Source organism: Botryllus schlosseri, chromosome 6, assembly GCF_051294905.1.
Source record: "Botryllus schlosseri isolate E-star chromosome 6, Bs_hap1, whole genome shotgun sequence".
NCBI classification, from domain to species: Eukaryota; Metazoa; Chordata; class Ascidiacea; order Stolidobranchia; family Styelidae; genus Botryllus; species Botryllus schlosseri.
Genome location: NC_137241.1, coordinates 1319293 through 1383687, shown reverse-complemented (window position 1 = coordinate 1383687; position 64395 = coordinate 1319293). Strand labels below are relative to the sequence as shown.

At 40.7% G+C, this 64395-nt stretch overlaps 2 protein-coding genes and 2 long non-coding RNA genes across 5 annotated transcripts; 1 reads left to right on the top strand and 3 right to left on the bottom strand.

Annotated features, from left to right (window-relative positions):
• Positions 1–6596: 6596 nt before the first annotated feature.
• On the bottom strand, positions 6597–45997 carry LOC145440603 (uncharacterized). Of its 2 annotated transcripts, none has more exons than XM_080318264.1 (4): positions 45513–45997; positions 12991–13060; positions 9289–9431; positions 6597–6787 (listed from the first exon to the last, which is right to left on the bottom strand). In XM_080318264.1, exons 1-4 carry the CDS (start codon positions 45586–45588, stop codon positions 6762–6764), a joined length of 315 nt encoding a protein of 104 aa, XP_080174390.1. In that variant the 5' UTR covers positions 45589–45997; the 3' UTR covers positions 6597–6761. The 2 variants fall into 2 exon arrangements, with proteins under 2 accessions (XP_080174390.1, XP_080174391.1); XM_080318265.1 differs by lacking the exon at positions 45513–45997 and adding an exon at positions 14296–14416.
• On the top strand, positions 23809–26270 carry LOC145441666 (uncharacterized). Its single transcript, XR_013915879.1, has 2 exons — positions 23809–24166; positions 25928–26270. It is a non-coding gene; the product is annotated as an uncharacterized LOC145441666 (long non-coding RNA).
• LOC145440330 (uncharacterized) lies at positions 40673–42681 on the bottom strand. The gene is made up of 2 exons (XR_013915525.1): positions 42551–42681; positions 40673–41880 (listed from the first exon to the last, which is right to left on the bottom strand). It is a non-coding gene; the product is annotated as an uncharacterized LOC145440330 (long non-coding RNA).
• Positions 45998–52320: 6323 nt separating the features above from the next.
• On the bottom strand, positions 52321–61856 carry LOC145440546 (uncharacterized). The gene is made up of 4 exons (XM_080318175.1): positions 61331–61856; positions 55404–55497; positions 54346–54476; positions 52321–52648 (listed from the first exon to the last, which is right to left on the bottom strand). The coding sequence occupies exons 1-4, from the start codon at positions 61404–61406 to the stop codon at positions 52623–52625; spliced, it is 327 nt and encodes a 108-aa protein (XP_080174301.1). The 5' UTR covers positions 61407–61856; the 3' UTR covers positions 52321–52622.
• Between the last annotated feature and the right edge of the window lie 2539 nt (positions 61857–64395).

Genomic DNA, 64395 nt, shown 5'->3' with positions numbered 1-64395 from the left:
ATCGTTGTGTAGAGTTACCATATTTCTGTGACCTAAATTCCGGAGACTCTTTAGCGCCCACTAGTGGATTTCAAAATGAGTTATGAGCACATTGTCCTTCGATATGACGTCACAATATCAAAGCTTTGCTTATAGACCAGAGGTGGTCATGATCCGGTTCAGCACTATGTTGGCGGTAGAGCTGGTGGAGGATAATGACAAAAATACAGGGAGCGTAATAAACACCCCACATCCAGTGATCCTTTTATGATCGTGACTCCATCTCCAATTTGAAAATGTTCCGTGGCCCGGATCAAAATTTGACCAGCTGGTTACTAAAAGAAGTCAGCACCTTTGCCTATTTTAGAAGCTGATTATACGTTCAACATCTTCGCAATCCCAGAAAGAATGTAAACGACCCCCACGCTTGGGACCACTATATTTGAATAAAGCCTTCTCTGGGAATATACCGTTGATTACAATTAGGCTTATTTCAGTAAATGAAAGTTATTTTAATTTATGTTTTATTGCAGTTTTTGCGATGGTAGTCTCCATATTACAATCAACAAATGTCACGGTAAATCACGCGCAGCGTGAAGAAAAATGTAATGTAGCATTAATATTCCCCAAAATAATGTTATTATGTTGGTTTACGAAACAATTATGAGCCTATACGCCAGTGATTCCCAACCGCGGCCCCCAGCTACCCTTCTTGCGGCCCCCCAAAAATATTAAGAAATCGAGTTATGACAAAAATTAAAATTTATATTTATAAAATACACTTGCTTGGCTTGGAGTCTGGAGATTTTAATTCGGATTGCAGGAAAGTCGTGAGTAGACTGCTGTCGTTACGTCACTGCTGTTTCAATGCAATGCACCATAACTTTCCGGTCGAACGAGCAGTACCTATAGATATAGGTAAAGGCAGACCACAACTGCCGCACACCAAACCCCCAACAGGGAAGAGGGGAGAGCGAGCTCGAACGGGGCTTAAAATTATTTCGTGAATTAGCATAAATTACAGAGTATTTTTTGAAATTTTATGCACTTTTTTCAATTTTTTTGCTGCTCTATGAGTGATTTCATGCTGCCAAATATCTTTATTTTTGGGTACTCATCCTCAAGAAAAAATGCCCAAAATTTATACAAATGGCCATTGGGCATACTGGCGTTTGCCATTACCGCGCCACGACGCACCAAGACATATTAAGTTTTGAGCCATGTAACATGCGACTCCAAGAAGTGTGTCAGAAACGATCGGCAACGAGAAAACCTTGGCCGAACAGGACTGCCCTTATGCTGACCAAAAACTTCGTTATATATACAGAATACTGTCTTGGCAATCTGAACCGCACGAGAAAAAAATACCATCCCGCAGGGAACAATTATATTCCAGTGAAGAAATACCAATGTGAAATCGTATGCGTCTCTTACTAGAGAAGCCATTTTTTTCATACAGCAGACAGGACTTCACGAAATAACATGTCACGGAATCATGGACCCTACAGTTTCCAAGACACCTCACTCAGCTCTACCGGCAAATCTGATTACGTGAGCAGCGTGGACAAGAAATTGATAGCAATATATATGCAATTCCTGATCATACTGACCGATTTTATCATGAATTATCGAAAATTTACGCGCTTCGCGTGATGAACGATCTATCTTGACCTGATCCGTCGAGGCTTGAGATATATCTTCAATCGAATTAAATTTATTTTACAGAAGCAGATAATCTGTTCTTACAGCAGCTAGTAGCATCCAGCGTAGACAACACAGGCAAATTAACAGCAAGTACTAGCGAACACACAAACGCATTTATACACCACGTCTTAACACAACAATCAATCAAACAATCATTGACCTAATCAAATGAGAGAAACAGAAATACTAAATGAGAGTTCACAGGTCATAAGTAATTAAAGCTTCGCAACACTCCTTCTCTTATGACATGCGTTATCTCTCATTCAGGAATACGAGAAATTCCGATTTGCTCCCTCAAATTGCAGAAAGACTGTCGACGTAGCGGCTTAGTAAATATGTCGGCAAGCTGCTTTTCAGTCGGAACGTATTCGATGTCAATCTTGTTCGCATCGAGCTCGTCTCGGATATATCCAAATTTCACGGCTATATGTTTCGTTGCTTGGTGATTAACCGGGTTTCGGCACATCGCGATCGCGCTTTGGTTGTCTTCAAAGATGGTGATCGGCAATTTGACGCTTTTTCCCATCTCTTCAAATAACTGACGAAGCCATGCGGTCTCACGAGCGGCGAGATTCAGTGCGATAAATTCTGCTTCGGCTGTGGACTGCGCCGTTACTGATTGTTTCTTCGATCTCCAACAAATTGGAGCACTTCCCATCAAAATAATGTACCCCGAGGTCGATTTCCTGTCGTCACGGTCACCACCGAAATCAGCATCTGCAAACGCTGTAACAGTGTTAAAACCACTCTTATAAGTTATACCGTATTCAACAGTTCCTCGAATGTAACGCAATAAATGTTTAATCATTTGCCAATGATATACGGTCGGATCACTGTTGTACTGTGCTAATTTCGCAACTGCGAACGCAATGTCCGGTCGAGTATACATCGCCAGATAAAGTAGACTCCCAACAGCAGCTTGATATGTAGACGAATCGAACCTTGTGTCTGTCGGTTTTGCTTTCTCCAGCACCGCTCCCGAATCCATTGGAGTGGACACAGGCTTACACTCGGACATTCCGAAGCGTTCCAGCACACTTTTTGCATAACAATCTTGTCCGATCCAAATACAATCATCGGTCTGCTTGACACGCATACCAAGAAAATGGTGTAACATACCCATATCTCTGACATTCAACATATTTTGCAAAGTAGACTTCGTCTTCGCAATTACTTTCTTCGTTTTTCCCGCTAAGAGTATATCGTCAAAGTAGACTGCTACTTGTACGACTCCATCGTCGTAAACGCCACTGTAAATACAAGGATCAGATTTCGTTTGTTTAAAGCCCACCTTAATAAATTCCTCGTGCAGAGCTTGATTCCAGCATCGCGGTGATTGCTTCAAACCATATATGGACTTTCTCAAGAGACACACCTTATCCGCTTGTCCTTTTTGTACAAAGCCTTCGGGCTGTTTCATATAGATGATCTCGTCCAATCTACCGTGTAGAAAAGCGGTTTTGACGTCCATCTGATGAATTTCCATATTTTCTTCTACTGCCAATGCAACATACGCTCGAAATGAACTTGCATGAACGACAGGCGAAAACGTTTGTTCATAGTCTTTTCCGTATCTCTGGGTATTTCCAAGTGCTACAAGTCTTGCTTTGGCACGCGTCGCGTTTCCATTTTCGTCGTATTTATACTTGAGAACCCATTTATTCCCCAAAATCTTCGCATCGGTTGGAGGATTAACAAGATCCCATACCTTTAAATCTTTCGTCGATGTGATTTCTTCATTTGCAGCTTCTTTCCACATATCAGAGTGCTCTGACTGGAAGGCTTCTTTCAAGTTGTTCGGTTCATTCAACTGATGAACTGCTGCGGGTATCGCATAAGTCAGCACTTCTGTGTCTTCGGTTTGCTCGAAATTCTCATTGTAAGCAAGTCTTGGTGGAGGATTTCCTGCATTCCGTCGCGATGATCGACGCACTCCTTCCACTTGCTCATTCTCCGGCCTTACTACCAATCGGTTATTCGCTGATTGTTGTTCGTCACTGTTTAATGAAGGATAGATGAATGACGATGTAGGACACTCAGGCTGAACTTCAGTCGATTCTCCTTCCTGGCCAAATCGGGATTCATCAAATTTCACGTGTCGCCGAATCAGAACTTCTTTCCTGTCTTCGGACCACAGACGGTAACCTTTGGATAATAAATCAGAACCGATTAAATTGCACACTTCAGCTTTCGGATCAAGCTTTTTCTTCCTTTCACTTTTCTCTATGAAGGCATAGGCTTCACATCCAAATATTCTCAGGTGTCTTACATTGAGCTTGGTCCCATGATATGCTTCAAACGGAGTTTTGTTGTTGAGAGCAACGGTTGGACTTCTGTTCTTCAGATAAGCGGCTGTCAATATTGCTTCCGCCCACAAGAAACTCTGCTTGTCCACTTTACAGAGTCCATCTAGTTTCGTGGCAAAAGCGAACAAGATGATACGGGTAGGTTTATCACTCTATGGGCGCCAAAGACCCAAGTTTTTATTGGGGGGAAGGGAGGGGGGATGACTGATGAAGTGCTGTTTCGTTCCTGCCAACGAGTATGCGCACGAAGATGTTTAATTAGCATTGAGGGTACCTGCCTTTTCAAACACATCTCCCTCGGCTCTACCTGTAAAACTGATTACGTTAGCAGAGCGAGGATAAAAATTGATGGCAATATATATGTAATTCCCGATCATATTGACCGATTCGATCATGGATTACAGAAAATTTTCGCGCTCTGCGCGTCCAGGCGATAAATCTGACTCATTAAATCGACCCGAAAGCAGCATAATTGGTAGTCCTATATAGCTTACGACCGAAGCGTCCGCCAAATGTCGATTGTTCTGAACAATGGGAGCGCAGCAACACAATGACCATAATAATGGCCATCGGAACAATGCCAATTTTCTTATTTAAATGACTATTTTAGGTCCGTTTCATTGCCCTGGTATTCGTGCGGCCCCGACCGGACTCTGAAATTCTAAATTTGGCCTGGACATTGAAGAAGGTTGGGAACCACTGCGTATACGCTAAGCTTCCAAAAATCTGGATGTTTAGGTATATTTTGGAAATTCCTCCCGGACGCCAGTTTGAACAGTGAAATTCCGGACATGTCCGGGAAATTCCGGACGTATGGCAATCCTATCCTGTTACATTTGAGGCATTACTTTTGCTTACAATTGTATCAGCCATGGCATGCTGTGAATTTATGGTTAATCGTGATTTGTGATCTATGTCAGTGGTTCTCAACCTTTTTCACCTAGCGGACCGATAAAATTTCAAAAAATGTAGTGGCAGACCGGTGAACTTTCAAAATCGAAATGAAGCTGAAATGTAGAGTGTCCAACCGTTTCTTGCAATTATATGGTGCTATCGAGTGACATTTAGCGGGTTTTGATCGTAAATAATTATTTTCATGATGGCATCCATGTGACTTTATGGTAGTCAGTCTGCTGATAGTCGAGGTAAAATAGCCTTGTCCAGATAAACGTGCTAACGTCATGAGTCGTTCAAACTCTTAAGCGCCGAATGACTTGGGTTTACCCGACCAAGCCAACTCGAATAATATTCTTCTCTTTGACAATATCAAGAGAAGAAGCGTTTGGGAGTCGAGTCAAGCACCCTGTCGTGCTACCTTGCTCACGGCCCACTGCCACCGGACGTATTGGTCACTTTACCAACTACGAATACGATGCGTGCCCCAAGAAATCACCATACCGCAACTATACCGGCCATCCGCGAATCCGTACCGGAAAAGCACTTCGTCAGCACTCCACAAAAACGTTGGTGTTGAACCCAACAGTGCGACAAGACAAACTTCCGGGGGCTTCGCCCTCAGGCCCTTAAAGTGGGGCAGAAGTTTTCACCTGTACTTGTCAGCACATTCATTCTGCTCAGTGTAAGCAGAGACTTTATGTAGCTCAGGCGCGGCAATAGCGAAAATTTCTGATCATTCATGACTGAATCGGTTTTCCCGCTGCCAAATTCTCAGCACACCTTTGGAAGTCCAATGTTAGCCTAAACTTCATTATGTGTTGGTACGTCGTGGTGCTGTAATGACTGACGCCGAAATCCTACTTCTATAAATCATGCGCATTTCTCGGAGAAGGTCGCCTAATAAACGAGACATTTAGGGACACTAAATCGCACAAAGCGCGAAAAGAAATTAAAATATGTTGGGGAAAGTTTCAAAAGAATACACTATGATTTATATTAGTTTGCAAAATAATTTTGGGCTCTTTTCAAGCTCGGCCCCTCTCTGATTGGGCGGTTTGGGATGCCCAGTCATGGTCTTGCACAAAATGAATGAATCGAAAACGAATGATCGTGCAAACTGCGCTGTTTAGCGATGAGTCAGCTCGTACCTGTTTTCTACTTGTCGCCTGGATGTTGTCAAATGACACGTCAAAACGAACATGTTACCGGCCCTAATGTTACCTCACGAAGTTCTGAATCAGTTTAAAATTCGATGTTTCCATTATTTCATCAATGGACAAGCCTTCGACATTGCATCTTCAATTTACGGTATAGAATTGTAATATACCTGGCGGACCGGCCGGAATGTGGTCGCGGACCGGCGGTTGAGAACCATTGATCTATTTGCACGTAGTCACTCGTGGTAGGCTAATTATGAGCAGGACAGAAACAGGACAGATTTTGCTTCGGCAAGAGCTAGGAAAGATCAATTTTGTTGCGGGTATTGATATCTTATTTGCCAAAAACATTTATTCTCAATTTTTGTCTTTTATTTTTGGCTTCAACGTTGAGAGGGTGAGGCTTCTTTACAAAGCAAAGAGAACCGTATTGCAATTCGCTTCGACATTCTCCTATCTTTTCATTGCATTACAATGTTGTGGTGTATCGATCGATATGATGAAATAATAATAATAATAAACTGAAATGAGCCTGGCCCCAAAAACTAACCACTTCTCCTGTGATCAATATATTTGAGACACACAATGAAAGATTAGTAAAACTAGGCTACACATCGTATATTCGTAGTGTGACTGATGGCTGCTCTTATATAGGCCAAACCAGTGTGTTGATTGTACATTTGCAGTTATATTCTTCACACGACGAATCTGGAGAGGTCTATTTTAGATGTTCCTCGACGAATCCTGCAAAATGATGAAAAGTCTTAGGTTTGAAGATATCTAAGGCAGTCTGCAATATGAATATGGTTGTGTATCATGGCATACCATAACAGCTGTATAAATATATGATTAGGGAAAATCGCTGCACTGACATTACACGGAAAGCTCAAATTTTCAACGGATTTTATTAAAGCGGAATAAACAATATATGTAAGGGCTGAGTTACGGAATAAGTATCGAGGAAAGGTGATTAAGGTAGTCTATAACAGTGCTCTTCAACCTTTTTCGACGTGGTACACCCTTTTAAAGTTTGCTCAAAACTCGTACACCCCTGTTCATTAGGGGTCTTCAAATATGACTTTTTTCTCAAATCGTTCTGGCTACTTGATAAAATTGTTAGGTTACGTAACTTGACCCTACACACCAAATTTGGTTCAATTCCGACCTGTAGCCGCATTGCTACGGGAGAAGAAAGTTTCTATTTAATATATAAAAATAAATAACGAAAAATTTGAAATTTTTCCGTTCACCCCATGAAAGTATTAGGTTGTCTATGCCGCTATGATCGTATGCCGCTATACACAGTCTATGTCGCTAATTTGCATCACTAATAACAAAATACTAAATTACAAAGGTATGGCGAAATATTAGACATAAAATCGGCATTTTAAAACAGAATAGTTTCGATTTCAACATGGAAGCTGTTTCGTCCCTGGCTGGCTACGTCACTTCATTTATGTGCATTTCGGTATTTATTAACGTCGGGTAGGAAGTACCGATTCCAGAAGTCTGAGCTTTCGCGGCGGTTTCCTAAAAAATCACTAAAAGACAAATGACTAGCTGAACACATGTTTGTTAACTGCATACTTTCCAACACGAAACGGAACCATTGGTCTATTGCCGACGGCTAAATGAATGTGAGAAATATTTGCTTATGAGATCACAATCAAGCGGTGTACAGTATTACACTTGAGATAACATCGTACCATATTACTCATTAACCTGTCCGTCAACCTGTACTGACCCATAAACCTGCCTTTGTGATAGCTAGCCATCGGCTCACTGTAATTCGGATCTGGTACACCCCTGTATACACCCCATCCGAGTGGTACACCCTTTGCAAATTCTGGGACAACCCAAGGCCAGGGTGTACGAAAACCCCGGTTGAAGAGCACTGGTCTATAAGACATAACAAATTAACTGAAGATAACATAATTTTGAAATTTGGTTAGTTCTGAAAAACCCTACAGCGACTTAGTCGACATCGAACATTCTGCGTCCATGCGTCGAGTCTTGAATCAATTTATATTTCTCAAACGATGAGTCAGAGTCAAGGTATAGTCATGTTGCAAAGTGACTCGGGTCAAAAGTCACGCCAAAAAAATTCATGAGTCGAGTCAAGTCAAGTCTTGACTCGTTTCGTCCCAAAGCTGGTACAGCGATTGGATACGCTATAGCGAATAATCGATGTTGCTTTAAATACTGATCTAGGGTTACCATGTGTATGCCTTTAGCGTGCGCTGATGTGATATTGGGCCTACCGGCTACCGCATTGAGGATTTTTCGCAAAAATCGATATTAGTATATGTGAATTTTGAAAGTGCTCCATACCGAGATGGAGGACGGAATTTGGCATGGCACATCTTGGTCGTATCATCTAAATTCGCAGTAAGTTTCAGGATTGTCAGTCGAAGATTAGATTGGTAATTCCGTTATTGAAGTCGACAATATATCGGTGCGCGCTGATCTATCAGATACTCGACTTTTACAGCGAAATTACTACGCTAATCATTGAGTTACAGCTTCAAAACTTGATACAATGTTGGATGACAACCTAAAAAAAACATACGAAATCCTGTCACCACATCCCGATATGGAACACAGTCAAAATCAACAAAGACTAATAGCGACTTCACCTTTAATCACTGCTGCAGACGGATCGACAATAACGAAGTATTTAAAGGCAAATGGGTGTGACGGTCACGGGATTTCTCGAGTGTCCACACCATCTTTGAGTACACGCTGCTCGGATTCAACCCACACATCATTGGTTTTATAGCTGTGGAACGTACCACTATTAGGCCATCCCGCAACTAATCTTCAAACGTGTCGTGTCTCTGAGATGGGGGATGCCAAAATGCGGTACCGACTAGTCGGACACTTTCAGGTTGCCCACTCTTAAACTGAAGCTTCCTAACGGTCACATGAGATACTAGAAATATTCCTGCATCTAATGTTTGCGAGTACACTCAAACTCAATCAACATTCAAGTTGAATGTGTCCTGAAATACTATGGATTGGCTCCCATGGCTGCACCTATAGTCGAGCAGTTATCACCGTTCTCGTATAGACCCGTAGAATACCACCACTTTTGGAAAGTTCGTGTCCGAACGATGGACGAAAAGCGAGCAAGCCCTACGTGTCGACGTGATTCGGAATTATTTCATTTCTTCAATACTACGGAACCAAAGGTAGCGATAGATCAATAACCGTTAAATTGCTCAAGCTCAAATTCAAATCCTTACCGTGTTCCTCGTCAGACGCAGTCCGATTTGGTAATGCAGTTTTGTTGGCTCGATGTCGGTAACATGACATACACTTATAAACAATCCAAGCAAGTAACATGAGTCCAACGAGTCCCCAGAGTAGTGCTATTAACATTATGTTGCTGAAATGAAGTCGATGTCATCATCATCATCATCATTGGTTTATTAGCAATTTTATCAGTTCAATACACCACAAAAAATGCGATACAATGAAAGAAAGGAAGATGTCGAAGCGACTAGGTTGTCTATGGAATCTGACACCCACCTTGGCCTAGGCGATGTAAAGAGGAGGCATGCACACTGAATGAAGTAAAGAAGATAGTATAGAAAAAGAAAGCGACAAGAAATAGGGCGGCATGTCATGGGAAGCGAGATCGATAGGTCAGTCGTGGTCCGGTAATCTTGAGGATGGACTGTATTTATTTAGTAGTAATTGCTTGTATTTCGACTTGAATGTGGACATGCTCGTCGACTGTCGGATGGCCGACGGGATACTGTTCCACACATCAGGTCCGGCATATTTGATAGAGCGATGTCAAACGTTAAACCGACAAATTCGGCTTTTAAGTGTCCATACTCGTATTGCGATTTCTCTACAGTGGTTGCCTTATAGTGTGAGGCCCAAAAAGTCATGCACAAGTGTTACGAGCGAGTCACCAGCTGTCTGTGTCGTTGCACATTTTGACTCTAGTCAAGTCAAATCACTTGATTTTGAAGGTGACTCTAGTCAAGTCACCAAGACATGCCAAGTCATGAGTCAAGTCTGGTTGAATTTTCGAAGTACGGGGCAATATTCAAAGTCACTGCATTTTGTTACCAGTTTGAAAAACAGATCGAGTCGCAATTTACGCTGAATGGAGGAACGGATATAGAAATAACTATACAGTCGAATACACTTTCTTCGGGCACCGAATAACCCAGAAAACAATTTTATTCTGGCATATTGTTCATGAACGGAGCAATTCCCGTTAATTCGGACAATCCACCGCTTAATTCGGACATAGGTTCGACATTCCTATTGTAAGGCAGGAATCGGCAATGAACTGGTAAGACCGTGACTGCTTCATCGGCGCATTTACTACTCGGTGCCACATCCCATTCATGTATAGATAGAAGGGACTAATTCGTACTGTTTTGAGGTGTAGTGTGGCCTTTCTGTCTTTTGTTCTTCAATGAGCTATCTACATCACAGAAGATGATGCCACTGTTTTTCAGATCTTGGTTGCTTTCACGCCCTATTTAGCGTCCACTTGCAACGTAATAATTTTATTTATCACACGAGCTTTTGGAGCTCCGCTCCTTCGTCAGGTGTTAAAGTGAAAATAACGCCAAACGATTCTGATCTCAAACATATACGCATATTAGCTGTCTTTCAGGTCTGTCTTTCAGGTTAGGCAGGGCCGGCCAACCCGTGGACACATACATGTGACCAGCGAGAAGGTTTTTAGTGGCCCGCGAGGTAATTTCCGAAATTTCTAATATCATCAAAAATGCATTGCACAGATTTTCAACTTTCAAGGCCAACCAAAAATTTGATTAGTGTGGCCGCAACACGTGAGATGTTATGGCTAAAATATCAGTTTCAACGCATTGGCAGAGCCATCAGCCATTCACATATTGGTATATATCTTCGTACACTGCAATAAAGCAGAATAATTCGCGATAGATTTTTCAAAGGTAAAAATTTTCTACAAGCTTAGCACAATATGTTGTCACTCGATTGCTTGTTTTTAATATTGTTGCCATTTTGTGAAAATGGAAGAACACCTAATGTATCAGATTTAGTCCAACTATATTCGCGATTACGAGACAAAGTGTCGTTCAACATATGCGACCTCGCGTTTGCGCTCGCGGTAAGACCGTCGACTGTGAAACCTAGGCACGAAATGCTTGACCCATCTTGGTCGCAGCTTTCGATATCGATATGTCCATGCGCCGAATATCCCAGTCCTCGCAAACTTAGCCCAGCGATATACAGCAGGCCCGCAATATAATCAAGTGACAGCATTATTGACCTATGAACCTCAAAAAATTTTCGCGCTTCGCGCGGATAGTGGCCCGCGCAAAAGTTCGTCAATCGAATGTGGCCCTTTGGCCGAAAAGGTTGGCCAGCCCTGGGCTAGATACAAAAATGAGAGGTTCCACCGAATGCAAACTCACAGTATGTATTGCTCAATAGCAGTTGACCAGCACAAAAGCCAGCGCAGCAGAATAAGAATAATCATGGTTCTGGTTCCGCTTTTTGCCGCCGGCATGCTCTCCTAACCGGAGATCACCTAGCCTCCGGATTCGGGCGACTACATGTAGGCTACTTCGGTTTAATTCCTACTGTTGTGTGGTATACCTTTATCCAGGGTTGTAACGAAGTCACAAGGTTCCGCGTCACGAGTCAACTTGAATTTTATAGTTTTGACTCGGGTCACGTCGAGTCATTTTCACTTCACAATTGAGTCAAGTCCGTGTCCAAGTCACGGAGAAACAGACCGAGTCAGAGGGCCGAAACAACACTTCCAGGACCCGTTCGGATCTACGTTTTCGGCACTATGTGTGAGCAAGATTACTTATACTTAGTAATAGTTACCTTATCAGGATTAATCGCGCCAAGCGCGAAAATCTTCCGTAATTCATGATTGAATCGGTATTGGTATGATTGCATATATATTGCTATAAATTATTTATCCTCTCTCAGTCCACGTATACAAATTTTACGGCGGAGTTGATGACTGAGGTGTAGCCTTGGACAATTTAAGGTCCGAAATAATAATTAAACATATTCGGGAGGACCCGTTGGCATAATTACTTCTTTACATGATGTTTTTTCATGACCTCATGTCTGCTATTTGAAAAAAATGTTGAAATCAGACAGACAGACACACACACAAACAGATATTTATTGCTTCGTCAAACATGAAAAATTTGACCGTAGGTGACGATATGACTTATAAAGGGGAGGGAGGGGAGGGAGGGGAGGGAGTAAATGAAGCACACGATTCCAAATTGGTGTTTCTTCTCTGCTAATCTTTCTCTGTTGGATAAAATTTGTGCCTGTGGAGCTCATATTGCCAGTGCAAGAAAATTCGGTACCAGCCATTTAGGCGTCGATGAACGATTAGGAAATGTATAGATCAAAGTTGTCGGTCAGCATTAGGGAAGTCCTTTATGACCATTAGGAAGACCTTTATGACTCGCCGCAGAACTTTTTAACACACTTCTCGGCGTCTAATGCGGCGGAACGCGGTTATTGTCTACGCTGAAATGCCTATTTCTACACAAATACCTCAATACTAAATTGCGCGTTGCGCGAAAAAAAAATAAAAAAATTGCACAAGTTTTCAAATAATATACTCTACAAGTTATGCTCATTCACGAACTAATTAATGCCCTCCTAATTGGGGGTTTGGATTGCGCAGTTACAGTCCTGAGTCTATTCAATACACAAATTGACTTGAGTCGACTCGAGAGTCATTTTCAATTTCCAAGCAATTGCGACTCGAGTCATTACAGCCCTGACTTTATATAGCGAAAATGCCTGTTCAGCTGTTTCTTGCTTGCTTATTACAATATTGGCAGAAATACTTTACTATTTTAACGGTATATGCGGGCGTTGGAGAATGAAGAATAATACATTATAGAATATTTGTAGAATCATTTGGTATGGAAATACTGTACAGTACAACTAACCCGGTGGTATAACCGGACGATCCAGCTCCTCCACCCCTCACTCGGATTCGGAAACCTCTTCCAGAGACATCTAAATTGCACACAGAAACATTAGGGATGACGTAAAATTTCGGTCAGTGTTACTGTTTACACTGTACACTACAGTATGCGAGCCTTGATTATTCAAAGGCTCGCGTTCGCAAAAAAACCTCCGATACTGTGAGCAGTTTTGTGGAATTCTACAGTATATAGGTTAATCGTATCAATTTTGATCAAATTCTACAAGTTCAACCCCCCATCGATTGATATGTCTATAGCCGAATCCGTGATTACCTTTCGTAAAATACCCGTATTACCAGTAAGCTTAACATTAGTTTGCGTTAATATTATGTTCCTAATTCACAGTACAACTGCACACATTATATGGGAAGCAACTGGTCCCCTAATAAAAATGTCGTGATTGCAGTAAACGTTTATAATAAGCCAACTTAATATTCGTATGCAACACATGAAGGGGCTAAATTACAGAATTGCGTGACATGAAGAAGCGACAAAGGTAATATTATTAGCCTTTGTAAAATTGCCCTTATAACCGATTAGGTCTTCCGCACCAAGTGCGTGATAACCAACATAGACGACAGACCTCGGGTATTTTTCACACGATACGATTGCTTTCCTCCGAAATAGAACCCTTTTCGCGCTCGCCCTATCCATACAATACATGTGTTTGTTTATCACCTCAAAACGGGGTCAAATGTCGGAAAATACCACTCGGTGACAATGATGGGCTTGGCTTGAATGACGGGAATTTCCGTAATCACGAGACATCACAGAAAGAATTTTCTTTTTCGTTTCCAACAGTAGCGTCCCTGATATAGCTTCTAATGCTTAAGATCAACTTCGTCGTATTCCTCGTTTCTGAATTTAATCCGTTGATAACGTATCTATAGCCAAATATTGAACACACAGTCACAGCTAGAAATCAGCATATCTTTAGCCAGACATGTGGTTCCATGATTGAGACAATGTGTCATTACAATGTGTTACAGCATCGACCCCCTCCCGAACGATAACTGCTGAGCTATCCTGGACTAAACTGTAGGTAAATGCAATTTTTTTTTATAGCGGCACAGGTAAATTAGGAATCATACAGCGAAATACATGTAGCATTTTTATATGAAATAACTTGGAACAACGCCTAAATGTTAAGTGAGCTCAGGGCATTCGAGGCATAAGGGTGCGTGTTGGTATCTGTTCCCGTTATTTCAAAATTTATCCACAAGTTACAAAAACACTACTATCGATAAATAACTGAGATGATCTCACCAGTTACGCAGGTTGCAATTACGAAGATAATCAGTGCTAACGGAATCGCAGTTGATTTACGTCCAAGAATTCTCATATTGTACAGTTGAGCGATAAATATGACAATATCCTGTAACAAGCAAATATTATTGCAGTAAATGTTGCATGTTGCATATCAGCAATGATTGCAATGATTTCAGAGACAATCATCTGTTTCGTGATACGATTTGCAATTCAACATTTAAGTGACCGTCAATTGAACTATTAAATTGCATCACCATGGATATCGGGATGTGTTGATTTCACATTGCCACGAATAATATAGTTTCGAGTATTACAAGTTCATCATAAATTGCTTTTTGGAGTCAGCATGTACTTTAAAGTTTATATACATTATTTCCCCGTACCTAGCCACAGATGATATTCGTCGCTACGTGTTATTAGCAATAAAATGAAGGGAGCACTTTATGTAATTCGACGTCATTTGATTACGTAATCTCTCAAAGTATCACAACAATCAGATAACTAGATAATTATATTTTCCCAGATAGACTAATTGGGCGAAATGCTGTAATTCTGATCAAATTCCTGGTTTTCCTGAAGATGCCACGATAGAACCATGTCATACGAAACTAGCCAAGCTTGGTACACATCAGGGGTCGGCAAAACCCGGCAGGCGTGCCAAAGTGGCACGCGAGAGTATTTTTGATGGCACGCCAAATGAGATTACGCAAACGACATATTGAAACCATGTTTTTTCCACAAGTGAAATAGAAATTTTCAAAATGTACAAAGCTCATGGGCGATCCAAAATTATTTCATAAATCAACATAAAACAGAGTCTTTTAGGGCAGATTTTACTAAGATGGAAATGTTTTTCCGCGCTTCGTGCGATTTATTGGAACCACGACTCTTGATTATAACGTAGGAACCCCCAGTAAATAAATATGTATGTAGAGAATGTTTTTAAATACTAGGCATAATGTACAGAAATTTATCAACCGTATTAGCAGTAACGCCAACTGAATATCGTATGAAACCGTTTGGATGTTTTAGCCTAGGAATGTTCACTGTGCACGTGTGCAGCCTACGGGAGCTAAACTTACGAACCGGCATTTCGACGCTTAGCATTTTCACGCTTTAGAAGACACGACCTAGACATAAAGTTTCGGACAACACGCGACCTTGCGACTCCCTTGCGGTGTATGCGTTGCCAAAATGATAGGCGGCAATAAACCTAGAAACAAAATAACCGCCGCATGCAGGCCAAGACGTTCGCTATTGATATGTCATTGTCCGTCCACTGTCAAGTTGCCGAAGTGACCAGCGCCGAATAGTCCAGAGCCCGCAGCTTGAGCCGCACGTATCAAATGAGACCCACCGAAGAAAATAATGAGCCCCGTGTCGAAATGGGAATTTGGAATCGTGTTCGTATTTCCGGAGGGGGATTTTTTTAGTTTCAAATGGTGTGCAAGCCATTCCAATGTATCTGAAGCAACGCTAATATTTACCGCGACCTTTGCAGGCAAATCTAGTGTCAGATCAACCTTAATATGACACCTAACCGACTTGAACATTATAAGACTGGGCACATTTTCATCATCATCAGACCATATCATCGTAACAACACTGATTGGCCTGTCACTTAGTGGATACGGTACCGAACACAGTGGCCAGGGAAACGACCAAATCCACCGCAGAAGATCGATCATTGCGCGTCGGAAAATAAGTTGTGTAAATATTACGTACATTAAGCGATAGGTCGGGTGGGGTAGCGACCAAAATTTATTCCCTTCAGAACCAATAATTCAAGAATCGCTGGCGTAACGGATGCCGTTGCCAGCTGCAGAAAAACAGTTGGTTGTACTCCTTGCTTGAAACGTTAAATATTAATAAATTGAATGTTTGGCACGCAAGCTGGTAAAAGTTTGACATTTCGTGACATTTTGGCACGCTGCACACAACATTGCCGGCCCCTGGTGCACATAGACATTTGAGACTCTTATGCTTATTAGACTGAACTATGATTTGACATGAACTGAGCTTGATTCTTGTTGCATTTCTTTGAATTCGGAATTGAATTGAATTTGTTTTTGCGAATTTAGTAAATCTAATTCTAATCTAGTTTGAAAAAAGAACTGCTTTAGACACCTTGGAAAAGCTGAAACCTTTCGAGTTGACCACAATCTTGTTCGGTAAAATCATTTGATAGGCCTGGCATCTTCTGTAGTTTTAACCTTAAAATATCATCTGATTAGCAAGAAGCTGCCTTACCGGATTGTAGCAAATCTGCCCTGCTTTCGGACAATGACAGTGCCAGTTTTATTAACACATCAAGCGTATGCAATGAAATGCAACTACCTATCACTGTATAGTATAAATATTCAATACAATCGTCGGTTCTAATTCGATCCGCTCAAGACACACAATGCACAGTGCGATACAAAAGACACAATACGATGCAATAAATACTATTTACTAGGAATGGTGCGAACACTTCACAGGTTTTGTTCGGGTGAACAAGAGCGTGATCACGAACCTATGACGCTACGTGAGGTCACGAAGCTAATTTCAAACACAGTTCTTTCCCGTAAGGTTATAACTGCGTAGGTTATATAGCCTACTTGTGCAATAATTGAGGGACCAAGTAATTTCCGATAAAACGCAATAATATCATATTGTGATCGTGAAATTGTAGAATCTGGATATTGAGCTCGTTTACTCCCTTGACTATACATTCTTGAACGCGCTTGTCGAAATTTGCATGCATTTGGAATACCAATGCCAATTCTACAACATATTCCGTGACAATGGTATAGCTCGATCATGACTCCACAGTTATGTCATTCCCACTAACATGCTTAGCTATGTGTCGCATGCTGCGGTAAGACCAATCGAGATTTCAAGGCTTCCACATTAAAAACTAGTATCGAAACTATAATTCTCGTTCATAAATTAACTCTTGGGAGCAAGAGGCGAATATTGTCAGTGCTGGGAAAATTCTCCCTCACTGCTCGAATCGAATCATGATAATTAATATTCGATTCATATTCGAGTAGCCGAATCATTCTGTCCGACCCTAATTTTAAGTAACAGTTTCAAAATTCAGTGCAGTTTTCTATGTAAAAGGATCATTTCAGTTGTATTTGGAATTTACCCTTTTTATTACCATGTGACTCAGAGAGGTATAGTAAATTGAGAGGGAGAGAGAGAGAGAGAGAGAAATACTTATTGATTTGTCCAACTGTAACGAAAATAATATTGGCACATGAAATAACAACAGAAAAACACACGCTGCATTCAACAATTACAGATATTATTTATTTATACGATTACCAGTGAACTCGGCCCTTGGTGAATTCGGCCCCACATACTCGGCCGTCGGTGAACTCGGCCCTCGATGAATTAGAGCCTCGAACAATTTTGCATTAAAAATGCATATAATATGAATTATGGTTCTCAGATAGGGAAGAATCACGTGCCGTGGTAGATCTCGTAGTGCGAGATCCTGATATCGAAGACTCCACCATACACGCTACCGGTGCACCATGATTGGTTACTACTGGAATGGTTCAAGTTCAAGTTCAAGTTTATTCATAAAATTTAATCACTTCAAAACATCACACGACTGCAATACAATGAATGATAGGAAGATGCCAAAACGACTCGGAGTAGTCTTAAGATCAGACACCCACCTGGGCCTAGGCGATGTAAAGAGGAGGAATGCACACTGAATGAAAGTAAAGGAAGCTAATATAAAGTGGCAAGTGACGGAAGGCGAGATCGATATGTCAGGTTGTGGTCCGGTAAATGGTGAGGGCTGACTAGTATTCACTTAGCAGAAATTGCTTGCATTTCGACTTGAATGTGGACATGCTCGACGACTGTCGGATAGCCGGCGAGATACCGTTCCACATTTCAGGTCTGGCATATTTGATAGAGTGATGATCTTTGTTGTCAACCATAGGCCTATAACAGTTGGATGACGTTGACGCGCGTGTCGTACTTATGCACTTTTGATACCGAGGTAAAGAAGTCATTGAAGTTTTCGGGGCAGTGACCGAAGTGGAACTGATACATAAACTTTGCAATTACCGGTGAACTCCCCTAATCTCGGGATACCGTAACGCCAAAATTAACCCTAACCCTTCCCCAACCTTGATATTCGTCTCTCTAAGGGCAAAAATAATTTATTTCAACGTGTACGGAAACATTTGTTGATGTGATGGAGAAACATTGGCTTGTCGTGATCGTAAACATAACATAAACATAAACATAACATGGTTGGGTTATATTTTTATCTGAACAAGTCACACACAATGTACAATGCGATAAGACACAATGCGATGTCATGAACAGATAGGAGGGTGTAGAACGACACGCAGCAGTAGCGATCCTTTACTCTAACATCCACCTCGGCCTAGAGTGCCCGATGTCACAGTTCTTTTGTGATGTTGATCTCTTTGAAGCCGCGGCCCTTTCTACTAGTTATTTTCCATTCTTTGTGAGTGCTTTCTTTCGTCGGGTCTTTTTCTGGGCTTTTTTGTCGCCGTAAGAACGGCAACGGCAGGGGAAGAGGAGCCCAGATAAACCTCCGACGGGAATCGAACGCGTTTCGCCTGCGTGCTGGGCGCTTATCGTAACCACTACACTATCTCCCCTGCCCGTAAAGCCAAGAAGCGCCGCTTGATCTTCCAAAATTCCGATCTCACAAACAAAGCCAAGATCCATCTTCTCAGCACTCACACGTCCGTCACTCCCGCCGTCAAATTGGCAACACCGAGCAGACTGCGCGTGGTCGATGGATGAGCGTCGCTTCATTTCCCGCGCAATCCGTGATCTAATCACGCCGTGAATGCGTGATCTACGCATTCTTTGACCTCCTTCCAAGATTGACAACTCATTTGATAATAATAATATTAGTTCAATAATTCATATTAATAGTTGTAAATACACTTTAATGCAAAATTTCCCGAGGGCCGAATTCACCAAGGGCCGAATTCACAGAGGGCCGAATTCACCGAGGGCCGAGTTTGTGGGGCTGAATTCACCAAAGGCAGAGTTCACTGGCAACCATTTACACATTTGGTTAATTCATGGAATTTTCATCAGAGGCGGTGGGATTATCGGAACTACCTTTTATTACACTAAAAGCCTTGATTTGGGTAGAACCTACCAACGTTGGTTGTATACGGACACGACCTTATGATCTATCGAGGTCTGCATCATCCCTTACTATTACAAACTAGAATAGAGTCGATTCAACTAATGAAGCATTTTACGTCCAACTTTAGTAAATAGCCTCCTGAATTATTTCTACTTCTACCAGAGAAGCAATACTAAATGGTTTTCCTCTAACGATCCAAACGAACTAAAGCTTTTTCCGAATACCATTTACACGATGGCGGTCTACTAAATGTCTGCCATATGAATCAGAAGTGTCCGAACTGTGCTTGCAAATAATCTTGGTTCCGTGTTGCAAACTTTTTATTACAAATGAGGCGTGACCTTCTATAAATAAATCACCCCATAGGGTCATCGAAAGATAGATCGTTTTAAAACAAGGACGATATTTATTTAGTTACAGGGTAAATGTTATGTGAGTGGCAAAACCGAGCGCTTTCAACGCCCTTCATTATACACAGAGACGATTTACATGTAACGTTAGGGGTAGGTATGGTATCTAGCCTCCAGTGTATAGACCAGGGGTGGCCAACCTGCGGCCGTCAATAAAAATTTTGCTGTCATATATAAACCGTATTCAATGAGCACGCCAGAACTACAACTCACGACCTTTAAAACTCCGCAACTAACTAAAACAAAACTAAATATTAACTGATAATAATACGAATTACTGAATTGCAACTGAGCGACCTAATAATATTAGGAGATAGAATCGGCAATTCAAATGAAGTGGGAGGGTTTCGTTCCCCAATCCCATCCCATAGCTGCACTACCGTTCGTGGTGGTGACTTTGAGCAACCAATGGCAGCAAAAACATCACACAACATAACGCCGGTATCGCAATTCATGCCAATTGAGAAAACATTGTTTTTTAGTTGCCCTACAGCTGTTTTTGAAATGCGTAACGAGAAGAACTAGAACCACTCAATTTTTAAAATCCGCCCATATAACCATGCATTCTAAAACAGCCATTAGTGGAACACCAACTACTCAGATTGGTAATTTGTGCACAATTCTGCACTTCTCGCTGATAAGACGCCCGTCGCTATGTCAAATTTTAATGCCCCTGAGATTGCGTTCCTGACTCATGAAATGGAAGTCCAACCTACCAACGACGAGAGAGAGAGAGAGAGAGAGAGAGAATCTTTATTCGTGTACATTACACATCAACATTACACTACAAAAATGTAACAGTGAAATGCGACATGCAAGGTAGACGGGAGGCTCGATATGACAAAGTCTTCAGAGCCGAGCCACCCAGGACAGGAGCAATTTTCACAGTTAATAACTAATAAACACAAAAAAATAAACAAATAAAAAAAATAACTAACGAACGAAAAGAAAAATAAGACACAGTATCATGGACCAATTCGAAATACAATGCAAATACAATTTAGCCGTAATTAGAGATAAGGGAATGAAAACATTGTTTTTTAAATGCACAAGAGTCTAAATTGCGGAGATTAGGTGGCAGCTTGTTCCAAATATTGACACCAATAAAACTGATCGAATTTTGTACTAGACAGGTAGAGTGGTGTTGCACAGACAGAGACAAGTTAGAAGAAAATCTGGTATGATGTTGGTGGGTATCTGAAGGTATCTTGATCAGATTATCAAAATATAGTGGCAGTTCACCCTGATGATAGCTATGCATAAATTTCATAACCTCAAATTTGAAAATGTCTTCCACTTTCAATATTCCAACGCTTCGATACATGCTATTACAATTTTCATATCTAGATTTCCGACAGAGAATTCGTATGGCTCGGTTTTGCAAGACTTGCAGCAGATGTTTTTTTGCAGCAGGTCCCCAAACTAGGATCCCATAAATGAGATAGCAGTGAAATAAGGCATAGTAGACTGATCTGAGAGTTTGATGAGGAATTAAATTTTTAAGGCGATAGAGAGCCCCGACACCACGCGAGATTTTATTTTTATATTGTTGATATGATCAGACCATCCGTGTTAATCATCAATGATAATGCCAAGATATTTAACAGATTTATGTGTACCAAGACGTGTGTTATTTACTATAATTTCACTTCGATTCACTTGTGTATGAAACACAAGAGTTTTGGTTTTGGAGGCATTGAGCTGAAGTTGGTTAGATGCCATCCATTTTGACACTGTCGATAGCTTAGTGTTAATGTTGTCAAATGCATCTCCCATAGCCACGAAAGAGTATACATGCCCAAATTGTTATCTATGTTCACACGACAAAATATACGACTCACAAAGGTCTTATCGGGTCTCAGTTCAGGGAATTACGTAAGGTTTACCAACTCCTTATTGAATATTATTAAAATGGCGTTATACCAATATACTTCGTTAAATCCAGCATCTAGCGCAGGGACTCGCAACATACGGACCGCGGGCCGGATTAGGCCCGCAGAGAGTTTCTACCGTCAAAGTGAAATCCTAATCTAAAAGTAGAGACAAATTTTATGCTCCAAAGAATGGATCCACGTTTTCCAACCAGAGAAAGACTGTCATGAAATGACTTGTTCTGTTCGGGTTTACATATATATTCACGAGAAAACATTTTTGACCATGAACAAATGAACATTAACAAGACAAGGCTCTGGTGATATGGATTTTAGGGTTGGAGCGTAATGCTTTGATAGCAATGAAACACTCCTTGTTCATAAAAAATCAGCCTTGTCGATAGGGCATCCGCAATAAGAATGCGCCGAATCTGATAGCCAAGCTTTAAGAGCAAGTATATCATTGTCCGATTTATGACGAGTGTCAGCCGAAAATATTTGAGTTCATTTCAATATGAATATACCATTGAATGGTATAATAAAGTGCTGTACCTCCAAGAATGTGTTCCTTGCATTGGGACAAATTATGGAAATACTTCGGAAATTTTTGTTTCAAACGACTGTTCACTAATTTGATGAGACTGACAACTTCAAATGGAAAAGGTTTCGCGGACATTACGAAGTCACCCTTATTGACGTTACTATCTTCATATCTGTATTTTTCCACAAACCCCAACGAAACGTTCTAAACAGCAAAATGTTTGTATCAGCAGGTTATTCGAAAATTACCATGAAAATGAGTTTCCACACTACGATAATCCATGTCAAACGATCATTATGATGATATGAGTCATGAGGTTTTAGCTGTTGTGGTGAGAAACTGCCTCATGCTTTCTCAAATTAAAAATTAAATAGTATATTCATATTCATATTCATATTCATATATTTAATTGTATATTGAAGTTCTGTACCTCCAAGAAGCTCTTCAAATTAAAAAATGAAATAAAAATTAGGTTATCAACAATTTTAAAACATTTGGAGGTCTCGCGGACCCCCTGAAATTGCTTCGTGGACCCCTAGGGGTCCTCGGATCCCTGGTTGAGAACCGCTGCTGTAGTGTATACCCATGTCTTTTCCTCTACATAGCCAGTTGTCTAGACAGATTTATTGCATCTTTGGAAGTGGGCTTATCTTGGTGTACGCAAAATAAAATATCATTTTCAAAGCGGACATCAGCATCGGGAAAGAAGTTCAGGATTAGTCAGACCATCTGTTGACATTTTCCGTTGGTATGAAACCACACTGCCTTTTACCGCATGGCCAAATTTTGTGGGATAATCATAATTGGGGCCAGGCTGAATTCTTGAGTTGGGTATGTATGGCGTACCACTTCAAATGAATATGAATCCAAAGTTATTTGACGGCTATCTGTGAATTCTATATTTTTGGAAGCTATAACAAGATCTAACCGCAACAAATAAACTTCAGTCACGCCCAAGCGGCTCAGAAGACAATAAGCGTATGCCTTATTTTTGCGTTGCAGAAGTATAAGACAATTGAAATAATGTGGTAACTGACATTACAGCAGAGTATGGATGATGTGGAAAATTCAAATATGTAGCTTTTTTGACATGACAAAAAAGATATTGTCCGTTCTACACCACATTAAAAATAATGTGGTATTTTTGGGCTATACCCATTTCGTTGCACCTTATGACAATGATATGGGTTGGTCTTCACAGACATGTCAGTTCCACTAACGTGCGTATCTTTGCACTACATGATTCGTATGCTGCGATACCACCAATCCAGCTTTACAGCCTTCCACAGTGGGAAATAATTTAATAACGATGATTCTATACTTACACATATATTTTCAATACTTTAAAAGTCGAATCTTAGTACTGGACTCGAATCATTGAAATTAATATTCGATTCTGATTCGATTCCTGTTCTGTCAGAATTCAAAACTCTTATGCTGCATTCTCTATTTTTATCAAAGTTGCTTATTCGTACCAAATGCATGAAATCTCAAAGACATAGCAATGTAGACAATGCTAATCACGTTTCTCTTACAGGACCCAAAAAGGTCGGACCGTGTTCGTGAAAAAGCACGGTGGTCTGGTGGGCGTGACCTCCAGCAAGAGCCAGCTGCAGACGGTCGTGGCTCGCGAAATGGAAGAGTCGGCCGCCAGGGAGGCTGAGTGGCGAAAAAGCAACTGGAGCTAGTCAGTAAAGGCGCCGACCTGGCCCCGCACCCTGTTGCTCATTCAAGCCGGGAAATTATAACGCCGTCTGTAAACGTGCAGGCGCCTGTCAACACCTCCGATCAGGAGGAGGACGAAATACTGCGAAGGCCAGTCGGTATTTTGTTTGATACATACGATGATGATGTCGCTGGGAATGTACGCGATGACGTGGCTGACGAAGTCAAAAAGCGAGAGGTTTGTGGTTGTTTTTAGTAGATAGGAATGAGCGTTGTGCATTTAGAAAATTTTGAGCTCTACCAAATTATATTAGAACTTTAATAACTGAATTGGCAACAACTTGATAATTTCATCGAATCGTGAATCAGAAAGAAATACGGTAATATAGTAAGTGAGAGGTTTGTGGGATATTTTATTAGATAGGAATCCGGAGTTGAAAAACTGGAAAATATTCAGCTTTTCCAAATTTACATTTCCATAGAATTATAGCTACGCCTACTGAGTTACTTTTCTGGTTGGATTAGAACAGTGGTTCCCAACCTGTTTCGTCTCGTGGCCCCCTTGGCCGATATTTCAGCAGAAATTCCCCCCTATGAAAAATTTGCCTGTGACTAAAAAAGGTGCTTCTTAACGCACAACCATTGTTGACTGAGCAATTACTGGACAATCATATTCAGATATGTCCGAACTATGCCAAATGCGGACCGCACTACACTGCGGTAAAGTACAGCTAAACTTGACCTGTTTTTTTACCGGCCGGGTAGCCACTGACGAAACATAAATCACTATAAGCTCGCTTGCTATGGCCTTGAGTCGAATCGATGAATTTGATATGTTTTTCACATTAGCTCATATGTTGACTTAAAAAGGTAAACAATTTCACCAGCGGCCTTGCGCTGAATTCGGCTTGACATTTTCCTGCTTAGTAGCAATTTCGTCGGGAGGCTGTCGCGGGCCATGACAATTTCCTGCATTTTTTTTTATAATTCCGTAGCGGCCGACTTATAGCACGGACCAGCACTTCTAGGCTTTTATAAGTCACCGCTTACACGGATGGGATGGCAAGGAGGAGCCTAAATAAACTCCCAACACTTAGGTAGGAATTTTGGAGTCGACCTCGGTCGGACTCGAACCCGCAACCCGCAACCCATTGGTGTTGCAGCTGTGGAGTTTATAACTGCGCTAATTCGTCACACCTTGTGAACCCTGTGTATCTTCCGATACAATATCAAAGCTACATTCCCCCTAAAAGTTTCAAAATTCCCCCCGATGGGGGAATTACCCCCCGGTTGGGAACCACTGGATTAGTCTCACAAGCACGAGAATGGTAAATGTCTGTACTTGTACACCCAGCTTGACACCGTTTCGCGCTGTACAGTTCTCCTGTAGCATTTTAGGGAAACCCGAAATTGGATTCGAATTACAATTACTGAACTCGCAAAAACTTGGAAATTGAATTGAATTCCGGATAAGAAAGAAATACGAAAAAATTCTTAGTTAAATTTCCCAGTTTTGCGAATTCAGTCACTGTAATTCTAATCTAATTAAAAAAACTAGCTAATTCTGCATGTAAACTACTTTGTGACGTGTTTCTATGCTCTAGTTTTAATGTTTTAATCCTGATCTAATTTCTACTTTACCTGAAAATGGCACAGGAGAACTGTATAGTGCAAGACGAGTCCGGAATGCTGTACAGTCATTTGCCGTTCTCATGTCTTCATGAGAATGAAATCTGATTTGATATGAGCTGAAGTTGATTTAAGTCTCTTTTTACTCCGGGATTGAATTTAATTTCCAAGTTTTTGCGAATTCAGTAGACCTAACTCGAATCAAATCTGGAAAACTGTGTTGCTATAATTCAAATTGTAGTGTAATTAGGAAGAAACCTGTAGCTATAATTCTATTTCTAATCTCATTTGGAAAATCTTAAAGTCTTCTAGTAGTCCAAATCTCTTTCGGGTACGCGTTGTTGTCTGAACCCTTTCCGTATCCGCTCAGGCCGTGGAAGCGATGCGCGTGCCAAAGAGAAAAAGTCTTTTCGCCGTGAGAAGTGAAGACGGCCAATTTCAGAACACCGCCCCAGAGGAACAGGACTGAGGGAATGTACAAAACCGGTTACGGGCCTCTCCGTATTCTTCAATCGGTGCTCGCTTATCTCCGGCACGGTCGCGGCCGAGAGAGGATTGCGTTTCAATCAGCAATATCGATTCGTGAATATTACGATTTTCACGCCGCACATTTGGGCGTTGTACTTTTGTGTCGCGTGTTGAATCATTTTATAAATAACCCATCGTGTTTGTCTATAAATGGACGCTTCGATTAAACTACCACATCTATTTTGTATTCGAATATATATATATATCCGGGCTTAGAAATAGGGGGGAGTACGAATGTGAGGCTGATACTTGTCAGGTTAATCGTCAACAACTAGTAAAGATTTCAAATTTAATTCAATTGCTGTTTAATTCAGTTGCTGTCGATTACCCTGACGACCGTCAGTCGAAAATATTCCGGTTTATTTCAATATCAATATACTACTCGATTGTTTACTGAAATTCTGGATCTCCAAGTTTCGGTATTAAAATTCCATCCAAACGCCAAGCTGTGTCGAAGACGCTTTCGCGAAATTCGTCCAAATTTGTTTAGACAAGTGGTCTTGAAGGGTCTTGCGTTTGTCTGTTCCAGGGGTTTTCATCCTATTAACCATGACCCAGTGGTGGGTCGTGACACTGTTTTTAGTGGGTTTGGAGAGCTTACAACGTGTTGTACGGCAGTGTTGGGATCAAGTCACTACCTTCGAGTCACGAGTCATTTCAAGTCATTGCACATTTTGACTCGAGTCAAGTCAAGTCAATTGATTTTAAAAGTTGACTCGAGTCAAGTCAAGTCACTCGATTTTTGGAGGTGACTCGAGTCAAGTCGAGTCAAGTCAAGTCAAGTCACGAGTCAAGTCACAATTCAAGTCAAGTTGCCTGTTCAAAGTATGGGGCATGATAACGTCATTGCATTCTGATAGCTGTCTGAAATACAGATTGAGTGGTCATTGATTTTGAACCGATGAACGAATATAGAGTTAAATATATACGTAAGAAGGCACTGTATCGCTCGCATATACGTAGAACTGCTAAGCCACAGTACATAGTTAACAGCCAAAAGAGAGAATAGATGCGAGTTGATAGGAAGCAATACATTACCCATTTGCCAATCGATATGATACAATTAGACTCTGCGCCAATGGCTGAGGACAATATAAACTATATTGGAATTCAATTCCAATAAAACAAGAAGTTTGGTTAAGGGAAAAACAGAGATTAATTACTTTACTATACTAGTTTACGACTACGAAAGCTGTAAGCTTCGATCACTTCGTTTGCGATCAATTTATTTGTGAGGGAGCAATGGAGGCTCCGTAAAACGCACAATCATTAAATGATTGGTCGCTCTCACGGTTACACCAGCGTTTCGCGAACAATCCGAACATATGCAAGATTCAGTGATTTTTATCGACATCTATTACTTGATGACTTGAAATTGACTCGTGAATTTTGCTCCGAGTCACGAGTCAATCCATATTTCTGATACGCCGAGTCAAGTCAAGTCAAGTCAATTTAGCAAAGTGACTCGAGTCAAGTCAAGTCATTCGAAAAAGGTGACTCGAGTCTGACTCGAGTCAAGTCATGACTCGAGTCATCCCAACACTGTTGTACGGTAATGTTTATTCCCACACTGTGCCGCCACAGATTCCTAGGTGTGTCGCGAATGTCGGAAAAGTACGGTATAAATATTTAAAGTAAAGCATGCCGACATGCATACGTTGCGTATGAGATTTAGAAGCGCTCATCCTACAAACCTTATGTACATTATCTCAACCTTAACTTGTATTGCAATATTAATTCCCGAAATTTGTTGGGCGGTTAATCCACTATTAAAGCAGCGAATCAGACACAGTCTGGCTGCAGAAGGAGAACTGCTCACTGATTTACGGCAGTGGTTCTGAACCTTGGCTCCAGCACCCCCAGTAGAGGGTTTTGTTTGTTTGTTTTATTAAGACATCATTGGCGCTTATCGCTATTACAGTCATTTGCGCCCAGTACACGAATTTCACTAATGCTAGCTGTCTTTTTTGCTTTTGCTCCTTCAACGCGATCTTTAGCTGCCATCTTTCTAGCGTTCGGCTCTCTCTTCCTCTGGGCTTTTGAAGGCGCTGTATTTACAGCGGGATTGGCGATGAGCCCAGATAAACCTCCGGACATAGAAACATGGCAGAGCCGAGACTCGAACCAGCAACCATTGGTGCCGTGACTGCAGTGTTTTACCAACTGTGCCACCCGCTTCCCGGAGGGTGATTTGGAGTTTGAAGGGGCAGAAACAGTCAGGGGCGATGGGAGGGATTGGGACGATGAAAAATCGCGTAGCAGTATATGAGGTTGTAGTTGCATTAGGGACATATCGGCTATAGTTCTATATATTCACGAGTTCTTTTGCAAATTTTCTTTAGAAAAAGAACTTGTTCGTCACGCTTGGCGCAAAATGTATCGACGGTATATGCCGTATATTATCCCACAATTGAAGTGGTTATTATAATCATGTAACATGTGGATTACGCTCTTCATGTGCGTACTTTCACACTAGATATGGGGTTTCCCAGCGTAATGTGTCGTACTAGCTATTATATATTGCACACGGCGTACTGAAGTCGGAAAAATATGCGCTATCTATACGACAGGGTTTCGTAGTGGTATAATCCACAGCTGCAACATGCTACACCAATGAGTTGTGGGTTCGAGTCCGACCGAGGTCGACTCCAGAATTCCTACCTAAGTGTTGGAGTTTTATCTAGGCTCCTCTTCGCCATCTCATCCGTGTAAGCGGCGTCTTATAAAAGCCTAGAAGTGGGCCGTGCTATAAGTCGGCAGCTACGGAATAAAAATGAATAACATTGGCCGGTGCAAATGACCATAGTAGTCGATAAGCACCATGAATACCATTAACAATCACAACAACTATACGACAACCTTTGCAGACAGCTCTCTTTCAAAAAAACCTGTGCAGTGTGCAAACAGAAGCTTTCTTATTTATTCGTCAATTATTATCACTTAAACGTATTGAAATTGGCTGGCGAGATAGTGTAGTGATATGATCCACAGCTGCGACACCAATAAATTGCGGGTTAGAGTACGACCGAGGTTGACCCCGGAACTCCTACCTAAGTGTTGGAGGTTTTTCGGCGCTTCTTCGATATACCATCGAGATCAAAATTTGTAAACAGAAAAATAAATTCTTTTTCGTTTGGGATTGGGATGGAATTGGGTGCTGGATATTAGGATTGGAAGTGGATTATGGTTATGGTTAGGATATCCCAATATTAGGGTTGTGGGGGAGGGATATTAGGGTTGTGAGTGGGAAGTATTAGGGTTGTGGGTGAGGGATATTAAGGTTATGAGGGGAAGATATTAGGGATGTTGGGGAGGGATATTATGGTTGTGAGTGGGAGATATTAGGGCTGGAGCACGGCGGATGTTAGGGTTGGGGAATAAACCATATTTTTGTTGGGGGTTTCGGACGCTAGTTCGGGCATTTTATCACCCCGAACCCTAATATACGTCATTCACACAACCATAATATCTGTCATCCTCTAACCCTAATATCTCTGACCAACAATCCTAATATCTCTCACCCACAACCCTAATATTGAGATACCCCGACCCCAACTCCAACCATAACCCTAACTCACTTCCAACCCTAATATTCCGTACCCAACACGAAAAAAGAATTTATTTTTCCGTTCATAAATTTTGATATGTTTGATCTCGGGGGTATATCGATGAAGTGCCGGTTTTTCTAGGCTTCTCCTCGCCATGTGATCCGCGTAAGCGGTGCCTTATAAAAATGGGCCGTGCTACAAGTCGGCAAATACCGAATCAAAATAAAAAACAGCGGCATAGTGTAAAATGACCAATGTAGTCGAAAGACCATGAATATCAAACTAACAAGCAACGCGTGTGATATTTTGAAATGGTGAGAACGGTTGTTGATTATAATCTTAATAAGTTACTTCTAACCTTGATTCGGAATCAAAGTTACCAGTGTTATTTATGGAGTTTTCCAGCGGTTTCCCAAAATTTGGAAACATAACAAGCAGAAGCCAACAAGTAGACTTTGTTTGATTGCGCAGCAAACTGGTTTGGCAGCCGTGTTGGACAGGCTGTTTCGTCGCTGTCAAAATCATTCAAGCTGTACCTTGTGAAATGATTCATTTTATGTTGCGTTGATCTATGTTGTTTAAATGCCTAGGTTTAAGCAAATATGGCTATGTATTTGGTATTCAAATGAAACACTTGCGGTCTCTTAAAACTACTTAGCTGTCACATAAACCAGACCGTCAAAAAACCTGAAAAGTTACAACAATATTTTCTGGTCGTGAGATAAATCGAAATCTCGATTGCATTCCACGAGTTGTCATGCAATTGCTGTGCATCGGAATCGCTTGAAACATTTTTTTTGCCGTGTCATTCCTACTTCGATCCTTGATAAAACCGTGAGTTGCGAAATCATGGATATCAAGACCAGATATCCCTTTGCATAACACATTGGGATCAATGTTCTCTCTAATTTTTCACGAGTCTGCGCGCACTCACCAACTCGAGGTCCCTTGGACAACAACGCGTAACGGCTAAAACAAAAGGTCATCACTTAGATTGGGCTGCCAAATTACCCACTTTTCTTGTTAATTTTGTGGTGTTGACTGAAAGAGAGGTCATCACTTCGGTTTTTTCTGCACTGCATAGATTTTCTGTGCGCAGAGACCGTGTCAGCACTGCGCAATTGCGCACGCGTGCAGCGTAGAGGGAACAGAGATTACGACCTCTTCTTCACTCACGTTGTTGACGATTCTATAATATAGGTAACTTATAGCAGTGAACATATAAAATTGGGGAGAGGCAATGTTGCTTGAGGGAAATCTGAAGTGGCAGATGTCATAATGAGGCGCTTTGATTTATGGGATAAATTATCTGTTGTACATGCAACTATACATAGATGTGTTAACGATGCAGGCGACACTTGGACGCCGTATTGGAAGTATGCTGCATCAATTCAATTTGCGAAGAAATCGACGTGTGAACTTCTGGAAGTCTCTATCGCAAAATAGCTGTAGCTAATCGCAATGTAGAACATTACATATTTTCTAAGCCGCCAATAGCGCGAACACATCCACCAGATGCCCTGCTATAAATTGATTGTCTGCAGCTCAAAAAATCAATGCAGCCATCGTATCATTATCGAGGCGCGGACGGCCCAATTAAAAAATATCCGACTAGTACCACAATTTCCTAAATTTATTAACACACGACACGATCGATAGGTTGCAATAAAACGAGTTATCTTATAAGGTGACATGAGAACGCATTTGACTCCAATCCCATGTAGGAAAAACATTGCCGTAATCATGCAGACTGTCGCATTATGGAATTGAGCACTACATGCCATACTTTCAAAATGACACATTGGACACGTAATACAATACCACTAACGTACAAATAAATCAAACGGACTACAAGTAGCAACCTCGGACATTGTGAAAAACCGATCTTCCAAACATCGATCATTGTGATAATAATATTCGTTATAATTGTCATACCAGAGAAAAACCTTACGTCCATTCATTCGCATACTTCGTTCGTACTGATACACGGCATTCGGAACAGTAGAGTCTATGTATTCACATGACATGATGATTCTACGAATTAGCGTGCACTCGCGCAAAATCGCCTCAAGCGCCTCGGTGATATTTTTCGCGGTTACATTGGCTGCGCATTCACAAGGATCACACTTTCTGCGAAGGATGACAATATTTTGCAATTGCTTGCAACGGCGCAGGTGCTTCAAAGTTTCAATAATTGGTAATTGCGAAGCATTGAGACGGATGGAAGTAAGATTTTGCATCAAATGAAAATACTTAGGAAGGTACGACCAATCCCAGACTTCCCTGGTGCCAGCACATAAGATGAATGATCTCATATCGTGAACGTTACGACACATTTCTTCAAAATGAAAAGTGTTTATCAGTTCAAGTTCATTTATAATCAAGTGCTCCAGTTTTGCCAATGTGGAAATAGGTATCAAATCCTTGGTATCTATAGGAGCGTCAAAATCTTTGTAACGGTGTAGCTCCAACTTTCTCAGATTAGGGAAAGTATTTACTAGGTCACTGAAAAATACTGTGGTAACACCTGCCACTCCTTCTCCATGGCAGGAAGACTGGCATTCCGGTATCCCCTGATTTAGTATGGATTCATTCACCGAAAAGGCAAGACCCCGGAGATGCTTCATATCTTTTATGGCGTACATGAGCGCGAACAAGTCTAAACGGAGGCTCGCTAGATTGAGCTCTATCATATTCATGAATGAGCTAAGCCTTTGGTAAATTTTGTCAGGTACCTGTGAAAGTTGTTTAAGCGGAAAACTGAAGTATAGATGGGTCAGTTTCGGCATTTCACATTCGAATAGTATCCCGGCCATAGTGGTAGCAAAGCATTGGAAACTATTACATTCAAATAACGGAGCGATCGACAGATATTCGAGTGCGGGGAGCGACGTTGGAAATGATGACCAATCACAGACGCAAGGCCTCACTGCATTATCACAGGAGAGGGGAATAGGAAGAGACACATATCTAATACAATCTAATTTACGTCTCATATCCACATCTGATTGAATGCAGTGCAGCCCACTATTCTTCAGAATATCCCTGATGATGGTCACACACGCATCATCCATGTGTACGCGAGCATCAATATAAATCGTACAATTTCTCCCGGGAAATATTCGATCACCCGCGATTTCCACTTCGGAGTCGAAAAATACACGACATTGTGACCTGTTAGTTTTTACGATGCCTTCGTTACATTTATTGGTGATTGAAACCGAGTAGGTACCATTGTGACGGTAGGAATTGATAAACTTAGATATAGACTGCACTTGCAAATTCCGAGCACGAGTCGAAATGTCGCAGTCAATATATATAAGTGGAACTTCGACATGGAGAATTTTCAATTGTAGCATTCGACCCTCCATGCGAGAGATGAGCTCCACCAGAGATATCCGGTCGATTGTCAAACTGAGGTTTTGAAGAAGCGGGGTTCTTTGAACAAGATGGATAAAATCACTGACGTCGAGGCAGACACCAGTCAGATCTAGTGTCACCAGATTACTCAACGTAGGAAACTTCGAGTACACGGTATGGGAAAACCAAGTGCAATTCCGAAAAGACATAAAACGGACGAAATTCTGATTTTTCGTTACTGTCCTCACGCATAATTCATCCGGCATGCAGACGCAGTCCTTGAAATCTAGTTCGGTCAATCCAGGAACGTTACATATGTCAGCAAACATCTGACACACAAATTGCACGTGGTCTAGACGTTGCTTTAGCGGCACATAGTCCAATATCTTTACCCATATTTCTCGTGGCAACTGATGATGTAAAGTGGAATAATCGCAAGTCAATGTATCGATCCCACCCATTTTCACTACAATTAAAGTTCTGTAAATTTAAAACGAATAATTTACGAGGTAGTTGGTGTGAATATACTGCTATGTTCATTAGCTGGACGGGGAACTCATTACCATTATTACCATACTCGAAAATGGTGTGCTAGCGACATATTCAACTGCATGGTGCTAGGCTCCTCCTCGCCATCTTATCCCCGCAAGCGGTGTCTTGTCTTACAAAAAGCCTCGAAGTGTACCGTGCTATGAGTCGGCTACGGAATAAAAATGAAGAATATTGGCCTGATGTAAATGACCATAGTCGTCGACAAACACCAAGAATACCGCAAAAACAAAACAAAAAACTGCATGGTGTGGGAAAAGGTACCCTGCATCGTGCAAGATTCTTGCATTAGACATGACCCTTCCAATGAACATCAGCTATCTCAACAAAATAATAGATTTACGCTTTCGAATGTATCCGGCAACTATATCATAGCTTCAGAATAAAGTATATTACCGTAGATCAGCTTCAAAATCTAGGCTCCTTCGCTTCATGTGAAGCGGTGTCTTACAAAAGCTTAGAACGAAAGTGAGCGAGGCTGCCAGTCCGCAGACAGCGAATCATATTAATAAATATCGACCTGATGTAAATGATCATACTATATAGTTGAAACACCATGAATATCAAAACAAAAATATACAACAACGATAATGCAGTAAGTGCAACCCCAACTAGAATCAAGTAGATCTCCCGAAATCAAAATGTAGCCCTATGCTGACCCATAGTTGACTGATCTCGTGTAGCGACTGCAACGACCTCAGAGCATTCCGCATTCGATATGATTTACCATATGTATCCAGGCCGCGTAATCTGGCGGAGATCAATAAATCGTTGCGTACGAGAGAGAATGAGAGCGAGAATTGACGACCCATATGTTCTATTCATACGTGCTAGTCACAGTGGACTCATTGGACATCATCGATCGTCATCGCATGTAGCCTAATATAATACATATCATGCATTTCTCCGTAACGCCAAATTGATCAAAAGCATGGGTAGGCTACAGGAAAGTTTCCGGTGAAATGCGAATAGCTTCCCTCATCGATGACTTTGTGAATTTTGACAGTCTATGAAGCTGGTTACATATCCATGCCAACGCTTCAGTCTTCAGTTGCCAGAATTCTTCCCGGGATATTGCTGAGATTTTATATTTCAACATTTCTCACATGGCATTTCCACATTGGTTCAGTTTTTGATTCCGCTTAGGAAAATTGCGTAATGTTGCTCTTTCTCCTCCCTGGCACGTTTTTAAATCACTCCTCTACATTTTTGAAATAGTTGATAAAAGTTAGAGTTAAAGGCTGCATGAAAAGTAGAAAAAAAAGTTGCGATATATAATTCCTACGAACAGGTTAAAACATCATGCTACATTATTTATGAGTGTTTAGGAAGCTACCAGAAGCTGTAAAAAAGTTGCAAAAACTTACCTTAGTGATCACACTCAAAGTTTTTACGGTCGATTCGAAGCATATTAAAGTAAAGTCAATGTAAATAAGTCCGGCATCATTCACGGTAATCAGTCTTCTTCATGGAGAACCACCCTGTTAGATGGTCGTCCAGTAAACTCGAGCCCTGTAGAGGATTTAGTATTTCCTATACGTCGCAGCCTTGCTCTTCCGTATTTCGATTAGGCCAGGGTTGAATAAACTGCGGACGTACGGCTGCACGTAGCTGTAAAACCATCTACACATAATTGAATTAGCGTGTGTTGGTGGCTGTCAATGTGCAATTTGAATTAAAGAATTGGTTTCCAAAGTTTTGAGAGACTTTAATTGAACCTAAAAAATTTCTTCAAGCTTAGCGAAATTCAGGGTGCCGTAGCAATCTGGGCCCCACCGTACCAATGCGAACCGCACAGGAAATGATAAGTCCCATAAAAATAACTAGTTGGAATCCTGAGCGTCCCACGAATGAAGGTTTTTATGCCAAGTTTGGGCGATTCCAATACATTATTACGGTGGTGATTTTTTTTACTTAAAAACTGAAGATTTTGACATAAAAAAATCACAATTTCGACATTTTATGACCTGAAAAACTTTAATATGACCAAATTTTGACCTCATGTATGTCAATTAGGTGTTTTCCCATATAATGTTAAAATTGTTCTACTTATCTTCATTTCTGGTTGGAACTGTCTGTCCTAACGAAGTAATTTGGCCTGAAAAAACTTCTTTGACTTGAAAACAGACAAATTTTTACATATAAAACATTTATTTTAACGAAATCTGGACCTAAGAAGAACTCCAGTAGTTACCTCACGTATTATGTTGAAAATAAATAAAATTTGTTGTAGTGCAACGAAAGATACTTTCCTACATTCTCGGGTATAGAAAGTGTTTGCCCTTTACTAATGTGGAGCCCTGGCTCTCTCTCATATCTGTATATCACGTGATTTATGTCTTTCCACTTGTACCACGTGACTTACCATTTATTAGCCCGTATATTTCAATCATAAGCCAGACTCATTTGCGATATCCTACTGTAAATTCCATGTATATTCGACCAATATATCTATCTGAGGCAATACTGCATGTCGTTGCATTCACGTTGAAGTTGTCATATCAAGGACTAACGCAAGGAACGTGCGTCTACCACCGCGAGCTAAGTATTATCTACCCAGCCACACATTGCGTGGGACTCCGGTTACAACTCTAGCAGGTTATCAGACGACACACGCCTGCTATATGGTGCAATCTCGTGAGATGATTTCAGCTTCAACGAAGGACGAATCGCCTCCTACACAATTGGACTATTACAACTGCTATGAAACCAACAAGCACTTATTCAGACTTTCACGGTAAATCCGATTACTTGACTTCGAATTTCGGGAATGCATTTTACCGTGAGAATAATTCATCTCACTTTGCTATATCGGCTAGCCGCAAATTTCCTCATTATTGCTCGATTCGTGCTTTTCATATATTTCTTTTTGTTGTTTGTGTTCCCATATTTGTCGCCATTCAGCGAACCAGATTTGAGTGGTCAATTTGAGTGGGAAATCAAGAATCGTTTCAGTTTGTGTTGGCATCCAAGGTACTTATTTCGACTCGGGGATATCCGAGCCGGTTATGAAGCGCTTTTCTCTTTTTCGAGAACTTTGGTCAAATTTACGACCAAATGCGACTGAGATGCCGTAAATCAGCACAAGTAACGCTCCGGCGGTTATTTCGGGAGGTGATCCGGAAAGTTGACCTTTTTCACTCAACCACCTGATAATGTGAAAGAAAAACTGTGTTTTGGGCACCGAGCGAGAAAATTGACCTATATATTTTTTAGTCAACCGACCACAAAGTGGGGAAGATTTACTATTTTTTCCTCCCATTTTGCAAGTTTGAAGATTATGAAAAAGTGTCCGTTTTTCAGATTTCCAAAATATGGTAACCTTAGACTTGCTTGAGTTGGATAATGCGGTACGTTGAGCACAGCATCATGTCAACCTTTATGTTTCATTTGACTGCTTATGATTCACAATGAGAAGACAATGGGCCGTCTACGACGGCCGGCCTATAAAGTAGGCTAGAAATTGTAAAATGTCAAATGATAAGTTCATCCATAGCCTTTATATAGGCTATGGTTCATCGACAGTGCAAACATCTACGATAGACGAAATGCAGGTTGCAAAAACGTATTTACTTTGTAATTAATTTTGACAATTTTTTGACCTAACGCTACAATTTTGACAAAATTTTGACATATTTTCACATGTCAAAAAAATCGCCTAAATTATTACTTTATCGACAATATTGATGGGAGATCAAGAAATTATCACCCTAGCCCGTGACTTAAAAAGGTCCGCGGCATAATTTGCTCGTATAAAAAAATTGCACTAAAACAGTTGCCGTTGAACTCGACAATTAACGATTTCGGCACTGAATGGATGTTCGATAGAGGGCGTGCTTCTGATGTAAAGGGTTGTAGAAGGTGTGTCATAAGGCGGTGTGAAACCACTTATAACTCATCGGCTTATGAGCGAAGCAATTATTATTTAAGACTATATGATGTAGGCGATGTTACTGATATAAATCGCTGGGATTGGAAACTCAGGAACTTTAGAATTGAATCACAATCTATTTTGGTCGCGTGGTGGCCAAATTTTCACTAATAATTGAGGCGTGACCTTCCGTAAATATATCGCGAAAATTATGTTCGACGGGTGTCTGGCGCAAAATCTGTTAATCCTCATGCCCAGGCTTGATAAACCTTGCTCATAAGTCACAACTGCAAGTGGAGGGGACGAGCAGAAGACTCCCTACACAATTTTCACACTGCGACTATACCACATACTAGTGCCATAAAGCATAGATCGTTATAATCGCACCTGTAGTATTAATATTCACGTCTTCGTCCAGTTAGTTAACCGCTTAAAGCAATGTCATAGATTGCCATTGGTTTGATTCGAATATACGGGACCCCTGTGGTGTCCCCCTATACAACTTGCAGCGCCTGTCTACCCCCAAGACCATATGAAAACGTAATTGTAAATAGGACGTTATCCTAATGAATATAATACCTCAGCAATCCACAGTATCAATCACGCTTACGTATAATCTTGATTAACCGCTTATATAGATATCAGAGATCAAAATCCGTTTCACTGGAAAAGGCGGGGACCTTGTGTTTTCTCCATTGTAAATCAAATGGTATGAAAACATAAACTTCAATAGGACATCGGCCTAATGGATTTTAAGTCAGGAATATATAAGCAAAACACTGACACCGATTGCGTGTGCCGAAATTTCTCTCGCGTATCCCAGTTTGCGCCAACCTGCTCTGACCTATATTTCTTAATTGAGCGGTACAAATTATAGAGAGCACAAAATAGAAATTGCGACCACGTGTATTAACAGATCAACGACACAGAATAAACTATTAAATAAAGCATGAGCATACGAAAAAAACTCTTATCGAATAAGGCAAAACTGGCGGAGTCTATACTTTCCTATAGCGGAGCAATCATCACAGCGAATTAAATACATATACAAAATTCGAAACTTGTGCTGCATGTGGCGTCAACTTGAACCCAGTTCTTTTAATTACGATATTTCATCGGAACTTTTTATTCGACAGGGCGCGCGAGCTCAAAATCACCGCAACACTCGAAAATCTACTGATCATCCCCGAAATGTTATCCCATGTTGCAGAATTTGTTATATCTTGAGGTACTTACTTGTAAATCGGTTCTTGCCCATTTTTTGGTATATCGCTCATTCTAGTCCGTGACGCGCCTGGCCTTACAGGCGAAAAGCGTCACTCCTCTTTTCATCAATAATAATAATAATAACAAAAATTACGATATTTCTCATCGCGCGGCAACCGAAAACGACGCTGTAGGTCTGGGTACCTTGGTTGGTATTGACTCCGTAACATGGACAGATTTCTAAATTCACGATTGCCTTTTTGCATATCCCCGCTACAACATGACATCGTATAAAAGCAGTTGTTACCTAAACAGTTCCGATATCTTCATCATCCTCGTAATCAGGGCATGATGTCGTATGATATAGTATTGTGCGGTATAGAACCCAATTTCGGTGTGGCATATGGAAATGTGCAAGTATGGTACGGTATGGAACTTTCCGAAGTATGATATGGTATTTGTTTTTTCCATACTTCCATACTTTTCCCATACTTTGCCAGTTTTGCCAGAACCGTGGCAATGATCCTTCTGTCAAATTGATTGCATACCTCAGAAAATTGCTAACTGTCTATGGTCATATCTAGAATTGCCGCGGTCGACATATATTTAAAGACAACAAAGTTGAGAAGCCCGCATATGTAGGAAAATAATATTAATGATAGATATTCGAATCTAAATATCATAAAGACAAATGATATTCGACCGCTGTCGCGTTACAACGTGCATTTCGATTATCGCAACTTTCACTCCGTAAACTACCAACGGAGTTTTGAATTCGTCCACTCTGAGAATGTAAAAGTTCGATGAATATTTTTATTAATTGGTTGAGCTTGAAAATAATTTTCTGCGCTTTGGTAGGATAATCATCACGGAATATCTATTAGACATGACCATCATTTTAACTCATACGTAGCTTATCTCTGATCGACGTTACGATATGCCTGCCTTCAACACGCATTGTAACTTTATGAAATCTGGTTGTCTGTTGGTGGGGAAAATGGGCATTTGATACGCTGTCGGAAAATTATTGTAGCGATGTTAAATTATATTCCAAGATGTATTCTAATGTAGTGGTATCTAACCGGTGGGGAATTTAGGGGTTTCTGGTCGGAGATAGATTCACTCGTTAAAAAAGATATTTACAATATTAACCAAAACAGATAATGCAAAATATCTCGGCGTTTTACTGGACTCGGGCATGTCCTGGAAGAGTAATATTCAGTCCCTAGACACTAAATTATCAGCGAAGTGCGACCTGTTCTACAGCCTTAAACGCTTCATGCCATCCTGGGTTCTTCTGATACTCTTTATATCCTTAATCCAATCGAAGTTACAATATGGCATCCTCTGTTGGGTGGATGCAAGTAAAACTGCACTTGAGCGACTGAAAAAACTACAACATAAGGTACTCCGTATCATAGCTAGGGCCCCACAGGGGGCCTGGTTGTCCATCCAACATGTCGCTGCTGAAGAGATACGGTGTCCTAAACATAGAAGACATGCGGAAACTAGAAATCGCCAAGTTTATGTATCAGTTCCACTGCGGCCGTTGTCCCGATTATTTCAATGACTTGTTTACCTCCGAATCAAAAGCGTACAAGTCTACAACACAGGCGCGTTCACGTCGTCCAAATATCATGTGATCGACCGAAAAGATCATCGCTCCATCAAATATGCCGGACCCGATGTGTGGAACAGTATCCCGCCGGCCATACGACAGTCGACGAGCATGTCCACATTCAAGTCGAAATACAAGCAATTGCTACTAAATGAATACTAGTTCATTCTCAAGATTACCGGACCACGACTGACCTATCGATTTCACCTTCCATGACATGCCACTGCATTGCTTGTTGCTTGCTCTTTTCTATACTATCTTCTTTACTTTTCATTCAGTTTGCATGCCTCCTCTTTACATCGCCTAGGCCCTAGGCCAAGGTGGGTGTCTGATTCAATAGACTACTCCAAGTCGCTTCGACACCTTCCTATCTTTTCATTGTATCGCATTTTTGTGATGTATTGAACTGACAAATTGCTAATAAACCAATGATGATGATGATGAACCTCGTTTAGTAATCGTCTGTATGAAATGCCGATCGTATTTAATATTAATTAGCTCATATGCAATTCAACAATTCTTATTAGTGCAATGCCTCCAATTAGCGAGAATCGACAGGGAAGCCAGACGCAATCTCGCACATTTAGGTTGTTATTCATGCATATATACGAAATGTTGTGATTGAAATCACCTCATTCGTTATAATAAGAGTTCATTTGCATATGAATATGTATTCATATTTATTTCTTTTCGAGTTATAGTAGGGTGCGAAAGTGTGTCTTATGGCCGCTTACATCTACCATACGCATAAGTTCGGCAACACCAGCAATTTTATCTGACTCATGCATTATTCGGCATTTACACATGTAAGTTGGTGCTACCTCGCAACATTTGCTAAAATCTAAAACCCTTCCTATTTTTCTGTCGACCTATATATACATTTCGAGGCGGCGCAACATTGCATTTACAGTTACCAGTTTACTCTATCCGTTAATTTTAGTACGTGCTGTTCAATTCTGGGGTTCTTAACTTCCACCAATGGCAATAAGCCGTAACAAAACAAACTATTATCAAATTTTATTGGAGGAAGCAATTTAAAGGGTGGAAATATAGATTTCGGGCTGTGGGACATGAAAAAAAAGTTGGGATCCAATCATTTAATTGACAATACCTTTGTTTTGTGAAATTTCGTAATGGATGTTACTGATAGCAGTGTGTTACCACACTATATAGATTTGCATGTCATGAGTTTCTGTTGTGATTCCCGAATAATCCCGTATGTACGTTCCGTCTTCAATCATTGTAGGCAACCTGACGATAAATGATATAAAGTAACGGAGCATATCATTGGTGCATCAGGGCTGTTAAAAGGATAATATCATCCAAAATAATTAGAATATAAACGTTGGAACATTTCCACAGATCAAAAATTTTATATCAATTGAGATGTCGGGCAAGTTGCGAAAGTATGGAAAAAGTATCAAATATGGCGTGGAAGATTTTTGCTATGGTATGGAAAATTGTTAAGTATGATATGGAACGTCTGGAGCGGGTATGGAGTATGGAAAATTCTCATTCCATTCCATACCATACCATGCCCTGCTCGTAATCTTCGTTTGCAGCATCCTCGAAGTATTGTTCATGTTCAAAATCCCTTGAAGCACCTTCACAGCCTTCCAATTCCTCGCATACATAAGAGTGATCTACAGAAACAAAACAAAAAAAAATTGCGGCATGACATTTGTGCTCCTTTTAAAAAATTGGCGTGGTTTGATTCCCCTATATTTTAAGGACTGTAGTAAAAATAATGTGTAGGACATCGAAGTCCGGTAAGTCTTTTCGGGTTGGAATTTTACTTTCGAAAATATTTCTCGTTTGAATAGCCCCAGAAGACCACTCGACTAATTACCGATATAATAATTGTATGTGCAATTATGCAACCATCTGGTACGGGTAATACCATCCGGTTCGATCCCGCTGTACACATCCGAAATTCACGTCTGTGATTGGTAATACGGGGAAGTTAATTGTATTGGATTGTGTTTTGTTGCTTTGCATGACTAGTAAATCAACTAAGAATGTGGCAGAGATCTTTCCTTACATTGAATTTCTTACTGCATCCAGTTATTAACTTTAACGTGAATGTATTCCAAGCAAACAAACAAACAAACAAACAAACAAACAAAAAAACATATTTTATAACGTTCATGTGAGGTTGTGGGTTAGCACGAAACAGCATCATCCTTTAAAATACGATGAAAAAATATTCCGACGATTTTATTATAAGCTCTCAAATAATTTTGGACAAAAAGCTTCAAAGCATGATCGATGCTCGTGGAATTTCCCGTGCTAGAATTCGAAGCATTCACTCACAGTATTCGTTTTCAGGCGCAGTCGGAAGCGGTAAAGCAACTCTCCTGACTTGTCTCGGTCGTCTTCGTGCTCCGCTTTGGTAATATTGTACACACCACACCAGCAACGCAATCAATATGACGGCAACAGCTAATACAATAGTCACAATCCCGCTGAAATGATGTTTTCGTTAAAGGTTATACAGACAAAAACGGCTATGCAGTTTCGCTGGTCGGATCGCAATCAACGCTCTCTCTCTCTGCTTCTCTCTTGCTTACACTCACGCACACAAGAAGTTGCTTGGAATTTAAACAATAAAATCAACTTTTGAATGGTAGCGCGTTGACTAAAACCAGTATAGCCCGGAAATCAACTCGCATTGAACCACGCGAAGAAAATTTCGAGAATAACTCAACCCTCTGAGGAGTCGATTAGTAGATTTAATTTGCATATATACGGCCGCCAAGGCAAATCGAATTAAGTGTCGGCCGCAGTTTGGCCACTCCTGGACTAAAGAATTGATATAGGGGTTAGCTAGACACGGTACTTGCTGGAAAACTATATCTCGTAAGCTCGGTCTTTTGGGTAGCCCGAAGTCGTTTTCTAAGCGTCTCGGTCTTGGCAGTGGTGGGCGCACGTCAAGGAAATATGCCCACTCATATTAGCAAATTCTTCCTCCATGGAATGATATTACCATCGCCGAAGCCTTATCAGCCAGCGAGGAACAGTGATATTGACCATAGGAGAAAAGCTTATTTTGAGCAACAACAACAATATGTTGAAACTGAAATCAAAATCAATTTCAGAATTTCAAAATGCTTTACCAAGCGTTCTTCCGAAATCTCAAATCAGGCCACGGGCCGCATGCGGTCCAATTATTAGAAAGGAAAAAGGGAAGGACGTAGTTTATTTTTGTCCTTGATGTTTTTGCGGCATATACACCGACTCATGATATACATACAGACGATCTGCGCATATGCATATCATGAGTGCAGCGTCTAACTTCTCATATTTTGGAATTGAGATATAATATTCGAATATATTTGACGGACCGTCAGGAAACTTGCCATATGGACCGGCACAGGTCCGCTGACGGGTGGTTGAGAACCGCTGGTCTAGTTCAAACCTTGTTTGTTGCCATCATTAGATTAATAATTACACGGCCTGCACTTTATATGGTACGTTCATACGCAGGACCGTAACTGCCACATCCCATCCCTGGCTTGAAGTGGGTCCCAAAATTATTTCTTGAATGAACATAAATTATAGAGTATTTTTTGAAAATATTAGCAACTTTATTCATTTTTTTTCGTGCTACGCGCGATTTAGCGTTGCCGAGTTTCTTGATTATTGGGTACCCATTCCCAAAGAAAAAATACGTATGATTTATAAAAATGGGCATTTCGGAGTCGGCCATTACCGCGCCACAACGCACCATCAAGACATATTGAGTTTTGTGCCATGTAACATGCGAGTACGAGAAATGTGCCAGAACGATCGGCAGCGAGAAAACCTTGGCCAAAAAGTCCGATATATATATATATATATATATACAATTATAATTGTCCATAGGCGCCGTAGTGGCTGGCGCCGAATGTTCCTGTCGTGGCAATCTGAACCCCACAAGACAAATGCCATCCCGCCGAAAAAAATTATTCGCTAGCGAAGACATACCAATTTGAAATCGTGTGCATCTTTTAGTCTAGTTCGTTTGGGTGATTTCAATATCGTTCGCCAAAGCAGGTCATCAAATAATATCGCTTCACAAAATTATTATACCAGCGGCTACTATGATTGTTTATGGGCCATACACTTACAAAGATAACACGCATCTCTACCGGTAAATCTGATTACGTGGGCAGAGAACAAAAAGAATTAGAACAATATATATGTAATTTCCTATATTACTACCGATTCAATGAGTGCTGATTCTGCCCTGTGCATAAGTTTGCAAATCCCCAGTTCGTAAAACAATTCGATCAGTGCACTCAATTAGTGTTCAGTGATGAAGGGGCATATCAAACAAAGCAAGGTTGAGTTTGAAGGCCGAACACGTCAAGGAGATTTGTAGCACTAACCCGGACAATCCATTGTTCCCACGGGGTCGGAGATGCTTTTTTCCAGAGACATCTGAATTGCACACACAACAAATTAGGGATGGCGTAAAAGTTCATTTAATGTTCATGTAGGCTACACGTCCAGTATGCAAGCATTGATCATTCAAAGGCTCGCGTCCGCAAAAAACTTCTACACTGTGGGAAATTGGGAGAAAATTATACGAGATCTGGAGATCCCTTCAACGAATATGTTTGTTTATCTCCTAAAGTGGGGTCAAAATGTTCGCAAATACCTCCTGGTTAAAATGATGGGCTTGGTTATTCCTTGAATCACAATGAGAAGGACAGGAATTTCTGGAATTACGAAACATCAAGAATATATTCTGCGTTTACGTTTTCCCAGCAGTATAGTGTCCTGATATAGATTAATAAGATCTAACAGCATCCTTATCGTATACATCTCTGTTGATAATTCCATCCCTTGATGATTACCGCCAAGGAGTTCGGACGATTAACGAATATTGATATGTAATTAATAGCCAAATAATGGACACACAACCACAGTCAGAAAAAAGTACCACCACCCAAGCGTGAAGTACCGCCATTGAGACAACAATTACAACAATAGAAGGACGTTGCACTAACGTAGGCTATATCCGATAAAATGCGATCGATGCTCAAGTAAAACTATCGGTAAGAGATTTTGCTATGGTGACAAAGGTACATTAGGAATTTGACAATGAAATGAATTTGAATATTAGCTATGAAATGCCGAAACGACTTGTGTGGATGACGGTGATTTAAACATTGGTGGATAGTAGCATACGGGCAATTAGGCCTATTGTTATTTGTTCCCATTATTTCAACATTTAAGATCAATATGAAAAAATATTACTATTGATAGAAAATAATTGAGATGATCTTACCTGTCACGCAAGTTGCAATGACGATGAGAACCAGTGCTAGCGGAATCGCACTTGATTTACGTCTCAGAATTCCCATATTTCACAGTTGGGCGATTGGTAAGACTACGTTCTGCGATTCGAATGAGAACGACAAGGAAGCGACGAATCCCTCGATGAAGTTCCTATGCTGCAAGACCTTGAATGTCTTGATTTAACTATGATTCCATGTAAACAAATATCACAAATTTCTTTTTGAAACCAGCATGTATTTTGAAACTGTATCCGCAATATTTTCTCGTCTACCTTCACACGAAAAATATCGTGACTCCGTGATTTTAGCGATAGGAAGCGGTAGATATTTCGACGTCATTTAGTTGTTTAATCCGTCAAACCATCAAAGCTTCGCAAGCAGCCTTAGACAGCTAGATAATTCTAGTTGTACAATTTGATTAATTAAAGTAACAATGTTGGCAATTCAACACTAATCTATTTTGAAATACTTTCATGTTTTTTAATTTTCCTCAAAATGCTGCAGGAAAGTCCAAAGTGAGCCAAGTTTGGTGTACAGACATTTGGTATTCGCATGCCCATGTCAATGAACTTTGATCTCACATGAACTGAACTTTATATTTGTTGTATTTTCCACTAATTCGGAGTTAACTTCAGTTTTCGAGTTTTGGCGAATTCAGTAGTTCTGACTGTAATTCTAATCTAGTTTGGAAGAAACTGCGTGACCAAAATTTGATTTCTAATCTCATTTGAAAAAGTTGCAAATATTCTATAGTTGTCGGTTTCTGATGTGAATCAAAAAACTTTGTCCCGGCACTGAAATAATGTCCCATCACACATGAGCGCGGAAGGGCAACGACGAAAAATTGAACCCGACTCCAATGAGAATATTTCCGTTTGATTTAATTGTGCATCCGAATCGATTGATCGGATATATTGAACGTTGGTTTGAACTCAAAATTGTTCTACAACGTAATCAGCTCCCCATTCATTTCAAGATCAGAAACTCTACAGAATGAATTGGATATCCGGTCAGGTATTTTTCATTGGAATATGTCCAGGAATCAAATTACCATATCCTTGTATAGCTATAGGATATGATTGTTTTATGCATATCCATCGAAATCGGGTATGCGAGCTGGATCGTACAGATCAGGTAAGCTTGAGAATTGGAACAGTTCACGTCTCGATAAATTTCGGTGATATATCACGGGCAGGCACTCAATTCGGACAGTGCCATTTTCACCTTGAGCAGGTTTCGTCAACCCTAAGAGCAAATATATTCTACTCGTAAATTTGGGAGAATATGCCCGTCAAGTTGAAGCGAGATCGTTTCACGCAACGAGAATGCCAAGCCGAAGGCTGTGGTTGTAGCGCTGTGGAATAACCACGATCGTTTGAAACAGAGATTAAAATAACGCAGGCAGTTTCTCTCAAAATGCCATCACACGTCGCACTCTCGCAGTGCAGAAATAACAGTTCAAATACTTCGTACTTCTCGCAACACAATGAACCACGTTTTATAGGGATTCTGCCGACTGCTAAATTAGTCTATTGATTGGAAGGATGTACATTGTCAAGCTTTTCCGTTACATCCGATTGAAGTGATGGACGCCTCTAAATTGTCCTGATTTAAAGGATTTTCCAGTTTACTGCGTATTAATCTGCGTTTTACGTTTAACAAATGTTTCAACACTACGCAGCATTTGTCTTTACATCTGCACCGCCCCCATTTGCTCTCAGCATCCCTACCGCACAATTTGATAGCCAGCGCTCTCAATCGCCCATTTTCTGACCAGCGGCCCGTTCACTATCCTGAACGCCCCCAGCGTAGCGCTGACTTTGGGAACCACTGGGCTAAATCGTTCAATTAGTCTGACATCTTCAGCATTTTTCACCTAAAAATCGCTTCTGGTTACGAACAAGCTGCATTACCGACTTGCAATGCAACACAAAAGCACTGGCAAGACTTGATGCGATGTAATAGAAACTATTTTCCAGGTATGACGCCAACCCTTGAACGGTTATATGCGCGTGTTAACAAGAGCGTGAACAGGAGCACGAACCAGCGAGGTCACGTGAGGTCACAATGCTAATTTGAAGCACTGCTTTCCCTACGCTTGGCAATATAACTGTGTTTGCACAACATGCGTGTACAATATTTCTGAAACAAAGCTAATTCCAAAACGCAAAAACATCATATTGTCAATATGACATTTCGAAATATTAAACTCGGATGATCACCCTTCAGCTTGTTCACTCCACTCTGACTGTATCCTAGTCTAGTATGGTTGATAGGTATTGGCCTAAACACTCCTGAACGCGCTTGTCAACTCGATACTAGCATGGATCCAGATGGATTGTTTTTAAATCCATTTACGTTAGCAGTATTGGGAATTGCCCAACTGCAGAAAATATCCGCCGGTATTACTTTTACCTCGATTAGAGAAGCCATACTGACTATACTTTTTCTCCCCGAAGGATCAACAACTCAAACTATTTCCGAATATGAAGTTCATTATCTTCTAAATATCTTCCATGAAAACCAGTACTTTTTTTAGATCCGTGGTGTAAACTTCCAAATGAAGAGTGAACTTTTATGCATAAATCGCCCCGTGGGTTCGGTGAAAGATAGATGGTTATAAAATCAAGGACGATATTTATTTAGTTACCGAGTAAATGTTACGCGAGTACCCACAATGTAACGCTTTCAACACCCTTCATCATACGGATACGATTTCTATGTACATTTTAGGTTGGTATGGTAACTAGCGTGCAGTATCTAGACCAGAGGAGGCCAACCTATGGCTGTAGAAGAATAATTATGCGACCGTAGATTTGAAATTCAATAAACATGTGTTGGCGGCCGTCAAAACTAGAACTACAACTAGCGACATTTTTATATCAGAAACTAATTAAATCACATCTTGCTAATAATTTAACTGATCGTGCGAGTTACTGAATAGCAAATGAGGTAAGAGATGGAATCGAGATTTCAAAGGGACGGGGTTCCGAGGTAGCTATTACGACACTGTTGGTACTGATATCTCTGAGCTATTATTGGCTGCAAGAACATCCCTTAATACGACACAGGTATCACAATTCACGCGAAATGACGACACGCGTGGTCTAGTTGTTCTACGACAAATTTTTAAACGCGCAACTAGAACTAGAAATAGTCACCTCTCAAAATCCGCAACCAGAACTAGACCTGCTCAACAAACAGTAGTTAGTTAACAGCGAACTAATTAGATCGGTAGTTCGTTCAAGTCTGCACTTCTCGCTGAAAACCTGCCCGACCCAATGGCAAATTTATAGTCCGAAATCTGTGGTTACAGATGTATGGGCCCCCCTTTGGAGTTTCGACCAGCCCCCCAATCCTAAAGCCACCACTGACCCGGATCAAGAGGGGATTAAAATATTGCGCAGGCCTGTCGGTAAATTGCTTGATACATACGACGACGTCGCTGGGGCGGTTAGAGAGGAAGTCATAAAGCGAGAGGTTTGTTGTGATAGAGTTGGATAAAAATACCTACAAAATTTTCAGTTTTCCTAATTAGATTACAAGAACTGTCAAATCCCAATATGCGATTGCATATTATCTTCATATTGAAGTGAACCTGAATATTTTAGGCTGACACTCGCCATGGTTAATCTTCAGCTACAAGTATAGAGAATTTGAAAACAACATACGATTGTTGATATACAATGTTCTTTCCAATTCTATACTAGTTGCTGGCGATTGCCGTTGACAAGTGTGGAATTGAGCTACACGATTTTTTTCGAATTAGATTAGAATTAGAATTAGTGAATTCGCAGTAACTTGGCGATTGAATAAAGCTCTGTATTAGGAACGGTTACCACAAAATGACGTTCCGTAATTGTGAAATCAAAGTTCATCCACATAAGCACGACAATTACGGATAAAGCTGTAATTGTCTAGTACAGCGCTCTTCAACCGGGGTGGTCGTACACCCTAGGGTGTACCAGAATTCGCAAAGGGTGTACCACTCGGATGGGGTGTACAGGGGTGTACCAGATCCGAGTAACAATGAGCCGATGGCTAGCTATCACAAATGCCGGTTTATAGGTCAGTACAGACATGTTGACGCACAGATTAACGAGCAATATGGTACTATAGAGGATGTACGTACAGTCTCTATAATGGTATATATGTTATCTCAAGTGTAATACTGTACACCGCTTGATTGTGATGTCATAAGCAAATATTTCTTTCATACATTTAGCCGTCGGCAATAGACCAATGGTTCCGTTTGGTGTTGTAAAGTATGCAGTTAACAAACATGTGTTCTGCTAGTCATTTGTATTTTATTGATTTGTGAGGAAACCGCCGCGATAGCTCAGACTTTTTGAATCCGTGCTTCCTACCCGACGCTAATAAATACCGCAATGCACATAAATGAAGTGACGTAGCTAGCCAGGGTCGAAACAGCTTCCATATTGAAATCGAAACCCTTTTGTTTTAAAATGCCGATTGTATGTCCAATCTTTCGCCATACATTTGCAATCTAGTATTTTGTTATAAGTGAAAAAGTGATGTAAATTCACGACAATACACTGTGTATAGCGGCATACGATCTGAGGTTACTGACATCTCTTGCAGCCCATGTGCTACTATCGACTGTGTGTGGTGTGTGGCAGGCCTGATGCGCAGTAGGCTGGTGTGCCTGCTATCATCGCTGATCTGAATTACCGCTTCTGCAGCAGTAGCTTTACCTACTCTCCCCCCAATACTGTTACATTTAGGTTGATTATCGTTCGTTATATCATGCTGTTTTTGCTCTGACACGAAATAAATTCCAATTTGCGTAGGGTTACCATACGTCCTCTTTTAAGAGGATTTGTCCTCTTTTTTTGACTTTTTTGAAAGTGTCCTCGGAGTACGCCCTTTTGTCTTCTTTTTTTGAGATTTTGTCCTCTTTTTTGAAAATTTAGGTCAGATTTAGAGCAACTTGATATGCCGTAAATCAGCACAGAAGTGACGCTCCGGCGGGTATTTCGGAGTGAAAAACTAATTTTAGCTCTGAGTGAAAAGTTGACCTTTTTTTAGTCATCCACCTAGCAATGCGGAGAGAAAAACGATATTTTGAGCTCTGAGCGGAAAGATGACCTTTTTTTAGGCAATTGATCACCAAGTGGGAAAAATTCACCGGTTTTTTAGAATTCTTCTCCGGTTTTGCAAGTCTCAAATTTCTGAAAAACTGTCCTCTTTAGATTTCTAAAATATGGTAAGCCTAAATTTGCGTGGCGGGCTGCCTAACTGGCTGCGAAAGACTCTGTGACCAAATACTATTTTATTCAAATCCAATTTTTTTGACGGCAATACCTCCGCTTCTACTGGTCGGAATTGATCCAAATTTGAAGAACATAGTTTTTATAGACAACCTAATACTTTCATGGGGTGAACAGAAAAATTTCAAATTTTTCGTTATTTATTTTTGTATAGTAAATAGAAACTTTCCTCTCCCGTAGCAAGGCGGCTACTAGTTGGAATTGAACCAAATTTGGTGTGTAGGCTTAAGTTAGGTAACCTAACAATTTTATCAAGTAGCCAGTACGATTTGAGAAAAATAGTCATGTTTGAAGACCCCTAATGAACAGGGGTGTACGAGTTTTGAGCAAACCTTAAAAGGGTGTACCACGTCGAAAAAGGTTGAAGAGCACTGCTCTAGTAGACCAATTAGAACGTAATTCTGGTTATCTAATCAAATTTGTGAAATGTTACTATGCTCTCATTTTAATTGTATTCTATTTTCTGGATTTTATGAAAATGTTACAGGAGAACCGCAAAGTTCGAAACGAGACGAGATTTGCGTACAGACATTTTCTATTCTCATGCATATTAAAATTGAATCTGATTTGATATGAACAGAACTTGATTTTTGTTGCATGTCTCTCTAAATTGGAATTGTATTCAATCTCCAAATTCTTCCGAATTCAGTAATTCCGATTGTAACCTATCTAATTAAAAAACTGTGAAGTTAATATTCGATTTCTAATCTAATATCGAAAAGCTGAAAGTTTTCTAGTTTTTCAGCTCTGATTTAACGTATTCACTCTGGTAGTGAAAGCGATGCGCGTGTGAGACGGGAAGGCGGCCAATTTCAGAACACCGCTCCAGAGGGCCGCTACTGAGTGAATGTACAAAACCGGTCTCGGGTCTTCAGGATTCTTCAATCGATGCTTACATATCTCCGGCACGGGTGAAGCCGTGAGGATCGTGGTACGATCAACAATATCGATTTGTGGATATTACGCTTTTTGCGCTGCACGTTTGTGCGTTGAACGTTTTGTGTTGAATCATTTTCTAAATAACCGATCGTGTTTGTCTATAAATGGACCCTATGATTAAACGACCACATCTATTTTATATTCGAATATATATCCGGCTGTGGAAATAGTGGGGTGTACGTGTGGGCTATATTATCATGCAAGACTGTAAATTGTCTGCGGGCCGTATGTTGCCCGTATACACTCCGCACGAGGTCCCCTGGTAACTGTGAGTGGGACTGAAACAGCACTTGGTCAGTCAAGCATGCGGACCACGATTGTCGAACGATATTTTGATGGCAATCCGACAATCCAACAGTCGTCGAGCATTTCCAGATTCAAGTCAAAACACAAGCAGATTCTGCTAAATCAATGCTAGTCATCCCTATAGAAGATCGAGCTACGACCTGATATATCGACCTCAGCTACCGACACATGCCACCTCATTTTGTCGATTTTTGTTATCTCCTATTACTTTTCATTCAATGCACATCGCCTTAGCTCCAGGTGAGTATCTGATTTCAAAGACTTTTGGGTCATTTCTATATCCTCCTATGTTTTCATAATATCACAATCTTGTTGTGTATCGATCTGATGAACTAATTATCATAATGAACTGAACTGAGCATTGGTCTTGGGTCCCCAAAACCAATCACTTCTCTTGCGGCCGAATCATTTGTTACAAAGCAATGGATGCTCAGTTCAAGTAGGTCACAGATTGCATAAAAATCAGTGAATGACTGGTTGCTCCAAGTCACACCATTGTGTAGAGATGCTGTACGATTGTACAATGGCAGTTATATTCCTTTACAATGATGAATCCAGAAACATCTATTTTCGATATTCCTCGGTGAATCCTGCAAAACGATGATCAGATTTGGGTTTGAGGATTTGAATAGTATATTCATGTCGAAATGAACAAGAATATTTTCGGCTGACACTCGTCAGGGGTAATCGCCAGCAACTAGTAGAGAATTGGAAAGAACATTGTTTATCAACAATCGCATCACCAAATATGACGTCACCAACATGGCTGATAAACGTCGACTCCAAGGCACAAAAATGAAAATGTGAACGGCACTCCTCCGCTACGCTACGCACTCGGCATCCACCACCCGGAGCACATATCCACCAATGCTCTGCGCAAACTCACAAAAACAGTCCCATGCCGTTTGCTGGCTGCTGAACGACGCTTACGCTTAATCGGTCATCTAGTGCGGCATCAAGACGATCAACCAGCCGCCGCCATCATCAACCACATTCCAACAGAGCCATGGCGCAGAGGTGGCTGGAATAGAACCACATGGCGCTCAACAATAGAGACCGAGCTAGCGCAACGCGGGCTATCGCTCGAAGACGCCCACGACCGCCCACGCTGGAGGCGCTTGATAAGGGCCCAAAACTGATATCTTGATGTTCCTTTGTTTCCTGTTTTCTTTTGCCCTTTTATTTAATTGAAAGCCGATATATATATACTTCCGACGACGCGTAATTTGTCGTCTCGATAATTTTTCGCACAAACCGGAATATCGAGGCATCAGATTTCGCGTCGTCGGAGGGGGGCGTTCACGCTTTCATTTGTGTGGCTTCGAGTCGACTTATGTCAAAATACACCACCCAAGGCTGTGTCAACAAAAGGAGCTCGTGTACCATTTAAAAATACTTCATTGAACGCTCTCTTACTAGAAATTTCATGCTGGTGACGTCATATTTTTTGATACGATTGTTGATATACAATGTTCTATCCAATTCTCTTCTATAGTTGCTGACGATTACCCCAGTCTAGCGTCAGCTGAAAATATTCGGGTCCATTCCAATTTGAATATACTATTCAAGTGTGTATTGAAGTTCTGTATCTCCAAGAAGCTCTTGAAATGTTTGAGGATTTCTAGAGCAGTGTGCACTATAGAAATGGTTTTGTAGCACGGCATAACATAACAGCGGCATAAACCGTGGAATTATTACATTTCTTGGTTTAGTAAAATTGCTGCCCTCAAATTACACATGAAATGGTGCGGAAACAATGAAATTGTGAAAGTCAGTCAATTCCCAACAACCCTGTACACATGTGCCGCGATTGAGGCGACACCAATGACCTGATGGTTTTAAATGTACCCGAGCATTTTGCGTCGAGTCTCGAGTCATCACTCGTTTCCACGCAAAGCCGGCACTGATAATTGATATGCCCGAGGAAGATGGTGAAGATTTTCTGTAGCTGAAAATTACTAATCGACACTATGAGGCCACGTTGTACATAAGGACGATAGGGGGAATTGCACGAGTCCAACTCGAGGCACACTTTTTAGAGGACTCGACTGGATTCGAGTCATTCTCTTAACCATCGAAAATGAATTGACTCGAGACGTTCTATGCGATTCGATTCAAACTTATAAACTGAGAATGACTTGTGACTCGGAATCTTGTGACTTGGTTACATCCTTTCTCGGTGTCTACGTAATTCCATATTATGCCATTTTGTCAGGACGAGACCAAGGGCAGAGACCGATTGAATATAATCATCAAATGGCTTTCGCTTGAATTCAAAGCATCTCACCGTATTCGTTGGCTGTCGCCATCTGTTGCGCTAAAGCAGCTTTGTGGACTCGGCGTCGGCACCTTGATATGCACTTATAAAGAAGCCAAATATATACGGCGACTCCACCAACCGATATAACCACCGCCAAGCTGTAACGGTATCAGACGGGTAGAGGTACTAAAAGAGTCAAAATGGTATTTATGTATGGTATAGGTCTAGTCTAATGGTTATCAACCGGGGGTCCGCGAAGCCTTAAAATAATTGATAAGCTATTTTATTTTGTTTTTTTTTCTTTCGGAAAGTTACGAGGCAGTTTTGCCATTACTAGTAAAAATTCCGAAGCTCGCATCAACAGAATGACAGGTTGAGATAAAATATCCTGATGTGTAGACTCATTTTAATTGCTAAATTGTCAATAGCCTGCGGATATAAACATTTTCCTGTTTAACGATGTTTTGATGGGGATTGTGGAAAAATGTCAAGGTCAAGGTCAAGGTCAAGCAAGTACGGTGACTTCGAAACCTTTACAAAAATCCATTTTCTCCTGTGATATATCCATTTTTTACATGATAACTTCCAGATAACCAATAGATAGAAATGACCAGGCTTGACGTTATAAATATGTTCATTAAAAATATAGTTTGTCAATTTTGGTGTCATATTTGTGTTGCGATCATACCCAAATGTGTCGTCGGAAGCGTTACGTGTTAGTATTACACTTGCCACCACCTATATTTGTGAAACTGGATTTTTGGTACTCGTTAATATGCTATCGAAGGCGCGGATTTTTAAGACACGGTGACGTATTTCAAGAAATGCAATTGCAGAATTCACTTTGAAGTAATAGAAGTCAACTCAATTTTTACATGGATAGTATGATCTTATTTTCAAGAAAGGTCATTTTGTTGCAGTTCATCACTAAGCCTACAGTTATCATTTGCACAAGACAGACGACGATTGCACGATTATAGATCTAAATTTGAAGTAAAACTTTGTGAGGGTATGCGGCGATCCTTGACGGTCGGAAAGGTGACCGCGAACACAAAAAGGTTGAGAACCACTGGTCTAGTCTATACTTTATTCCGATGATTTCGATGAGAGGACCGATTGAGATACCTCCTACGGCTCTTCCACCTCGGACTCGGATTCGGAAACCTCTTCCAGATACATCTAAATTACACACATAACAGCATAGGGATGGCGTGAAAGTTTAGTCAATGCTCCTATCCTGTAAGCGAACCTAGATCATCGGAAGGCTCGCCCTCACAAAAGAACCTTCTACACAGTGTTAGCATATTTGTGAAATCCAAACGTATTCGTATCATTTTCAATCAAATTCTTCCAGGTTCTACGTTCTATCAATTGGTGTACCAATAATTCCAGTGATCAAAAGGCCTTGGATTTCAACTGTACTGAACAATGCACATGGATGCGAGTGAGTACTGAGTATGTCTCTATGATGTTAGCGTGAAGTCTTAGTAATGGGTAGAAGCAGCATTATTATTATATTCTTCATTCACAGTAAGAAACTGGTCAATACACACATAATCGGGGGAGCAACCTGCACCCAAAAGAAAATGGCGAGATTGGAGTAAATTTTTAAAATTTTAGTAATGCAGTCAAATTGTTATTCCTGTGCAATAGCCTTCATGGAGAACTCAGATTACAGAATTGCAGTAGATGAAGAATTGGCAAGGGTTACAGAGCAGAGGTAGAGATGATTGAAAATGAAGAATCGAAATTACAGAAATTATGCTGTGATCGACAAGATAGCGTAATGGTTAAGCGTCTGGCTTCTTATTTTTATCATCCTCAGTAATATTAGTATGCTAAAAAGTAGCAGTGGCGCTTATCCCCCGCAAGGGTCTGGTGCGCCACCCTCTGTGATTACCTTCTGGTTAGTTACTTTGAAATGTAATTCATCCTCGGCTATATACGGATCAAAGATTAAAGGATTCTACGAGATGATATCACGAATTCAGTCATACAGGGGTTAATAGCTCGGGCTGGACCAAGAGGCCATAAGTCTTGAATAGGATGTCATGATTACGACACGACTCAATGAGAAATGACCGTTAAAATCATATCTTGTACAGGTCAGTAGAAAGTAATCGACGGTTTCGGCGATATTGCAATGAAGAGAGAGCGGAGTGTCTGAACATCTTATTCAATCCTATTTTAAAGAAATGATCGTTAAGCCCACAGTAGCCGGAGCGCAGACGAAACATGATGTAGCATTAAGTAGTGGCAGTAGTAGCCTAGGAAGGTAGGGCGTGAAGTAGTATAGGTAGTTGGCTTCGTATTTGCAGGCTGGACGTGGATGTGTACGGTCGGAATCTCTGCGCGGATAGATTGGCTGGAGTTGGTTATAAGATTTGGCTCTTTGATAAAATTTTCATTTTATAGGGGAGATGTGGTACCGATGGATCACTGGGACCGAAAATACTTGTAAAATTCTCCATGATAATTCCATGATTCCACACCGTGAATTTGTCTACAATTACATGCTGACAGAATCTTTCCTCACATGCAGAAAAATTCGACCTGCGTAAGTTATGGGGTCTGTGACGAATGATTTACGTTTTAGGGGGTGTAAAGTAAATTTGGATCGACATTTGCATTTTTCTATATCACCTTCCAGACTAACAAACCCGCCATAATTTTTTATGTGAAGTATAGGGCTTGTATCAGGTTATATAATGGCACATATTTTTTGAATCAATGCCATCCTCGAGTGGACTATTTTCAAGTCAATTACAATATTTATGAGGTGGGGGACCTATGGTACCATAACCAAATCAAGCAAAATATATGGACCAACTAATCACTTAACAACAGAAACTCGCCTACATATCTATAGGCTGTAAATCATAGTTACCTGTGGTGTTTTGTCGCTATTATGAGGTATTTGAAAGTCAAAATCTCGATTTGCGGGTAATATGTATGTGGCATTAATTTTGTAAGTTTAGGCGTAAATCAAAACATGGTTTTATGCCAACATTGGAGTTGATATAATCTATTTTATTCTTAAAGGTCGCGACGAAACATTCTTCATTGGCTTGCTGTAGCTTAGCTTATAGTACAAAACAACACAAGTTAACAAATTTGAGTTTTTGAGCGCATGCCTCATAGGTCCCATGGTCGTGTGCCGTTGGACCCACCGGGTGGGGACCGATGACACGTTCGAGCAACAAATTTTAAACGTTTATAAATATTTTCTGAGAAGGTGGATATCCATGTAAATGTCCGCGATAGGTAGAGCTTGCATCGAAGTTTTGAGACAGCAAAAGATCTGCTGTTCTCGGCTGAAGATTTGAGGGACAGAGATCATTTTGCAACTTTTGATCCATCGGTACCACATCTCCCCTACTTAACTATCAATATTGCAACATCTTGTTGGTAAATTTTCATGACGGCGAGATTCACTATTCTCGTGGCAGCAAAAACATGTTCGCGATAGGTCAAGACAGTGGGGTATCCAGGGTGTGGGGATCGCACCGCCTTCTTTTCAAAATCCCCAATTTTAAGTTGCTGACGCACCGGCGACTAACACCACTGCAAATTCGATAGACCAACCATCGCGTGCCTTGAAATCAGGATTGCACGATACCTTTATTGACGAAAAAGAATAGCAGACACGGCGACACTTGCAGGACAATGCAGTTTTCAAATACACAATGGTGTACCATAATTTTCAAAGGGTGTACCACTCGGATGGGGTGTACACTGTACAGGGGTGTACCAGATCTGCATTATAATGAACAGATGACTAAAGCTATCACAATAAATACGTCAATATATGGTTCAAAACAGGTCGACCGGATGTGCAATATCTTACAATGTTTATATCAACTGTATACAGCTTGTACATTATATTCCTTTTGTGATGTCATAAGCACGTGTTTCTCATTTAACCTTTGGTAATGGTATAGCAGGGTGAAGTTAGCATGTGTTCAGCCTGCGTGCGATATCTGTATATGATTCTCAAGAAAACCACCGCCATAACTCAGATATTTTGAATTGGTGCTTCCAGCGGCAAGCTAATAAAATAGCGCGGAGTACATGGCTCTATGTGCGTAGCCAGGGGAGTCTTGAGGGTCGACTTTGAAAACCGGGTCCGGTAACCTCGAGCCCTGATTAGTATTTAGCATTTCTTATACGTTGCAGCCTTGCTCAAATGCTCATCTTTATTTCGATTCGGCCTGGGGTGCTTAACGTGCGGACTTACGGCCGCATTCAGCCGTATGACCATAATTCTGCGGCCGTCTACACATTTAAATTAGCGTGTGACAGAGGCCATCCTTATGCAATTTTAATTAACGAATAGGTTCTCAAATCTTTGAGAGATTTTAATTCAATTTTCTTCGCGCTTGGCGCGATTCTGGTTGACTTAGCTCCACCGTACAAATGCGAACCGCAAAGGAAATGATGCACCCCATAATAAATACTAAGTTGGAATCGTGTGCGTCTCACGAATGAAGATTTTTCTGTTACGTTTGGGTGGTTCCAGTATATTTTGACTATACCACCAATCTTGATGGGGGGACAAAAAAATAACATGCGACAAAGCGATTAATAAACACCGGAAGCGCATCATCATTAATTCTGTGCCCAAATTCTTCGAAGACACCGCTCTATCAGTTCTACGGGTTAATGTGATCACGTCGGCTGAGAATGAGTCAAATTCTGACAGTAATATGAGAAACTACCAACATTGTCGACGAAATTCATTCAAGGGGCAAAATTTTCGCGATCCATGCGACTACAAACCGCAATTCTAATAATTTTCCTGACATGTATACTCGCGATTTTGGTGCATATATAACATCTATAGTAAGCCAGCGGGGCTGTTTTGCTTCTACAATTAGAAAATTTTGTAACCAAGGCATATCTCAACAAATTAGTGACGCCACAGAACACCACACGGGCTCTCCGCGGTGCAAAGTTCCCCAGTAGCCAATTCCATATGAGTATTTGTCGTGCAAGGGCTATGACGAATCTCCGTTGGAATGCGGCCGTATGTTATATATGTCATCGTACTGCGGCTTTCTACGGTATCGGTGTATTACATGGTCAGGGTTGTACGAGTTTTGAGAAAACGTTGAAAGGGTGTACTACGACGAAAAAGGTTGAAGAGCCCCGATCTAGTTGCAACACCATTTATTCTCCTCCATTCTGTCCGAGGATGCCGAACGTCTATAGGGGGAAGGCGGCGGAAACTAGTTTTCGATTCTTTGGTCTGAGCCTAACGGGGATCGACCGCACGACCTACCGATCAAGAAGCCGGACGCTCAACCATTGCAGTATCTCGCTCGGGGCTATTGATATTTCATAATTGTCAAATTCGGTCACCGTGTGGAAAAGGTTGAAAAACTAGTGAACAAGAACGAGATCACGAGCTAATCTTCCCGCGCAGTAGATAGGTGTCCGATCTAACCGCAAGTGATACTTGCATCTGAGCATCGCAAGGATAATGGGTGTGACATAAGGGACCCAACGGCAGAAAACTGACCCTAGAACCATGAACATTTTACTAACACAGTGTTGTGGGATCATGATATGGTATTTCGTTCAAGTCGAATTGCTATGAGTAACATCTTTCTAATGAAATACTTTTACATAACGACTAATCAGACAATATCTTACACTGACAGAAAAACGGACTTCCGTTTATGTTTGAAGTAGGCCTACATTGTGACATCATTATCCTCGAGCTCCCTTTCGTATTCGCATAAAACCGGTATAATCTGCGGTTCTATTATATTTTTATCTTCTAAAGACACACCATATAGCATACAATGCGATACACAAAACACGATAATTTGTAATGAACAGACAGGAGGAATTGACCGGACCATGGATGGTGCATTGGCATGATATCCGCTATTTTTTGACCGGATTCGGATAAGGCCGGAGTAGCAAGTACCATTTCCTAATCTAACATCCACTTCGGACTAATGCCCAATATAACAGTGTCAGATCTTGATCTTTCGTTTGTCTGTATAGACGTTATATTCTTCGCCTATTTATTCGCTTTCCGTGTATTCGTCCTTAATCGAGTCCTTTTCTAGACTTTTATTTGTAGAGACGCAATAAGAACAACGACGTTAAAGTTTGCGTAATTATTATAATCTTTATTCGCAGTGACAGTGACATAATACGTCTAGCATAGAAGGCTCCCCAAAATAAAATGTAGTGGTTGAAGTGAATAACATCACATTTTCATTCCTATGTCACTCATGAAGAGGTTATTACAGAATTGCAGTTCATGAATAGTTAATTGGCAACGGTCTTATTAATATTAGTTGGAAAGTGCTGCTCATGAACGATTTTTGCATCACGTGCGTGCGATAACCAACAAAAGAGCGGTTCGCGGGGATTTTGCACGCGATATAAGTTTTTGTTTTGTGTTCACCCGTACCGGAACCGTTTGGGGGATTGCCCAATCCCTACAATACGTGATTTTTTATCTTCTAAAAGGGGATTGAATGTTCGCAATCTAGATGACAATGATGGACTTGGTTATTCATTGAATGCGAATTTGGGGACAGGAATTTCAGGAATTACGAAACATCTAAGATATATTGCGCGTTTTCCAAACAGTATATCTCCTAACAGCTTAATTAAACCTAACAGTATCCTTATCGTATATTCCCCGGCTCAGAATTTGATCTTTTGATATTCATCAACGACAACTTGAGGCGATTACCGAATATTAATATGATTTATAGTCAAATAATGGACACACAGTCACAGCTGAAAAAACGTATCATTACCAAAGCATGAAGTATCGTCATTGAGACAACAATGTACATTAGGAGTGTGAAAAAGAAATGTATGTAGAAAATTGCTAGGAAATAGCTCGGAACAGTGCTGGAGTTTCAGGAGAGATGGTGAATTGAACGCCTAAGGGCACGTTGCTATATCTGTTCCCTTTTTTCAAAATTTATTCGCACGCGCAAGGTACAGAAATATTGCAATTTGATAGCTGAGATGATCTCACCTGTCACGCAGGTTGCTATGACGACGAGGACCAGTGCTAACGGAATGGTGCTCGATTCTCGTCTTAGAATTCCCATATTGTACAGTTGAGGTATTGATAAGCCTATGTTCTGTCATCAATAGGAAAAAATGTTACATCCTACTTAACAGGTTCTACAGCATTGCAATGAATTAATACAAAATCATCGGTTTCGTGATACAGAATGCTTTGCAATTCAAAATTTAAGTGACGCCATACCGTTCTTTGTGAACCAGCCAATTAAATTAATACATTGCATAATCTTGAACGTGTTGCTTTAACAAATTCCGAGTACACGCGCATCATAAAACGCCTTTTGAAATCGGCATGTATTTCGAAATTTGAACCTTCGCATGGAGATTTTCCCTGCGTGTTACCGATGAAGGCAGCGCAATATATATGCACGCCGACGATATTTGATTTCGTATCACTGAAGCATCACAAACATAGGCATAGTTGGACAACTAGAATTGGACTAATTATAGAGAGTAACGTCGGTAATCTAATTGTAATCTAATTTTTGAAATGATTTTACGCTCTCTATTAAGTTTTAATCAAATTCCTGGTTTTACTGAAAATGCGACTGGAGAACCATATAATGCAAAACGAGTCAAGGTTGATGTACTCGCTTGTAAGAATGAACACCGATTTGATATGAACCGCTCTTGATATTTTTGCATTTACTTCTAATTCGGAATTAATTTTAATTTTACAAGTCTTTGCGAATTCAGTACGTCTACTTCTAATCTAGTCTGAAAAAAGCGTGCGTGGTCATCATTATAATTCTAATGTATATTGAAAAAGCTGACAATGTTATAGTTGCCCCCCTCTGATCACTAGCTCCTTCAGTAAAATCATTTATTAGGCCTGACATCTTCAGTATTTATTATTTATCTGAAAATATCCTCCGGTAACGAATCAGCTGCCTTTCTGGCTTGTAGCAAATCTATCCTGCTGCGCCGCGACCATATATATTGCAATTGCAAGAAACTGTGTAATAAATATGCAATACATTCGGTCAGTCTAATTTTATCCGCGAACGGCACACATTGTATGGTGAGATACAAAACACAATGCGATGTAATAGACACTAATTACTAGGAATGACGCAAACCCTCGAAAAATTCTGTTCCCGTGGACAAGAGCGTGAGCACGAACCTATGACGTCACGTGAGATCAGCATCGAAATTTCAAGCGCTACACCTTTCCATATGGCTATAACTGTGTAGCTATGATAACATAGAATGCTGAAAAAATGAGTTTCCATTGAATATATAATTTCAAAGTTGTGATAGCAATGTATATTGTAGGCTGGAGTAGGTGATTTGGATAATGTTTAGTTTAGGGTTACCATACATCCTCTTTGACTTTTCGAAAGTGACCCCGGATGACGCCCTTTTGTCCTCGTGTTTGAGATTTCGTCCTGTTTTTTGCGAATTTTGGTCAAATTTACGGCTGCGATGCCGTAAATCAGCACCGAAGTAACGCTCCGGCGGGTATTTCGGGAGCTGAGTTGACCCTTTTTTTGTCAACCGACCATTTTTTGAGAACTCTCCTCCGGTCTTGCCGGTCTGACAATTATGTCCCCTTTTCAGATTTCCAAAATATGATAACCCTAGTTTAGTTCCTCTTGAAACTAGCGTTCGCAATCTTTTTGTAGACAGAGTTGCGCCTAAAATATTTGAATTTGACACTGTGAATGACTTGATTTTGAAAAATTATTATGAGCTTGGTTCTGACCCCTTACCTCAGAAGCTTCTTCTATTCTATCTCTAAACGTTTAGACGAGGTGGTCGGGCTAAGCTGTATTATGACCGGTGCCATTACAAGCATTCATACCATAAACATGAAGCTATGTCTTGGTTAGTTAACTTCTGGGACAAGTGATCATTTGTAATATACCGTTATTTGTTATTTTCTGTGAGTACTTTTGTTGTGTTAGCTGTGAGGAATAAATCATTTTTCTTCCGCCGTAGAAATATAGTCCACGAGTTAATCCTTGTTGAGTGATCCGGTAGTAATTCCTGATGACCATAAACTCCTCTTGGTTGAGTTGTCTTGTCAAAGAAGAGAAATTATCATTGTTTGTTGTTGTTGTTGTTGTTGTTTTGAGTATTCATGAATCATAATGTCTCGACTGCTTTGGTAAGTTTACACCAGGCCAATATCATTTTTACCTGTATGATAGTTTCCATTCAGTTTTTCTTTTTTACTTTGGGTGTCATATTTTATGTAATCATTTTGATTTCCACTTCTTTGAAGTACTAAATGCATCAATTCAATTGTCCGGTCACAGTAGGCTCTTCATTCATTGGAAGTTTAAATTATATGTACGTGTTCTATCAACTTCATTGTTTGGTCACATGGTCAATTTAGTGATCAATTAGCTCTTAGTCCACTTTCAGGGTGGTAACCTAGTTACAAAGTTCCGAGTCAAAAGTCAATCCTACTGTTATATTTTGACGTGGCCAAGTCAAGTCACTAAATTATCACGACTTAAGTCATTGCAAACCTGTCATCGTTACCTTAAAAAAGTATAAACAAATTTTTTTTTTGAGTTTCCATTGCCACTGTATTTGTGATTACTTTCACACATGAAAATCATATCCACTCCAGACTATGCCTCTATTGAAATATGCGAGGGGGCTGTAAGTTTCGTCCGTGCTCCACCCCTCCCAATCCTAGGGCCACCACTGGGTAGAACTTACTAATGTCGGATTGCGAACGCAAACATATGATTTATCGAGGTTCGTATCCATCCGTAACTATTTCAAACTAGAAGGTCCGCACCATCCTTAACTATTACTAAGTAGAATAGAGTCGATTCAATTGATGGAGCATTTTCTGACCAACTTTAGAAAATAGCCTCCTGAATTATTTCCACTTCCATCAGAGAAGCAATACTAGACATGCTTTTCCTTCTCTAACGATCAAGACCTAAGCGCTATTTCCGAATACCGCTCTTACGCTGATCATTTTCTGAATGTCTGCCATAGGAATCAGAATTGTTCGACCAGTGCATGCAAACAATGTTGGTCACGTGGTGC

Bases quoted from the DNA above. Each gene is read 5' to 3' on its own strand.
- LOC145440546 (XM_080318175.1), bottom strand. From the start codon at position 61,406: ATGGGAATTCTAAGACGAGAATCGAGCACCATTCCGTTAGCACTGGTC. The intron at 55,498-61,330 runs GTGAGATCATCT...TGTGTAATTTAG, and splicing joins CATAGCAACCTGCGTGACAG to ATGTATCTGGAAGAGGTTTC. The intron at 52,649-54,345 runs GTGAGATGCTTT...ATCGTTTTGCAG, and splicing joins GGCGACAGCCAACGAATACG to GATTCACCGAGGAATATCGA.
- LOC145440603 (XM_080318264.1), bottom strand. From the start codon at position 45,588: ATGGGAATTCTGAGACGTAAATCAAGTGCGATTCCGCTAGCACTGGTT. The intron at 13,061-45,512 runs GTAAGATCATCT...TGTGCAATTTAG, and splicing joins CATTGCAACTTGCGTGACAG to ATGTCTCTGGAAGAGGTTTC. The intron at 6,788-9,288 runs GTAAGGATTTGA...ATCATTTTGCAG, and splicing joins TGCGTCTGACGAGGAACACG to GATTCGTCGAGGAACATCTA.